The sequence below is a fragment of the Canis lupus genome, chromosome 2 (genome assembly GCF_011100685.1).
Source record: "Canis lupus familiaris isolate Mischka breed German Shepherd chromosome 2, alternate assembly UU_Cfam_GSD_1.0, whole genome shotgun sequence".
NCBI lineage: Eukaryota > Metazoa > Chordata > Mammalia > Carnivora > Canidae > Canis > Canis lupus.
Genome location: NC_049223.1, coordinates 32,362,969 through 32,435,057, shown reverse-complemented (window position 1 = coordinate 32,435,057; position 72,089 = coordinate 32,362,969). Strand labels below are relative to the sequence as shown.

Sequence of the window (72,089 nt, the reverse complement as noted above, 5' to 3'; positions counted from 1 at the left end):
AAACAAACAAATAAACAAAAAAGATGTTATTTAAAACAAAACAAAACAAAACAAAACAAAACAAACCTAAAGAAAAAAAAAAAACTAAAAATATCCAGAGAAGGATCAAGTGTTGTCTCAGACAAACTTGAACCAGAGGAGTGAAAACTTAATTTCCAGCCTGTCTGGGTGACTCGGTCTTTTAAGCATCCGGCTCTTGATTTCGAGCCCCCTGTGGGGCTCCGTGTGGAGTTGGCTTGGGCTCTCCCTCACCCTCTGGCCGCCTCTCTCTCTCTCTTTCTCTCTCACAAAATTAAATAAATAAATAAATAATTAATTAATTAATTAATTATCATAAAGCAAGGAGAACCTACAGTAGTTGCACCCGGCAGATGCAGAACAACGGTGATGCCCTGAAGGACAGATGGGAATACCCAGGAACGAAGATGACGCTATAATCAGGATGACGACAAGTAAGCATCAAAGAACGCTTTTTTAGCTGGAGAAGTGGAAACCTCCCAAGAGCCCCTGAGGACGACAAACACTTTTCTGGCATCGTTGCAAGACATCGTGCAACAGGAGAGTGTCTGAGAGAGAGTTTCGTAGGATAGGAAGATGAGATGCACGTTGATTTTGCCGAAACACAGTAAGGAGTGTGAAGTGTCTAAGCCAGAAGGAAATGTTAGACGGAGCCAGGCAAATATTTCTGGTCAACAGGTGAGCTGTATGGTCAGCTGACAGGCAGGGGACTCAGCAAATACTCACTGACCTCTTGGGTTCTTGCAAAGGAGACACAGAAGGAGCTATGAGCCCTGGCATGGTGCTCCGTACCGCAAGCTACGCACTCCCTTTGTGCAAAGGCTGGAGTTTAGAAATCTCAGACGAACAACAGTCATAATCATCTACTTGAGTTTTAAGACTCATCAATTACATATATTATCCCTTAAAGTGTGTTAAAAATGGACACTATCCTTATTAAAAAGATGATATCCACGATTATATTCTTTGAATGACATCCTTGAAAATAAATTACTGGTCTACAAGAAATGGCTTCTTAAATTTTTCTTCCATATTCTAAATGACCTTCCAGAAAGCATTTACCAACTCATAATTACATCAGTAGTATTTTTTTTTCACATGCACAATATGGTTTTTGCTTGTTTGTTTGTTTTTAATATGAACTTTATTTTTTAGAGCGGTTTTAGGTTCACAAGAAATTTCGGTGGAGAGTTCCCATACACTCTGACCCCACTGCCCCCATGATCAGTGCCCCCCACCCGGTGGCACATTTTCTGCAATCAGTGAACCAGGATTGACAAGTCACAACCACCCTGAGTCCACACTTTACATCAGGGGTTGGTCTCGGTCTTGTGATTTGGACAAACGGGTAATGAATAGTTTCATGGCACTCGAATACCCTATCCATCTCCATCCTCCCTAAGCTCTGCGACCCCTGATCTTTCACTGTCTCCACAGTTTCGCCTTTGCAAGAATATCATGAATTTGAAACCACACAGTACGCAGCCATTTCAGATTGGCGTCCTTCACTGAGCAATACGCTTTTGAGGTTCCTCATGTCTTGTCATGGCTTCTCATGGCTCATTACATTTTGGTGCCAAATAGTATTCCATTGTCTGGATGGACCACAGTTTATTTATCCCTCACCTGCTGGAGGACATCTTGGATGCTTCCAAGTTTTGGCAACTATGAACAAAACTACTGTAAACATTTGCGTTCAGGTTTTTGCGTGAACACACGTTTTCGAGTCCTTTGGGTAAACACTGAGGAGCACAATTTCTTGATAGTGTAAGAGCATATTTAGTTTTGTAAGAAATTGCCTAATTGTCTGCCAAAGTGGCTGCACCATTCTGCATTCCACCAGCAGTGAGTGAGAGTTCTGTGGCTTCACATCCTCTCCAGCATTTGGTGTTGTCAGTGTTTTGGATTTTAGCCATTCCAGTAAGTGTGTAGCGGTACCTCAGTCTTGTTTTAATTTGTATTTCCGTGGTGACATACAACGTGGAAGATTTTTGCATATGCTTTTTTGCCATATATACATATATATATATATATGTATATATATATATATATATTAATGAGGCGGCGTCTACTCAGATTCTTTGTCCATTTTTAAATTAATTTTTTGCATTAGAATTATTGAATGTCAAGAGTTATTTGTATATTTTGGATATCAGCCCTTGATCAGACATGTCTTTTGAAAATACTTCCTCTCTGTCTATGGCTTGTCTTCTCATTAACTTAGTGTCTTTTGTGAAGCACAAATGTTTACTTTTAATTAAGTCCGACTCATCTAATTTTTTTTTTCACGATTGTGCTTTCAGTATGGAATCTAAAAAGTCATCGCCAAACCCAAGCTTGGGTAGATTATCTGAGAGCTTTATAGTTCTGTCTTTAGAGTCCTTTACCTTCAAACATATGATCCATTTTGAGTTAATTTTTGTGAAATTATGTAGGTTCTATGTCTGGATTAATTTTTCTCGCATGTAGATATCCATTTGCTCAGCACCATTCGTTGAGGATATGATCCTTCATTGTGTTGTCGTTGCTCCTTTGTCAAGATCAGGTGGTCCATTTCTGGACTCTCTATTTTGTTCCATTGATCTATGTATCCATTCTTACACCGACTTCACACCGTATCATCTTCTAAAAAATTTTTATTGAGGTATAACTGACATATAAACAACTGTACACTCTTAGTATATACAATTCAATGTGTTTAACCATAAGCATATCTTTGAAACCATCACCACACTCAAGGTAATAAACATATCCATCATCTCCATGTTTCCTCTTACACTCACCCTTTTTTGTAATAGGAACACTTAACAGGAGATCTGCCATGTTAGCATGTTTTTAAGTGCACAATACCATGTGTACAGGCTCTATGTTGCACAGCAGATCTTTCCTATATAACTGAAACTTTATACCCATTGAACATCAGCTCCGCATTTCTCCCTCCTCTAACCTCTGGACACCATCTTTCTGTCTACACTCTGATTTTGTGAATTTGATTATATAAGATCCCACACATCCATGAGATCATGCAGTGTTTGTCTTCCGTGACTGGCTTATCCCAGGTTTATCCATGTTGTTGCGTATCTCAAAAAGGACATAGCATGCTGTTCTGATGACCGTAGCTTTATAGCAGATCTTGAAGTCGGGCAATATCAGTCCTCTAAATTTCTTCTTCTCATTCAGTATTTTGTTGGGTATTTTGGGTCTTTTTCCCCTCCATATAAATTATAGAATCACTTTGTTAATACCTGCGAAATTATTTACTGGGGTTTTTATTGGGATTGCATTGAATCTACAGGTCAAGTTGGGAAGAACGGACATCCTGATGATATTAGGACTTCCTATAAATGAACATGGAATATCTTTCCATTTGCCTGTCTTCTTTGACTTATTTAATCAATGTTTTATAGTTTTTCCCATATAAATTTTGTTAGACTTAAATTTTTGTGTGTGTGTTAATGCAGTTGTGATTATGTTTTTAATTTCAAATTCCACTAGTTCATTGTTATTATATGCAAAGAAAGTGACTTACTTTTGCATATTAACCTGTATCCTGTAATCTTGCTATAACTGCTGATTAATTCTGAGAGTTTTTGTCAATTTAAAAACATTTTCTACATAATGAACACATCATTCTGCAAAAAAATCAGTTTTATTTCTTCCTTTCTAATTCTATACCCCTTATTCTCTGCCCTCACCACCACCACCCCCATTTTGTCTTACTACATTAGCCTGCACTTCCAGCATGATGTTAACAAAGAGTGGGGAGATGGGAATTCCTGGCCTTGTGCTTGATCTTAGTGGGAAGTCTCCAAGTTTCTCACCATCAAGATGATATTAACGGTAGGATTTTATAGATATTCTTTATCAAATGGAGGGAGTCCTTCTCCTTTAGTAGTTTGCTAAGAATTGTTACCATGAATGGGTGTTAAATTTACTCAAATGCTTTTTCTGCATCTATTGATGTGATCATGATAATTTTTTTACCCTATTGATGTGATGGATTACATTAATTGATTTTCTAATGTTGAGTCAGTCTTACAGACTTGGGACATGAAAACACATTGCCAACATGGCATATTAAAAATAACAGTAACTTGATTACTAGTAAAGATAAATTGTTTCATATACCTTTCCTTATTTTGCAAATTTACTGCCTCTATATTGTAGCCATTTTTATATTGGAGTAATATTCCTTATTGCAGGTACAGTTTATGAATTAAGGATGCTACACTTTTGGTTTTCGTATGTTTATTTTTGTTTCATTGAACTTACATGGTTTTCTTGCCCTGCAATTCTAATTTCTTTTAAATTCAGTCAAATGTGTTGATATTGCTATTGTGATTCTATGAGCTAGGATAATGCCCAGCAAGTCCCTAACAAACTCCAGACAGATCTCATATCTTTTATCCATGAAATAAAGCAATTGAAACAAACTCTGATTTCTTTTATCTCTAAAATACTAGAATTCTCTGGCTCATTTCTGTTCTGAGAGGTACAAGGGGGATGTTTACTTTTTCAAAGAGCTTGGCATAGGAAAAGATTGGACAAAAAAAATTTGGAGTGAAAGTGATTTTGCATCATCTTTCCAGGCTGTGCACAGGTGAAATCATGCTTACTTTACCCTAATGGTCTGGAGAGGCAGGGAAGCATGTCAGCCAGATTTCCATAGAAAACTATCTTTTCCCAGCCAAAAGAGAGTGACAAGACCCGAATGTAACCCCTACTCTTCACTCTTCACTCTTCTTTGCTTTTATTCATTTATTTTTTTATTGGTACAAGTAACCAATAATTCTTGCAAGAAAATATCCTGTGTGCAGTTATTCTCAAGGTAAGTTATGAAAATTCTTAATATTACTCATATGCATTGAAATAGTAATTTCTTTTCCAACAGTTATTCTAAAGAAATAATGATATGTGCAAATATACATACAAAATCATGTTTGGCCATTATTGGAATAGTAAAAATTAAAAGCAACATAACATATATTATCAGGGGACTAGCTACATTGGTTTTATCAAGCCATCTGATGGGTAGTTGGAAACATATCTAAGAATACAAGAAAATTCTGAAGATAGAACTTTAGGTAAATATATCAAATATATTTGGACTACTATTGTTATTCCTTTGTTTTTACAAGGAAACTTTTTTGACTTTTCAAGTTTTACCCTTTTCTTCATTAATTCTTAATGATATCACTGAATTTCAAACTTAGTAGAAAATTCGAAATCATCACCCACACAAATATAGTTATGAAACTCATGTGTGAAAAAAATGAAAAAAATGGGTGTGCATGGAGACTGATCATAAGAAATGTGAAATGATTGATAACTCCTTCCGTTATTAGCTTCTACGATGCATGGGCAGTAGGTTGAAAATCTCATGCCTCTTACAATAAATCCAAGACATTTACATTACGTATGACAACATTTTGGAAGAGTTTCGGCCCCTTGAGTCACCTGAGTATGTCTTGCATCAGAAAATACCTTTTGGGAAAAGAAGTATTTCATGACCTAGATGCAAACATGCCACTGTGGATGACCCCCGGAACTCTGCTTCCCAAGCCTCGCCAAGTTTTCCCAAAGGGGCTCAGCCGAGCAATCTTTGATGCTCCCTCTCCCAGTCGCCTTTCAGGACTCATTGATGTCTCACTCAAAACTCACTTTCCGTACCCCTGAGCGGGCAAACCAAGGCCATTCCCACTTCTGTCCCCTCCTCACACTTAGTGATCTAAATTAAACACACGAGATGGTCTGTTTTCAACAGAAGCCTTCCGAGTGGGGCCAACAGACGCTCATCCACAATCACAGTATCTCATCAACAGCAGCGAGGAGGCAGAGAAACAAGCTCACCCCTGGAAACCAAACACAGAGAAGAGAGAAAGTTAAAGCACCAAAGACTGAACACACACACACACACACACACACACACACACACACACAAGAACTAATTGGAAAATGATGAGCAGTAGCTCACACAAATCCATGCATCTGCAATTTCCTCTAAATGGTTCCTTTCCTAGGTAACAATTTGTGGATATGAATTCATTTTTAAAATCACAGAACTTCATTTTGGGGTGTACATGCTTTGAGAAGCTACCCAAGGCAGTGAGATCATGAAAAAAAAAAAAAAGAAAAAGAAAACATTTATTGAGAAGGTGTCAATTGGAATGCAACTAGAGCACATAGACATGAAGCAGCCAACAAATCAAGCCAGATCAAACTTTTGATAGACAGATGACATAACGGGGAGTAATACCCTGATTGGACTATCGTCTTCCTTTTAGGGGACTGGAGAAACTGAACGCAGTGTCTATCCCGCAACTTATTTATGTTGGGAATGAAACAAAGGAGGCTGTTGTGCAAAGCGTCTCCTTCCTGGGTCAGATTTCTCAGCGAGCAGGCTGACGGCTGACAGTGGGGCCAATTAAAAAATAAATAAATAACCCCAACCAGAAAGAACTTTGGCCTCTGTGCATTCACCTTACAACAAGAACAGCTGATAAGGGACAGGAGACCAGATGAGCCTGGAAATGCTTGCTCTTCGTGAGTCCCTTGTCCATTTAACTGCCGAGCGTGGGGACGCCCCAGGTGCTAAGGAGCAGATCCAAAGTCCCAGGTTGTTAGACAAAACTCAGAGATGGGGCCAGAGCTCGGCCACAGGGTCTGTGCACCACGTGTTATTGTTATTCGTGTGAGGGTTTGTTTACTCATCTGATACTTATTTTGTGGAATAGGTAACGTGCACAAAGTATAAAAGGTGAAAAGTGATCATCTTTGGTCCTTAGGCATCCAGTGATCCTTCACAGAAGTAACAAACTCTACTAATTTCACACTTATTTTCATTTACAGACTCACATATGCAGACTCACATTCACTTATTTCTACTCAGTACTTTTTGGCTGTCTTTCTATTTAAGTATATGTACAGCTGCCTCTATCTCTTAAATGCTCCCCACGGGGTACTCTATTTTATCGATGTACATAATTTATTTAACACATCTTCCACTAATGGGTATTTATCTCTTATCCAGTCTGTGTGTATAAACCACATTGCAACAATTTGTACATGCCTCATCTCCCACAGGTGGGAGCATATCTACAAAATAAATGCTGCATCAGGGTCATTTGCATATATACACAGAGATATGTATGTTGTGAAATTACCTTTCACGGAGTTCTACTGGTTTATCTATCCTTCATGAACGATCTATAAGACGGTCTGTTTTCCTATGCTCTGGTGGGATGTCTGTCTGTCTGCCCATCCATCCATCCTTCATGCATCCACCTAGATCTATAGATCAGTTGATCTATCTATCCATCCATTCACCTACTCATCCATCTCCACCCATCCATCCATCCATCCATCCATCCATCCATCCACACATCCATCCATCCACCTACCCACTCAGTCATCAATCCACATTATCTATCCATCCATTCATCTCACCCACCTACTCATCCTTCCATGCATCCACCTAGATCCATCTATAAATTGATCTATCCATCCATCCATACATCTACCCATCCATCCATCTCCACCCACCCACCCACCCATCCTTCCATCTATCTACCTACCCACCCATCCATCAATTGGCATTATCTTTCAACCACCCACCCACCCACCCACCCAGCCATCCACCTTGTCCACCTATGTATCATCTTTACCACTCAACTTGGTGAAAAATTCTCAATTAACTTTTAAATGTTATTGCTGTTACTACAAAGGAGTTTAGCATCTTTTCATATGTTGGGTTAAATATGTACCTATAACAAACACAGTAAATATATACACACACAACTGTACCTATACAGATGTATACAACCGTGCACCGAAGTCCTATATGTGCATGTGTAGCACACACACAATTCCGCGAGATTGCACTCCTAAGCAGGGAGGAGCATGGGAAGTCTCCACCCTGAGAGCTCAGGGAGGACTCGTGTCTAACAGGAAGCCTGGCCCTGGGGGCTCTGTCCTGGGGACACTATCTCTCTGCCCAGGTGGCCTCGAGGGCTCTTTCTCTGCCAGCCACTGTCTGAGCAAAACCCGGGTCGCCAGCGCCAGCCAGGTGGAGGCAGCCCCAGGCTCCCCAAACTTGCACTGGGATGGGGTGCAGGGTGGGTAGAGGCGGCCTCAGGAGGAGAAACTGGGTCCGACCCCACACAGGACATGGGCGCCCCAGGAGTGGGAGCCCCACGGATGCGGCCTGGAGAGGGGCCAGCGTGGGGCCAGCGCGGGGCCAGCGCGGGGACGCAGGTCCCACCGGCCGCTGATCCAGCAGCAGAGGCTGCGTGAGGCCACAGGTGAGTGCCCACGGCCTGGGGTCTGGGGGTACATGCTGAGGTCTGGAGTATGGGGTCTCCGGATGCGGGGTGAGGGCTGGGGCATAGTTGGGGTCTCCATGTATAGGGTCTGGAGCGTGGGGTCTCTGGGCCTGGGGTGCCAGTTGGGGTCTGGGGGTGCAGGGTGGGGTCTAGAGTTGGGGTCTCTGAGTGTGGGGTCCTTGGGGATAGGGCCAGGCCTTTTGTAGTATAATATACATGAAAGTGCAAATATTGTACAAGTGGGCATTTCAAAGAACTTTCATTATCTTGTACATTTGTATAAATAGCATCAGGCTCAAGAGAGGACATTGCCCTGACCTCAGACTCTGCTCACAACTCCCTTCCATTGTCGTCATCCATAAGAGTGACCTTTATCTTGACTTCTAATGCTGTAGATTATATTGTCCTATTTTTTTGTGTGTGTGTATATATATATATATTTGCATAAATAATATAAATATAAATAGTTATATATAAATATAAATATTTATAAAACTCACTTTCGATGTGTTTTCTTTTGCATGACTTATCTTGCTCAACTGTATGTGTGGGATGTTATCCTGTTGTTGTGTGTTGTGGATCACTCATTCTCATTCTGTTGTGCACATACACCACAACGCATCACGTCTTCTCCTAAAGCGTGCTTGGGTAGTTCAGGTTTTATGGACACTGGCAGTACCTTGCTAGGTATGTGCTCATTTGTCTCACGGCACATACATGTTTAGGCCTCTATGCATGAGGTGTGGCCGCAGAGTGTGACCGCTGTGTATGAGTACGGTATGGTCAGGTTTAGGTGGCACTGACAAATACTTTTCCGGCAGTGAGTGTTTCCAGTACCTTCATAAACTCTGTAATAATTACCATTTTTTTCGTTTTTCTAAATTTTTGCCACTCTGGTGAGGGTTCTTATATTTTATTGTGTTTCTAATTTGCATTTCTCTGATTGTTAATCAAGGTGAAATCTTTCATGTGCTCTTCTCTGTTTTTGCATACATTTTTGCCTTTGGCTTTTCACCTCTTTTGCCCAGTGTGTGCACTACCACCTTTTACTAGTTTTCCATAATGCTACGAGGAGTTCCTTACATATTACAGATCTGAGTCTTTTGTTGGTTATTTGTATACCTCACAAATGTCTTCTTGCGCTTTGGGTTTAATTTTACATTATTTTTATTATGTTTGAATGAACAAAAGTTCTTAACTTTGAAATAGTCCAATTTACCATTTTTCTCTGTTCGTATTTTTTCCCTTTTAAGAGATAGCTGCCTAAGCCACGATCATTAAGACAAGGTCTTACATTTTTGTTAAAACATTGTTTTTTCTTTGATACTTAAATCTGCAAACTATTGATTTTTGCTGATAGGGTGAGTTGGGAACTAATTGAGTTTTGTTTAGACGGTGAGGCAGGGATTTAGCTTTCTTTTGGTCTCAGGATGTCCCACTGTGGCAGGTAGAGTCCTGAGTTACCCTGGGAGTTCCCTGCCCCTGGTATCTGGTATAATCTGCTGCCCTAGACTGTATGGACAATTTTAAGTAGGATGGATTTCACTCTTGATTAGATTATGGTATAGCACAAAGGTAAAGTCATATTTCAGATGTCATTAAGGCCCCAATTCAGTTACTTTGATTAAATTAAAAGGAAGCCCATCCTAAGTGGATCTGATCTAATTACATGAGCTCTTCCAAGGGACTTGGCCCTTTTTGAAGGGAGAGATTGAAAGCATGAGAGAAATTCACCTGCTGGCTTTGAAGGTGTGAGCTGCCATTTTGGAGAGGGGCCCAGGTGTGAGGGAGCAGCACATGGTCTCTATCCACTCAGGGCCTGAGTTCAACGACCACAGGGAAATGAACTCCAACAACCACAGCCCTGACCAGCTCTTCCGGTGAAGCCTTGCGAGGGCCTGAGCAGAGGACCCAGCTAACCTCTACCCATACCCACAAAAATGATGAGTAACAGATCTGGATTGTGTTAAGCCACTAAGGGTGTGATAATTTCTTAAGGCACCAGAGAAAATAATGTACTTGTTCATATGAAACTACTTATTGAAAAATGCACCACTTTCCCCACTGCATCCTGGCAACACTCTGGTCGTCAACCCACATAGAAGTGTCTGGTTTGCTCCTGAGTTCCACTGGCAAGTTAGTCAACGCTTGTGCTGATGTTACATCGTCTTTTTTATACTAAGTCTTGATATCTGGTAGTGTTGAGTCTTTTAGGTTTGTCCTTAGGCTTTAAAATTTCCTTGGCGGTTCTTGGTCCTTTGTGTTTCTGCATGGATTTTAGCACAAGGCTGAACTTCTTGAAAAATAAATGCTGAAGATTGATTGGGATTGAATCGAACCTACATAAATATCGATAATGCTATATTTTTCCCCACAATTTCAGATTTTTATGTAGTACAAATTAATTTCATACTATGTGTAAGAATGCAATAAATATATTGCATACATATTTCTAACTTCGGTATAAAAATAGTGTTTCTTACTCTTTATCTTTATGCTCATGTTTATTTACAGTTTTCTAATTTATCATATTCAGTTCCTATAACTCAGCTGCTGTGTGTAACAGATGATGATACCCGTATGTTTACAGTGCCTTCCACTTTCCTTATGTCTTTCCTCAAAGCTGTTGTATTATTTCTGCATTATTAAGACTTATGACATGAACATTCTGTTCTTTATGCATAAATAACATATTCGTTTCAGTTTGTCTTACGGTAAAATAAATTCCTCACCATTGCCGTTTTTTTGATAGCACTTTTTCCACTCATCTTTCATTAGTTGAAGTTTTCCCTCCTGCATGTTCCTTGTTTTGTTTTTGAATTGTTTTTGTTTTATTTATTTTTTTAACCTTAAGTTATAGTTCGGCTGCTTATAAAATTCTTGGTTCACATGTTCTTTCCCTGCATATTTTGCACTGAGCTCCTTGGTCTCCTAGAATTAATTTTGGTCTGGAGAACACTGAGGTCAGACTGATTTTTGCTCCTTTTGTTCACCGCTGATCAGACGACTTTCCTCTGCTGTCTTTGTGAAGGTTCCTGCTGCATACAAGCATCACAGATGGTGTTGTGGTTGTCTTTAACCTTTATTATACGGCGATTTTGCATTTCTGATTTTCCTTGTTACCATGGGGTAACTTTCAAGTCAAGAGAACGAAGCTATAACAGCACACTGTCATTTTAAAGCCAAGAAATGCTCCTGGTTTGCTCCCATGGAGTCACACTTCTAGTGGGGCTACAGCTTTTTTTTCTTTTCTTTTTTTTTTTAAAATATTATTTATTTATTTATTTATTTATTATTTATTTATTATTTATTATGATAGTCACAGAGAGAGGCAGAGACACAGCCAGAGGGAGAAGCAGGCTCCATGCACGGGGAGCCCGACATGGGATTCGATCCCGGGTCTCCAGGATCGCGCCCTGGGCCAAAGGCAGGTGCCAAACGGGGCTACAGCTTTACACTTGCGTCAGTACGATAGACAGCACCTCATAGGTGACTAAGTCACAGAATGCTCTTCACCACTTACTGAATTTGGAAAAATAGACATGACGGTTGCCTTGGGTTAAGACTAACCAAAGCATCAGCAGCTTCAACGACCGTGCCAGTGGCAGCTACAAGCAGTAAGTAATTCCCATGTGCAGGACAAATTTTAATCACTTCATATGGATTGTCCTACTCAGTCCTTACACGGGTGCTCTTCTTAGCTGAATACTAAGATCTAGTGAACACAGGAAGGAGAGAAGCCACTCAGGGGGCAAGAGATGGAGCAGTGCTGGGACCCAGGTGTCCTGAGTGTGTGCTGCTCTTGCACACTTGCACAGAGACTGCTCTGGAGGCGTGCACATCCCTCTCTCGTGGAAGAATTAGGCATTGTTTTCCATGAAGCTCTCATTCCCGCGGAATGCTGGTGTTTCTCTGAAGGCCAGGCATCACGTCTGCAGAAGGTCTGTCACCTGTTCTATAGTTTCATGGCCAAGAATATTCCTTCCTCTTCTCCCCCGTCTATTGCACACTCCTGCAGAGCACAGAAGATACAGAAACCTGGGAGCAAATCAGACTTCACCTTTGGAGCTGGGGGCTCAAGTCTTACTGGAGTGGTGTGAAGTTTGAAAAGGTGACTGTGAGCGTGGGAAGTCCTTAACCCCTCTGAAGTTAGTTTCACCATCCATGGAACGGGGCATCCTTTGTTCCCATCTAGGTATCTGTCACCTTCAGGGCACTCGACGCACGTTGCCAGAAGTGATGCTGTCAACGCTGGCCTTAGCTCGGGCACTGTGGTATGAATCGCAACGGCTTCCTTCCTGTGGTTGGGAAAGCAGGTGGGATGTGAGGACGGGGTTGGATTCCAGGTCCTTTCCTGGGTGGTAGCTCAGGGTACTTGGTGCATCCACTGTGGTTATTGTGAGAACGGCACAGATCACCCCTCTGGAAGGGGATCCCTGTTGGTTTTATGATCTGTTCCTCGGTTGTGGATGGTGCAGAGGGGCCGATGCAGCAACATCAGGCCATGCTGCATTTCTTACCAGGGACTGGCTTTCTTTCCCCGTGTAATTGCCAGATCAGAGTCTCTGCATCCATCCCATCGGTGTGTAATAGGCACTTAGAATGCAGATCCCGTCTCTGAGCACCAGCAGCAGCACCAACCACCAAAACGTTCATGGCTTCATCATTTACCTAATTGATTTAAGCGAAATAATAACTCTATAACTTTGAGCGAAATACACCCAAACCAAAATTCAGTGATGAAGTCAGCAAAGGTATGGACGTGCCTTCCAAGTATGAGAAGCAAAAGACTGATTTAATCAAACTTTTGACTAATGATCCCAGAAAATATTCTAGTAAAAGTCTATACACAAAAACTTAAAGGTTTCAAAGTGAACTTTTTCTAACCAAGTCTTTTCTGAAAATCAGTTACCATGGGAATCATTTTTCAGATTTAATCCATAGACTGCTGGGGACGCCTGGGTGGTTCAGTGGTTGAGCATCTGCCTTCATCTCAGGGCATGTTCCCGGGGTCCTGGGATCGAGTCTCACATCGGGCTCCCTGCATGGAGCCTGCTTCTTCCTCTGCCTGTGTCTCTGCCTCTCTCTCTGTGTGTCTCATGAATAAATATTTATTAAAAATTTTTATTTATTTATTTATTTATTTATTTATTTATTTATTTATTTAGAGCACAAGCAAGGGGAGGGGTAGAGGGAGAAGGAGAAACAGGGAGCCCAACACAGGGCTCGATCCCAGGACCCTGAGATCATGACCTGAGCTGAAGGCAGATGCTTCACCTACTGAGCCACCCAGGAGCTCCTCATTTCTTGATATTTTTAATGTACTACAAATTTCCTAATTTTCTTCAGTTTTATGGAATGCTCCATACATAAGTATACTTACTGAGAAAATTTTTACCTGGTCTATACATGTCTGATATATTTTCTTCCCAAAGCATGCCAAGCCAACACTGAGAGTGTGCTTTCAGGGGGTGGACTATCTCAAAACTAGTTTGGTTCATTTCCAAATGTACTAGGAGATCTCTCCTTACCTCCTCTTGCCCTAACTGCTGAATTAATTCTCTTCCAATGCCCTTTAAATTAAAAAAAAAAATGTTTTTAAGTAGGCTCCACACCCAGCATGGAGCCCAACACAGGGCTTGCACCCATGATCCTGAGACTGTGACCAGAGCTGAGGTCAAGAGTTGGATGCTCAACTGACTGAGCCCCCCAGGCACTCCAAGCTGCTGAATGCAAAATCAGCATGCACCCAGGGTCTGCTCTTCCACACACAGCATATTCTGTTCTCCTGGCTGAATTTTTGGTTCATTTTGAGGCTTTTTAAAGAATATGTTAATGGAATTTTTATTTTTTTCAAAATGAAGTTATTTATTCAATATAATGCAAACCATGGGGAACTACTTGAAAAGACAAAAAGCATTCTTATTTCAGTGACTCTTCATTTAAATGCACCAAAAAGCTTCCTAATTTTAGGTTCTTAAAAAATCCATTTCAGTCAAATGTGGCCAATAAATATATAAATGATTAGCAATGAATATTTTATAACTGTAATTTTGAAAAAATTTTAATATCTCAGTCCACTTTTAAAAACTATGAGTGGTAAATGTAATTTTTGAAATCAATATGCAACTTTAGCAAGTTTTAGCAAGTTAATATATTGTCTGTTAAAATACACATACATGAATATGTATATGTAATATACACAATATATATAAAATACACAATAAATCCCATACAGAGAGTTTTCTTAAAGGTTGTCTGATTTGAAATTTTGCCCAATATTTTTTGGCTTATCTTGCATTGGTTTGTATGTATATGCTGAAAGTATAGACTTTTTTCTCTTCTTCTTCTTCTTTTTTTTTTTTTTTTTTTAGTCCTGGGAGTTTAACATATATCATAGATGGGGATTCTGTGTAGCATTTTCTTTTTTATTATAATTTTTATGGAGATAACTTTAAATTCACACATATTTGTAAAAAACACTGAAGAGAGATGATGTGTATTCATCATCCATGTGTATTCGGTTTCCTCCCATGGTGGCTCTTAGCTGGGGCTGCCATAACAAAGTACTTCTGACTGGGTGGCTTATAGACAACAGGCATCTATTTCTGATGGCTCTGGAGGCTGGAGGTCCAGGACCAAGGCATCAGCAGGTCTGGTGAGAGAACTGGCTCCCTGGTTCACAGATGGAGTCTTCAGCCCGTGTCCTTACATGGGGGAAGGAGAGAGTGACTTCTGCGGAATCTCTCTTATAAGGGCACTAATCCCATCATGGGGGCTCTATCCTCATGACCGCATCACCTCCCAAAGACTGCCACCTCCCCATACCATCACATTGGGGTTAGAGTCTCAACATGTAATTTTGGGGGGACACAAACATTCTCTCCGTAGCAATAACATTTTACAAAACTGTAGCATGATGTCAGAACCAGGATATCCATATTGATAAAACCGATTTCTCTTACTTGGGTTTTCCAGTTTTACTGACCTCTGGGTGTGTGTACTAATCCATTCACTTTCCCTACATGTGCAGATTTACATTTCTACCACCACAGTCATAATGCACACCTGGCTCATTGTCACATGGGCTCTTCTGTTGTCTTTTTATAGGACAACATATACATCATACATCAACATATACATCAACTCCCCTCTGTCCTTCTGACCACCTCTGTCTCTACCTCCCCTTAACCACTAACCTGTTCTTCAGTTTCTTAAGGCTGTTATTTCAAAACTGTGGTGTTAGTGGGATCACATATTATGGAACCTTTTGGGGTTGGCTTTTATCACACAGCACATTTCTGTGGACATTCATCCAAGCTGGGTGTATCCCCCGTTTGTCCTTTTATTGCTGAACACTCTGTGGTGGACACATGCCACTGTTTATTTAACACTTCAACTGTTGAAGGACAACTGGGCTACTGCCGGTTTTTGGTGACTGTAAATAAAACTTCTATGAACACTTGCATATAGGTTTTTGTGTGAGTGTCAGTTCTCATTTCTTTGGGATAAATGACCATGGATGCAGTTGCTGGTCCATGTGGTCATTGTGTGTTTAGTTTTACAATAAACTGCCAAACTGGTCTCAGGCTGCTTGTACCACCACATATTCCTACCATGTTCATGCTGCCTTTGACATCATTGAGCTTTGTGTTGGCCCCACTCTGATGGGTGAGTAGTGATGGCTCATGGTATTTAATTAGCATTTCTCTTTAGATCATGGTGTCAGACATCTCTTTGTGTTGCTCCTGCCTTTTACCCATCTTCTAATGTGACAGCTACCATTAAGTTTTGAGAGCTCTTCGAATATTTCAGGTACCAGTCCTCTGTTGTATGTGTGGTTTGCAGATTTTCTCTCAGGCACTGGCTTGCCTTTTTTCTCTTCATGCCACCATCTGTGGAATGTAATGTTTAAAGTTTGATGAGGTCTGTTTATCAGTTTTTATTTTGCAGCTTGTGCTTTTGTGTCACATCTAAAGCTCTCTGCCTTGCCCTGGTTCTGAAAATGTTCTCCTATTTTTTCTAAGAATTTTTATAGTTTCACATTTTACACATTTATGATCCATTTTGTGTTAGTTTGTGTATAACATGTGCTTTTTAGGTCAAAGTTTATATCTGTATTTATCTTGGCTGTGGCACCATTTTTTGGATCCTTCCTCCATTTAATTACCATTGTGCCTTTGTCAGAAATCATTTCAGCACATTTGTCGTTCCTATTTCTTGTGCTCGCTTTGGCAGCACATATACTAAAATTGTTGTCCTATATCTTGGTTCTCTATTCTGCTCTATCAATAGATTTCCATATTTATCTTTCAATATCATGCTTTCTTGAGACAGTATGCTGTGGTGTACAGTATACAGTACGGTGTACAGAGTCTGTACAGTATATGGATACAGTATACAGTAAGCCTAAATGTTGTATAGAGTGGCTCTTCCTACTCTATTATTCTTTGTCAGTATTATTTTAGGTATACTCAGCCTGTGCCCTCCCTACCAACTTGAGAATAAGCTTGTACATGTCTACAAAATGTTTTTGGTGTTTTAATAGGAATAAATGTGCCAAAAAAAAATCTACAGATCCATTTTGGGAGAGCTGGAATCTTCATTGTGCTGAGGCTTTTAATCCATGAGCATGGTATGTCTCTCAGTTTACTTAGGTGTCCTTTGCCTTTGATTTTTCTCCAGAACTTTGTAATTTTCATCACCATTGTTTTAGGAAGATATTACTGTCCTTACCACTAATATATTCCCTGTGAGATGATAGCATATAGTCATAAATTAAAGATTGTAGTCCAGAAGATAAATGGACCAAGTACCTAATCACTTACTAATATAGGAAAAATAAATGTTGACAACCATGTGGCTAAAAATCTTGTTTGAATAGGAATCACAATGTACAGATTAAACGAAGGAATATCAGACCTATCTATAATTTTTAAATGGTATATTTTGACTATAAAAAATTATGCAAATGACAGTCATATGTATTGCCCGTGGTTGTGCTACATAAAATATTTTTCTGAATAGTCATCATTTTCAATATTAATTCATGGTCCTACATATGTTCTTCAGTATTCATTCAATCCACAGATACTTATTGGATGACTACTATCAAACCAAACCATATCCTAGATGCTTGGATATAGTAGCAAACCCCAAATTTTTATGAACTTTTCATTCTCGTGGGAGGAGATAGGAAATGTACCACTGATCTAAAAAATGTGCAGTTTTACTATATCTAGGAACGCTAGTTTGTTTTTAAGAAATATTTTGTAGAGTGCATTTTCATAATTCAAGTATATTATTATAATGAAATTAATGGCATACCTTTATTTTAATAATTTGACATACTATGTATATCAAACTTTAATGATAAAAGGAGTAAAGATAAAGGAAATAAATAAAAACAATGTGATGACATGTAAGTTTATTACTGCTATAGGTTAGCAAGCCCTATTGTGTAGGAAAAGTAAACAGCACTGTCACCATCCATGACAGTGTGTAGGTGACATGGTGATGGCTCTGATCATGTTCAGCTGGTGGTGAGACAGACACAATCCACATGCAGCCCTCCTAAGCCATCGTAGGCTATTGCATGAAGTGTCTCCAAAGAATTTCCTCTAAAAGAAATGTTTGCCTCTAAGTATAATATCAGGTATACGTATAAATGCTGTGAAAAGAAGTAAAGTGAGCTAAGGGTAGAGCGAGAGCTGCAGCCAAGCCCCATGAGAACATGTCCCAGGGGTTGACTACTTGAATCTAAGGAACCAAAACCTGGAAGAAACATGAAAGCACCAGCACAGGTGTGTCAGGCATGGGGCACGGCAAGGACCAAGTCTTGGTGTGCAGATGTGATTGGCTTGTTTACACAATGGTAAAGGTGTAGCCCAGAGAAAGAGGGCAGGAGAGGGAGCAGGTAAGGAGATGGGTGTGGGGTCAGACCACAGGGGAGCTAAGCAAACGTTCTGTTGTAGAGTGCAGAGACTGCCCTGCTTTATAAATCTGAACATGTACCAAGTGCCTACTCTGGCCCAAGCATGAGCCAAGGTGCCTAGAGATTGTTGTAAATAAAACAAGTTTTATCCTCATTTGTCTTTATAGTCAATTGAGAGGGAAGGGAATGGAAAGTCAAAAGATACACCCATATGGAAAATAAGTCCCATAGATCAGAAACATGATGGTAACCCTTTGGAAATCGTCAGTAGCAGAGCCACATGGTGACACGACATAGCAGACCAACACTGTAGATGCTGTAAGAAGTATATACCTGATTCAAGAGTACTGTGGAGGCCGAGAAAAATTAAGGCCATTCTACCTCAAGTTTAGCATTAGCACAAGTACAGCCATCTTAGGTCCCTGGGAATAAGAGCTGAACTTTACAGGAAAAACTGCAGATTGTCCTAGGCAGGGAATCCCATATCGGAAAGACAATAAAGCTCAGAATGCCCTCGGCAGAGAATCCCGTATCAGATCTTAAGAAACTCCCCCACCCTTTCCCCCATATTGGAATGGAAAAAATTCCTCCACCCCTTCTGAAGATCACCTAGACCAGCCCATAAAAAACCCAGCTGTAACCCACTTCGGGGTCCATGTCCCTGCTCCGCTGTGTTGGGTGCACTTGGACCCAAGCTCGAGCTTGTAAATAAACCCTCATGTACTTGCATCAGTGTTGGCTCCTTGGTGGTTTCTCAGATTCGCAATCTTGGGCACAACAAGTACAAACTATGAGACTGGTCTAGCAGCTGAACAGTAATGGAGGATTTGAAAACGTGGTACCACTGAAAAGAAGTCAAATTCAGAATGGAAAGTAGACACACCAAATATTTTTTTAATGTATTGCATCTGGGTTGTGGAATAAAGAATGGATTCAATCATGATTCACAGGTATTAGACTAACATAATCAAATATTTAAAGATGCCATTTACTGAAAAGTGAAGCACTGTAAGAATAAGGTTTTATTGAAGGAAAATAGATGCTTTTTGGATGTCTTAAATGTGTCAAACTTAATATACAGTTAAAGGAAAAAGTTCAGGGTTGCATATTTTTGTCTTAAATCCAGTTTAGACATCTGAGCTGGAGGTAAGCTAAATTTGGGAGCAATCAGCATATGGATGAAATCACTTGGAGAATTAGTGTAGCAAGGGGAAATGTTTTAGGGTTGAGATCTGGAGCACCATAGCATGTGATCAAGAAGAATTAGGAAAATCCAGAACAGATGACTCAGAAGGAACAGTCAGCAAAGGATGGGGAAAAAACCCACAAGAGTGTGAAAGCACAGAAACTAAGGGAAGAAAAGTTTTCAAGGAGATTAAAAAAAGGTACTTGTCAAATATAGCTAAGAGAGGCAATGGATGAGGACTTTATATTGAAAACCAGATATAAAACTATGAAAGTTGACAGTAATCCTGATATAAGTCCTATGATTGGGTAGTGGAAATAAAAGCATGATTCTAGTGGGTTGAACAGGTGTAGAAGGCAGGAGAAACATGAAGTTGTACTGAAAAATTGTCTCTTGTGAAATAAAGTTTTTGTTTGTTTGGTTAGTTATTTGCTTCTTCTTACAATTAGGAGATACTTAGCATACTTCTCGTTGATGGGAATAATCTAGCAAATAGGAAATAGTATGATGGGGTAGAGATACATTTGTAGAGTGAAGTTTTTGAATAGGAGAGTTTATGAAGTTGTATATAATGTAGAGCAGAATATCCGGTTACAGATGCAGGTGCAGTGTGAGCGTATGGAAGGTTCTAAGCTGATTGCTACTTTTATTGACATAAGTAGTGAGGTCTTTTTTTTTGTTTGTTTGTTTTGTCATTTTCAAAGAATAAGAAAAGGTAAGGAATTCTGGAAGGTTGATGTGATGGTTGATTTTATGTGTCAACCTGCCAGGTCCAAAGGATGCCCAGAGAGCTGGTAAATGATATTCTGGGTGTGCCTGTGAAGAAGTTTCCAGAAGAGATGAACATTTGAATCAGTAGACCCAATAAAGAAGATGATCTTCCCCACTGTGGGTGGGCCTCGTGTTGTCTATGGAGGGCCAGAGTAGAACCAAAGCAAGAAGCAGACACATCTGTCTTCTGCTCCTGGGTCTCAGGCCTGTGGACTTGGACTGAGCCACACCACTGCCTCTCCCACCCTCCAGCTTGCAGACAGCAGATTTCCAGCCTCTATAATTGTATGAGCCAGTCTCTCAAAATACAGCTCTTTCTATACACATACATCCTATGGTTCTTTTTCTCTGGAGAACCCTGACTGGTACAGTTGGAAAGAGTGGGAGGGAAATTGGCAAAGACACTGTGAGCAGAAAGAGTTAGGGGTCCCCAGAAAAAGAAAGACAGAGCTTTCCTGACACAAGAGAAGTCATTTTAGGCCCTGGTGATTATCCTGTATCTGTGCCTCACTAGCTCTACTAGTAAGCACACACCTCTTCCAGAACTTCCTAGGAGGTGTCAGGATTACAAAGAAATGCAAAAAGCTCAGTAGTTAAGGATTTTAAGGGAACAAAGGGAATGTAAAAAGTAACCAAATCTCACAGGCCCTGGAAATAGCCTAACCAAAGAAGAGACCATAAATCAGTGGTGTAACTCCAGTGTAGTTTCAAAAGTAAGCAAGGCTCCCTATGGATGGAACTAGAGTGGATTATGCTAAACTAAGTAAGTCAGTCAAAGACAATTATCATATGATCTCACTCCTATGTGGCATTTAAGAAGTAAAACAGATTAATATAGGAGAAGGGAAGGAAAAAGAAGATAAAGACAGAGAGGGAGACAAACTATAAGAGACTCTTGACTCTAGGAAACAAACAGGGTTGCTGGAGAGGAGAGGAGCTGGGAGGGTAATGGGGTAACTGGGGGAGGGGCATGAAGGAGGGCACACGTTGTGATGAGCGCTGGGGGTTATCTGCAACTGATGAATCACTGAGCTCTAGCTCTGGAACTAATAATACACTATATGTGAATAACTTGAGTTTAAATAAAATCTTGAAAGAAAAGAAGAAAAAAAGAAAAAAAAAAAAAAGCAAGACCGCATTCCTTACCTAAGACAACAAGCCCAAAATCCCATGGGAGTTTATGGGAGCATGTCCATAGCCCCTTCCTTGTGAATCTCCTTCCCTTTGGAGCACAACCACCCCTGCTTCATTATAATGTTAAAGCCTCCACCCCAGGAGGAGTGTAAACCTCTTTAGCCTGAAGTAGGATGCTTGTATAGGCCGTGTTTCCTAAGTATGCTTGTGCAACCTTATTCTAATGCCATGACAAAGATCCTTTTTTCTGAATATTCATCCTAAACCCTAAACAAAGGAGCCCACAAAGCCCTGCTCAGGGGGTCACAGCTTCGGGGGTTATTTCCCCAGGATATCCTTATTTGCTGCAAATAGTTTCCTTGGCGTGACAACTCTACCTGGTATAGTCTCATCAGCGCCTCATCAAGGAGTGAGCTCACATCAGTTCACTTACAATCTCACACTTCTCAGGGACCATGAAGGCTCAGTTTGAAGTGTGTGATCATGGTTGTAAATTGAGACATAGATTTGTATTTTTCTCACCTGCTTTAGAATAAGATTTTGAAAGTGTTTTTCAGGGATCCTGGCAAAAGAGGGCAGAAACAAAACAGTTGAATATGCATGAAAAGGAGAGTTGATAAGCATGGAATCCCATCTAGTATATAACTGGAAAGATTATTAAAGACAACCATTGGAAGACCGGAGAAAATGACAAAAAGCAGAGCTATCAGTTGAGAATGTTTGCTCATGAGAAACTGCACTGGGGGAGAATGAGGAGTCGGACTCTGCGTCTGGGAGTACTCCCATGCTCCCACCCAATCTTGGACAGAACAAAATACAGTTTCAGCTGCAGGGGCTGGAGAACTCATTTAGTGGCTGGCAGAGAAAGCCAAGCAGTTTTGCCAGCAAGAGGTAACAGATTCTATTTGGGTGAGAAGCAAAATCCCAAAGCATTTATTTGTTGAAGGTGGAAGACTTCATTCAGAGTGGGAGAGGCTCCCCACAGCTTTACCAGCTGGTGTTGACAGACTGGGTTCAGGCATGCAGCAAAACCCCGGCTTTCCTGAATGAGCTCTAAGGTTTGGGATGGGAGCTGTAGGCAGATCCTCTAACCATGTAACTGGCCAGTGACAGAGCCAGGGAAGGGCTGAGTGAACCTGAGAATGAGTTCCTCGCTCCACCACAGGGTGGGTGGCAGAGGGTGACCGCGCGGCAAGTACCAGAGTGTCTGAGCATAACTGCCTGAGTCACTGGATGGCTGCAAAGTACACGGTCACAAGGGACACTTCTAGGGAGTCAGCGGGAGAAGGGAATGGGAAGCCACCACATCGTGACATCGTATGCCAGAAGTTGCACTCACGGGCCAGATTTTACAGTGTAAGTCAAAGAATATTCCTAAAATAAAGAAGCAATAACTCTCAGAAAAATAAAACAGAACCCCAAGTTGTCTCCTGTGTTATTTATAATGTCAAATCCTCAACCCAAATCCCCAGATATGCAAAGAAACAGAAAGGTATGACTTATACTTAGAAAAATCATTAGTGGAACCTGGACCCAGGTGGACACAGATGTTGGCCTTAGCAGACAAAAACTTCAGAGAAGATGCTACAAATATGTTCAAGGAATTAAAACAGAATGTGTTCAAATGATTAAAGGAAGATGCGTTCATGGTTAATGAACAATTAGGAAAAATGAAAAGAGAAATGGAATCTGTAAAACAGATCAAATGTTAATTCTAGTACTGAAAATTACAATAACTTAAATGAAAAATTAACTAATTGATTTCGGTAGTAAATTTGAGATAGCAGAAGAATCACTGAATTTAAGGATTTAGGATTAGAAATTGTATAATTCAAAGAACAATGTGAAAAAATATTGATAAGGAATATCAAACACTTAAAAATACACAGAAATGAAATATTAGAGAAGAAATCAGAGGGTATGGAAAGAGTATTTGAAGGAATAATGGCCCCAAATTAAGGCATATCAAGGGCCTAAATGAATTCCATAAGAACAAAGGAAATCAAACTTAGACTCATTACGGTCAAATGGCTGAAAGAAAAATTGAGGAGAAAAATCTTAAAAGCAGCAAGAAAGATGGGACATATCATGTTTGGGGACAGTAAAATTAGCATTGATTTCTCCTCATAAAAACAGAGGCCAGGAGGCAGCAGGAGGTCATTCAAAATAGTGAAAGAAAAATATTAAATGTTCGAGATTTATATCCTGGAAAGCTGTTGTCAAAAACAAAGGTGAACTTAGGGCATTTCTACATCAGTAACAGTGGAAAGCACCGTTGCCCACAGTTTTAATTACTGAAAGAAGTTAAAAGTGAATACATGAGGGTGAGGGACGGTGGCAGGGCTGAAGGATCAGTGTGGAGCAGATGGCCCCGGGACCCTTCAGACTGGGTGGCACGGGATCAACACAGGCTCAAGTGAGTCGGAGCCTGCCTTGTGGACGTGGCTGGGGTAAGTAAGGCATCCGACACGTGAAAACCAGGGATCTGACATGCTGCAGAATGAAGAGCACACCCACGTGATCACCTCAGTGGTGCAGCAAAACCATTGACAAAGCTCAACATTTTCAGGGCAGAAACAATCAGCAAACTAGAAATACAAGGAAACTAAAAATACCTAAAAATAATAAAGTCCGTATATGAAACACGGATAGCTGACGACATACTCAGTGGTACAGTGTTTTGAACATACCCTTCCTTTATCAGAATAAGGAAGTTTAATTTGATTTTCAGATTGCTAATTTTTTGTTGTTAAGTATGAATAGCTTTTCAGTTATGTCAGTTTCATAGGAAGATTTTAAGAAATTTTGTGTGTGTGTATACATGCACACACATATATATATACGTATACTCATATATATATGAGTGAGATCGGCTTTCAATACTTCATTCCTTTCCTGTCTCTGTTAAAATTTGTTATCACGTTTTTGCCAGTATGTAAAACTGATTAGAATGTCTTTAACAACTGTCTATTCTCTGGGCAATTCTGTGAAACATTGGTACATTCTTCTATTAAAAATTTGATTAAATTCACTAGTATAGTGTCTGAGGCCTGGGTTTTCTTCATGAGAATATTTTTAATAATTAATTCAATTCATTTAAGATTATATGATAATTTAGATTTCTATCTCTATTTGGTCAGACTTACATTTTTCTAATAATTAATCTCTTTAGTCTGTATTCCTAAATCATTGCTATCTTCCCTACCGTATTATTATCTTTTTTGACAACTTTGAAATTGATAATGATGTATGCTATCATCTCTAATATTGATTATTTCCATTTTCTGCCTCTTTTTTGATCAATATTCTGGGGGTGTTCATCAATTGTATGAATTTTTCAAAGGGCTAAGTCTAGATTTTTCATTGACCTGTCTGCAGCATGTTTGTATGATATTTTGTTGATTTCTACTTTTATCTTTAATATTTTATCCTTTCCATTTTTTCCTAAAAATAATTATATCAACATCCATCTCAATAAATTTAAAAAATTAATTTCAAAGCTTTATAGTAAAATTTATAGTAAAGCACATTTTAGTTCAAAATAATCTTTTAATATCCTTTATACTTACTCTTTACCAAATGGGTAACTTAGAAGTACTCTCTGTAATTTCTGAATTTATGGTAATGTTGCAGAGGGAGTGTATGATTTGCAGAGTGGTCAGAGAGTATACCTAGGATTTTAAATCTTTGGAGTGTGTTGTTTTGTGTGACATTATTGAAAGCAGAAAATTCTAGTAATACCTTTGCAGATGGTTTATTTATTAAAAAATATAAGCAATAAATTTACAGTAATAAACAAAAATATTTAAAAATATATCTCTGGTAGAGGTGCCTAGGTGGCTCTGTCAATTAAGTGTCTTATTCTTGGTTTCGGCTCAGGTCATGATCTTGGTGTCCTGAGTTTGAGCCCTGCCTTTGTCTCTGCCCGGTGTCAGATCTGCTTAAAGATTCTCTCACTCTTCCCCTCCTTCTGCTTTCACATGCATGCTCTCTCTCTCTCTCAAATAAATACATAAATCTTAAAAATAGGGATCCCTGGGGGGCGCAGCGGTTTGGTGCCTACCTTTGGCCCAGGGCGCGATCCTGGAGACCCGGGATCGAATCCCACATCGGGCTCCCGGAGCATGGCGCCTGCTTCTCCCTCTGCCTGTGTCTCTGCCTCTCTCTCTCTCTCTGTGTGACTATCATAAATAAATAAAAATTTAAAAAAATCTTAAAAATAGATATATATCTCTGACATCTAAAAGTTTAAGGATATTACAAAAATAGGAAATAGGTAAATTATAGACATTAAATAATTGAAAAATTATAAGCATGGTAAAGTATAATTTGGTTAGATATAATATTTTTTAAGTATGTGGGTTAAATGTACAATATTCTAGAAATGGCTGAAATCTATTTTTTTTGTTAGTAAAGTGTATATATTCAATTAAAGCTAAACTATTTACAATTTGTTGTGCGAGCATGAACCATGTCTTTTATTTTATTTTATTTTATTTATTTATTTATTTATTTATTTATTTATTTATTTATTTCAGAAGTATAGTTGATATATAATGTTATACAAGTTTCAAGTGTACAGCATGGTGATTTGGCAAATTGTAAACATTATGAAATGGCCTCATAAGTATAGTATTATCTATCACCATGCAAAAATATTACAATATTATTGACCCTATTCCCTACTCTCTACTTGTTATCCCCACGACTAGTTTTGTAACTGGAAGTTCATACCTTTTAATCCCCATCTTTCAAAAAGATCCAGTATGTTATGCTTTTAAAAGGTGTAGACAATAGCTCATAGAGTTTGTAGAACAAACTCCTGCTTCGGTTCCATTTTATTGTGATAAAGTGAACATGGATCCCTTCATCCCTTTAGAGAACTCGGATGGGCAGCAGGTAAGTGTTGAGGAGGGCAGGGGTGGAGATGCAATAGCCAAGTTTCGACAGTGAAATGAAATCTGACAGTTCAGGTCCCTAGGAAGAAGGAGAAGAGAAGTCTTGGGAAGGAAAACGGACACGCAAGGGAGGAGGATTTTATGTTTAGCCACCCCTCTGTGTTTTACATGGTGGACTGATTGAAAATACTTAGTGGAACAATTAGGTTATTTTCTTTATTTTCTTCTTTCTTTCTCCTGATTTATTTTATACTTTATAAACACTCTGATAACAAAACCCAACTGTTAGAAAAAAGCATAAACAACCGATAGCCAAAGATAACAAAGATAGCCAAAGAAATCAACCATTGCTAAACAGACTTGGATAACAATTCATTCTACTTAAGCCTACTGGGGTTAAAATGATGTGCAGATAGGAAGTGGGATCCTGGTCCTTTGAGCTGTCCTCACTGCAGAGTCCAGGCTCAGACCTGTTGCTGATTACACCCGCTGCCCTACTCTGGGTCATCCGAGCACACCTGAGCAGGGAACGGACCAAGGGAATGGGAGTAATGCTTACAGGGCAGTGCAAAGGTCTTGCATGTGGTGGGGAAGGAGGCAGATAGGAAAATAACTATCTGATAGTGGAGGTAGGAGAGAATGATCTAGAGTTTTCTATTGGTGTACTTTTTTTTTTTTTTTTTTGTATATTGTGCACAGATTTTCAAAGGACAACAGGAATATGAATATTTAAAAAAAGGTTGAGGGGAAATGATGGATTCCAGTTAACTAGCTCAGGTTTGCTCCACATATTGCAAGTGTCCATAGGGCTTCTTGGGCTCCTAGTCTGTGAGGATATACACACTCCTCTGTCACAACTTCCCAAATAGATGAGAATTTACCACGACATAGATCTTTTACTGAATACTTCTTGGGGATACAGAAAAAATGATTGCGTTATACAACACACGGAGGTCTTGGCTTTCATTCCCTTTCAATATCTCTGGTTTTCCCCGAGGTTATTCTTCAGTAGCCAATGACCTTACTTGTTTCCCTTTATTTCACACGGTATCGAAATTCTTCAGTGTTGTCAAGGGTGAGTTGGCTCTGGACATTTAGGAAGGAAAAGATCCCATCATTGGAAGAATCTAAAGATTCCCGAGTTGGAATGCGATAGAAGACTCTACTGTGTGGGTCACGGCCCTGCGGATCCTCATCCATGGCTCTAAGAGCCTTATCGGTTGTTTATTCAGGAGAACTGTAACCTCTACTACGGAGTGGGGAGTAAGTGCTGCTTGCAATAAAAGATTTTTCCATAGCCTTGGGTCATTTATAACTTTTGCTTATTTTACTTTGTTTTCTGACTTACCCAAGCTTGAACAGCAGGATAAAATCAATTTTTTCCATATAGGAGCAAACAGCACAATCAGGAACAGAATATAAATAAGATTCTCTTCTAAAGGGTGGGTCAGGGAAATATCAGAATGCCTCAAGTCACTGTGAATTCAAGTTGTGTGTGTTTATAAGATCTGAGAACCATCAACACATTTCAAATTGATCATAACAAAGCAAGAAAAATCAAACAAAAACACAATTTAACCATTTACAAGATACACACAGCCTGTGAATAATTAGATCTGTATCCAAAATATTAATTTTATTTGTTTGTTTGTTTATTTATTTATTTATTTATTTATTTATTTATTTATTTATTGACAGGCCTTTTCGCCCATAAACTTAAGAATTTTTAACTGAAATCAATGGGGGTGAAAAAGAGGATGGAAAATTTTGTCTTTCCAAAGTATTTTCATAACACACAGCTTTTCATAAACATCAGTACTGCTTGCTCCATGTGAGGCTCATGGGCTCTGTGTTGTGTTCATGTTGATGGGATATTACATGTGGGCAGTGACGTGCATCCGTGCAGCTGGAAACTGCACCGCCTCTGGGGTCCGTGCTGGTGTGGACCACGAGTCCGCCACGTCCTGGATGTGTTTGCAGACAGGACTGTTCCTGCGTGCAGTACATTGGTGTCATCAGGGTGTTACCACCATCTCTCTCTCACCTCGATGAGCATCTGATGATATTTATCTAGTAACACAACAATAACAAAAACTGTGTGTGATCCAGGCTTCCCAATAGACATACATGATTTTACAAAATGTGTACTGTTCCATCACATGTCAGAGCTTGAGATGCTTCTCTATGGATCCCAAAGTGGCAGGATGCCACAGTGAGACCTGGGGGCATGGACGTGCTGTTACTCACGCATGAGCTCTATGTTGTGATGCAAAAGGTGAAGTGCTGTACACGTGTACACTTCTTCTACTCATCCTGGTTAGCTACCCAAGAGAAAATGCTCTAATGGGTTCTTACAATGTGTAAGAGAATGCAAACATCAACACTTGTAATATTCCTAACAGCCTAATAAAATATTTTTCAACTATCCAGTGGCACAAGACAATGGCCTAGTTTAGTCTTCAACTTTGAGATAAATCAACACTATTCCCAGGTGGGAAACTTATATTTAAATGCAAGAATCTGAAGAGCCCTGCAGTATCTTATAGGGTAATTTTTATTCTTTTATGAAACTATGTGAAAAATATTTTCCCATGTGGGAAGAACTGAACCGGGGCAGGGGGTGGGGGGTGTCTCTCTGTTCTCTGAACTGGGCTCCACTGGCTTCTACATGGAGGCTTGGGAGGGGGTGCTTTCTCACACCCCCTTTCCCTAATTCTCATCCTTACATACTTCAATTTTCCCCGAGAAATACCCCTTGAAGGATGGTGCCAGGGGAATTGAGACTCTGAGGCTTGGATTGCCTCATGTTCAAACACGTGGTTTGAGTATTAAATAATGAATCATATATGCTGATACCCCTGGGCTCTTGGGGACTCAGTGGTGACATATTGTTAACAGCTTTGCTCCTTTAGTTTATCTGTTAAAAAATCGACACTTCAATTAGTCAATACGAGTAAATTTATCATGGTAATAATAATTTCTCTTCCTTTACATACTGGATAGCTTGAGCATGTGCTGCTTCTTTCAATAAGCATCTGATTTTTAAATTGCCTTTTATTATAATTTACTGAGATATAGTTAACACATAACATGGTGTAAGTTTAAGAACATGCTGATTTGACACATTCACAGACTGCAGCATGATTACCTCCTTAGCTTTAGCTAACACCACCATCATGTCATGGGGTTGACGTGTCTTTTTTGTGGTGGGAACAACACTAGATCTTCAGATGTAGTGTTGCAGCAACTCTGAGTTTTGTGACACAGTGTCGTTGTTGTCTATAGTCACCGTACTGTCCATTAGCCCTTACTTACTTATTTACTGGTTCCAAGTTTGTGCCCTTAAACAACATCTCCCCAGTCAACAGCCACCTAAGACTACTCAAACTCAAAGGGGACAATCAGAGAGACACTGAAACTATTAATTTATTTATTTGTTTTTGAAGTTTGTTCAGAATTATTTTTCCTGTTAATGTTACCAGGTCATCTCAGTGTGACACGCAGCCTGGGTCTGTGGGCTTTTACAATGTCTTGCTTTTTATGAATTCAGCTGATTAAAAACATTGATTATTGAGGACATCAATAATTGATCCATCACACTTTTGCAGAACTGGATATATGTTTAAGAATTCCTTGTTGAGGGACACCTGGGTGACTCAGTGGTTGAGTGTCTGCCTCTGGTTCAGGGTGTGATCCTGGGGTCCTGGGGTCCAGTCCCACATCAGGCCCCCTGCAGGGAGCCTGTTTCTTCCTCTGCCTGTGTCTCTGCCTCCTTCTCTGTGTCTCTCATGAATATGTAAATAAAATCTTAAAAAAAAAAAAAGAATTCCTTGTCATGCCCAGCATGAAAAAATTCCCTCCCAAAGACCTAATATGCTTATGTGATCCTTATGCTAAATTTGGACAAATGAGAGGTTATTTTTCTTGCTTTGCTTTGGTTGTTACAGAAGAAAGAACTTCAGGGTCACTTCTTCAAGGAAATTGTTCCAAACCTTCCCAGTTCATATTCATTTATTATATGATGTCACAGAATCATTTTGTTTCTCCTTGACCACGTAGTTCTTAAAGTACATCTTTGTATAATTATTTAATTTTTCCGTAATGCACCATAGTGTAAACCATAAAGGCCCACCCATGCATATCTGCACACCACTCATTCTCTAATGACTAAACCAGTCCCAGAACACAAATGGCATTTAAGAGGAAGACATTCCCAAATGAGTGAATAAATGAATTTCAGTATCGAATATCTTCCCTGGACTTTTTTTCAAAGATATGATTCTCATCCTTCACTTTTCTTCATTTTTCTCATTGACTTTTTTAAAAAGCTACTTCAAAAAGATATATTCCCTGCAAATTAGTGCAGCCACTCTGGAAGACAGTATGGAGTTTCCTTTAAAAATTGAAAATAGTAGAAATACTAAATGATTCAGTAATTTCACTACTGGTTACACAAAGATAATGAAAACATGAATTTGGAAAGATACATGCATCCTTATGTTCACTGCAGCACTATTTATAATAGCAAAAATATGGAAACAGCCCAAGTGTCTGGCAGTAGATGAACAGATAAAGATGATGTGGTGTATATGTACATAGATACATACGTGCACATACATATACATTACTCAGCCATAAAAGAAAATGAGATCGAGCCATTTATGACAACATGGATGGACCTAGAGGGTATGATGCTAAGTGAAATAGGTCAGACAAGGATAAATATACCATATGATTTCACTTGTTTGTGGAACTTAAGACACAAAATGAGCAAACGAAATAAAAAAAACAGACTCTTAAACACGGAGAACAAACTGGTGGTTGCCAGAGGGGAAGTGGGTCAGGGGAGGGTGAAATAGATAAAGGGGGTTATCAGGACTAATATAAGTATGTCACAGAGGTGAAGAGTACAGTGTAGGGAATATAGTCAGTGAGGTCGTAATAATGTTTGGTGACAGATAGTGACTATACTTGGTGAGCGCGGTTAACGTATAGCATTGTTGAACCATTATGTTGTACACTTGAAGCTAGTCTCACGTTCTATGTTAATTATACTTCAATTAAAAAAATATTCCTCTTCCCCTCACTAGTTTTCCTTATCCTTTCTTCCAACCATCCATTCATCCATCCATCCATCTGCTCTATCTATCTATCTATCTATCTATCTATCTATCTATCTATCATCTATCATCCATCCATCCATCCACTTTATCTCTTTATCCATCTATCCATCCATCTATCCATCCTATCTATCTATCTATCTATCTATCTATCTATCTATCTATCTATCTATCTATATTATCTATCTATCTATCATCTAATCTATCATCCATCCATCCATCCATCCATCCATCCATCCATCCATCCATCTACTTTATCTATTTATCCATCTATCCATCCATCTATCCATCCATCTGTCCATCCATCCATCCTTCCATCTGCCCTATCTATCATCTATCTATCTATCTATCTATCTATCTATCTATCTATCTATCATCTCATCACTTGTGTATATCACTAACACAACTGTTTACTAGGTTTTGATTGTTGTATTATTCAAATTATCTATCAAGTCACTCCAGTGTTTTCCAGTCATGTGCTACTTGTAAAGAAAGGTTGCCTGTAGATTTCTGCTTGGTGTGGCTGGCTGTCTCTGTTCTCTCACGTGAAGTCAATAAGTGATGTCAGACTCTTCCATCAATTCTTCACATGTTTTAATAGCCATTATATTATTTATGAAGTTGAATTCCTTTTTATTAATGGTGAACTAAGAGAAGTTGTATTAAAATTTAATTTACATTTATGGTAATGTTGACACTATAAAAACATGTCTTTATTATTGACAAGAAAGTTAATAATACGTTTGATGGTAGATCCTATTTAATTAGTTGGCTTAATTTTGTTGATTCCCATTCAGGTTTTGTCCATGGAGCATTGCTAATAACATTTGGTATTGTATCAATATTTTACAAACTGTAAAACAATAAACATATAAACTTTACTTTTTTCATCAAACAGCATTGCCTTTTCATACAGTTATTTCACAATCCTATAGTCGTACTCTTAGAAGACACTTTTTTCTTGCTTCGTGTTGTATCCTATTGTTTCATTTCTGTGATTTCTGCATCTCTGCCAAAGTTCCTTCACTTAATTAAATCAAATTCCCTTCTTCAAGTGAGTCTTCCTGGTCTAATAACTGAATCATTTTTCTTTTAAAACAAAAGAAAATATTGATATATCTATTAGAATGTATTTTATTAAAGTCAAATCACAATAATAATTGTAATTTTTTGCAAAGATTATTCTTTTTTCATTGATTTCCATTAGAGTAAATTTATAAGATTTGATAAGAATTATGAACTCCTTCCTAGCCTTTACATTAAAACTTACCATCCAAAGTCCAAATTTCCTTCCAAAATTCATTCTTTCAAGTCTTGGTATTTAATTCTCTGAGAAATTTATTTGACATATGGTTGAAAACAATTAAAGTAATTACATTTTTTATTTCCTTAGCCAGAGAAAATTTCATATGGTGAATCTGCCAAATTAAAACCTTCTGAAACTTTCCCAAGATTTTGGCCCAAACTACATGTTTTCTTCCCATAATTTTACTGATAGAATCTGTATTAAAATCCAATTATGTTTTTATATAAATATTATTTTCATTGGAAATTTTTTAAAGCACACAAACATTTGATATACAATTTCACATATTGTTCTTTTTAGCTTCTTGGGATCAAAAATGAAATTATTCTAAGGCCTGAATTTTACATTTCAAAGAAATTATTTGAAGTTTTACTTATGAGAAGTAAATCATAATAATTATTGAAAGTCTGTTACCTTGATGATTTTTAAATTTTAGCTTTCTTATGAAAGTAGATACAAGTTTTGAAATGAGGGAAGGCTATATCTAGGTAATAATATTATTAGCTTTTGAAGCTTCAGTAAATAATAATATCAGAAAGTACTTGATTATTTTTAACTATTCCATATATATTAAAAATTCTAATGTCAATCTCTGAGTGTTTTTATTTGCTTTCTCAATACTTTTATAGTGTATTTTATAAATTTTTAGTATAAAGTACTTTAAGTATTTAATTTGTTTAGGTTGTTTCATCTTTGATGATTGCACATTTTATTCATTTGCACCTTGAGTTTGTTTGTTTGTTTGTTTATTTATTTATTTTGCACACTGAGTTTAAATAAAATATTACTTCACCCTGACAATGTATCTACATATTTTACCCTTTGGGATTTAGGGACGTAATGTTTGAGCACCATTTGCTGACATTATGTCATCAGCAGTAGAAATCCACTCATATACTTTCTTGAAATAAAGTGGTTCAATTTTACTCATTTTTACTTATCAAAATAGATTCCTGTCTATTCTGATTTTTACAGTGTTATGAATGTCCCAGAATATTGTTCATTATTAATATCATTTCATTTCCTGCTGTCCCCAATTTAAAGATTCATGCTTATTATAGTTAAAGATCTGAATCCTTATCCAAACTTCACGGTCTTTCCTTTTCACTTTTCTTATTATTATTTTACTAAAAACTCCCTGGTTCATAATAATATTTACATTAGCATTGCTGGTGCATATGTTAAGGAAAATGTGAAAATCAAGTATCTAGAAGGGGCAGCACAGCTACACAGTTTTAGGATGGTAAGCTGGAGGTGCTTCAAATGCACCATTCAGGACCTGATCTGGTCATGGAATCAGCTAGCAGGGATTTGAGATTTGATGACTTCTTGGTAAATCATCTCACGATTATTAAATCTCAATAATTAGTAACGCTTCCTCAGTTGAAATGTTCTTTGTATGGCATTTAGATAGGGAACCTAGGGTTTTTGTTTTTGTTTTTGTTTTCTTTTGTTGTTAGTATTTTTATGGTGTACCTTTTCTCATACTTTTTCCATCAACATTATGGACTTCATATTTAAAATTTTGTCTTACGTATAACATTGTTAATCTTTTTTTTCCAATTGGAAGCTCTTGATTTTACTGAGTATTTAATTCATATTCCTGTATATAATTACTAGGATTTTTGATTTATATGAAAAATTTTAATGTTTTTAAGTTTTATTTTTTAAGAGAAGTTTTAGGTTCATAGTTAAATTGGGACTCATCATATGACCCAAAGTCCATACTTTACAGTAGGGCTCACTGTTGGTGTTGTCCTTCTGTGGGTTTGGACAGATGCACAATGACCTGTATCCACCACTAGAGTATCACACAAAGCTGTTTCCCTGTCCTACAAATCTTGTGCTCTACCTGTATGCCCCCCTTACCCCACCCTTGAAAACCCTTGATATATATATATATATTTTTTTTTACTGTCTCCAGAGTTCTGCCTTTTCCAGAATATCATGTAATTAGAGTCATAGCGTATGTACTTTTCTCAAAGTGGCTTCTTTGGTAATATGCATTTAAAGCTCTTTCATATTACTAAGGTCTCTTCATGGCTTGATAGTTCATTTCTGTTTAGTGCTGAATAATATTCCATTATCTAGATATATCACATTCATCTACTGAAGGACATATTATTGGCTGTTTCCACATTTTTGCAGTTAGGAGTGAAGGTGCCATACACATATGTGTGCAGGTTTTTGTGTGGACATAAGTTTTCAGCTCACATTGAGGTCTGTGATCCACTTGGGGTTAATTTTTGTGAAGAGGCAAAGGTTTGAGTGGAGATTTTTTGTGTGTGTGTGTAGATATCCACTTGTTTAGAACTATTTGTTTTGAAGATTATCTTTGCTCAATTTTATTGCCTTTGCTCCTTTGTTTTCTGCAAATAGATATTGTACATATTTTGTAAATGATCTCAACTCTCATATGTAGAGGGAAAACACAGATTTGCATGAAAATGTTATTTTTATGGTTACAGATATTTATCCAAGGAACTCACAAGTTGATAAATCCAGCAGATGAAAACAACATTGGCATGTAGAACATTAGAACAACGTCATTCACAAGGTTGAGCTAATAGAAGACAGCACCCAACGGGGAAAGAATGTACAGATTCTCAAAAAAAATTTACAGATTTTAAAATGCAATAGCAGCATTTTGTTAATTTAGTGTGTACTAGGTTCTAATGTGAAATTCACAAAATGAAAAAAAAATAGCATTATAAATACACAGATTGGTTTCAGTGAGTTAGAAATTTTAGTGGCAAGAACCTGGACTCTGACGCCACAAATACCTAGATTAGAACTGTACTTTGTTCAGTTGTTTGTGCTGCCTAACTTCCGTGAGTCTGGATATCTGTTTCAGTGGAAGAGAAATGATAGATCCCAGGCCGGTTTGCTGTGGAGATTAGAGCCAACGTGTCAGACTAGACCGCAGTTTCTGGCACTGGCTTTAGAAGCGCTCACTGCATGCGAACGTAAAGATGTGATGTGAGTGAAATCTTTCCTGGGGAAATTAAAGATCCTTCAGACACTGAATCATGGAATCATTAGCGGGTCTGTGGACTTTTGATACTTATTCGCCCAATATTCATTCACATATTTTGCTAAACCAAGTATTTCGAATGAATAATACAGTTAAGCTCCCTGCCGTTCATGTGTCATCATTCTCCAAGGCGCTCTAGTTACAACTGAAAGCTGAATTCCAGTCCCACGTCCCCGTGGAATTGTCTTTGTTGCATTAGTGACAGTGACACATAAGTCCACAAGTCACAGTGAGGGTTAGGTGGCACCCCACCTGGATGCTCGCCTCCATGCAGTGACTCTGGGATCTGGGCACAGGGACGGTGTAGGTCATGTGGCTTCCAAGGTCGATGTGGAAAATAATGGAAAAGCACAAGGAGATCTGTGGCTAGACCCAGAAGTACCACGTCACTTACAACAATGTCACACAGCAGATAACTCAGGCTCATGGTCCCAAACCAACCGCAGGAAGAGTTGTAAATGCCGTGGGATTCCACACCCACACAGATAGTGTAGTTGTGGTAGGTACTGCCTGTGTCAGGCAAAGTTCAGCTCTCAGCTTTGATGCTGTCACTTTGCTGTGCAGTCTACTTAACTCGATATTCATACAGCCTCTCCTGTTTTCTCTTGATTTGTGTTTGCGTGTTTCTCACGATGTTAGCCTGAGCTGGTCATGGTCAAGAGGCTTCTGTCTTCTGAGATTTGCCCCTTTATTATTGCTGTGGCAAGAGAGCTGGCTTTTCTTGGGACCTTTAACAGAATCTCATCCTGCTGATGTGTCTGGGTTGTAGGCTTCTCTAGCCCCCAACCCAGGATCCATAGAAGGCAGAAGGAGAACTCCAGAAACACCACCCTTGCAGCCTTGTGCTTGTTTTGTGCACAGTGTTCATGGTTTTTGGTGGGAGGAATGTGGTGAGATGTAAGTATTCCATCTTTTCTGGATTGAAGAAACTCCTCTTTTATTATACTTTATAATTGGCTATTTGTGATGTACAGGAAAGCTACTGACTCCAGTTATTTCTGAAAAGGAGTAGAAATAAAAACATAGGTTGCAAGTTAGTATTTATAAGCATATGCTCATGACATGTTAAAATAAAATACTTGCCATCCATTTATTTTTTTCACACCTGGCCCAAATATCACCTCCTTCAGGAAGGTTTCTTAGTATTATTTTCACTGAATTTGTTCTACTCCATTAAACCTGTACATTTGATAGTGTGGCTTTTTAAAAAATATTTTTTTTATTTATTCATGAGAAACAGAAAGAAAGAGAGAGGCAGAGACACAGGCAGAGGGAGAAGCAGGCTCCATGCAGGGGACTCGATCCCGGGACCCTGGGGTCATGCCCTGGGCTGAAGGCAGGCGCTCAACCACTGAGCCCCACAGGTGCCCCAGTAGTAAGCCTCTTAGCATATACTTCAACATTTAATTGCACTCTTCTTATACTCTGATTATAAGCTGTTCGAAATTCTCCTGACTCGTGAACATCTTTTGGTCTTTTCTAAGTGTATCTCTTGCCAACAGGTGATAAGCTCCGCCGTCCTCTTTGTATACATACAGAACTCACCCACCCTCATGGCAGCTGCCCACTATGGTTTTGGAAACAACGGACGGGTCCCATTTGAAGTCCTCAAGTGACACAGGGCTCCTGGTCTCTCACACACTACCAGGGAAGCATTTGTTTTTTGCATGGATTACTCCCAATATGGTAAAGTTCCTGATGTGGCCCCCTTTCTTTAACCATGTAGATTCTTCTCTTGGGGCACCAGGGTGGCTCAGTCGGTTAAGTGTCTGACTCTTGGTTTCGGCCCAGGTCATGATCTCCGGGTCCTGGGACAGAGCCCCGCATCAGACTCTGCACTCAGCAGGGAGTCTGCTTGAGGTTTCCCTTCCCCCCTCCAGCTGTCCCTCTCCTCCACTCTCTCTCCTTCCTCTTTCTAAAATCAATCAGTCAATCAATCTTTTAGAAAAAGGATTTTTCTCTTATCATGAGTGGGATTGGAGATAGACACACATACTACATGCATCTGGGGGACAGATTGCCTGGGTAAGGTCAGAAAATGAGAGAAAACAAACAGCTACATAAGAAGTAGCCGAGTGGCCGCCGAGCCCTCCCCCAGCAGCGTGCTTCCTCCCACCCACGTATGTGGTCATCCTTTCCAGGTCTGTCCCTTCCTTGTTTAGAGACCCCATTCACATGTTGGAGTATCCTTTTGTGTACCATGTTTCTGAAATTTTTGGAGAGTGAGAATGGATCTTCTACATGAAAGGCATCCATCAAGAAGACCAGGCTCTGAGGAGCTCAAAAGGCAGCTAGATAATGTATATTTTGTGTGTATACCTTTATTTTATTTAAATTCTTGACCTGTGGGGTTTTACGAAAACCACAAGGACAGCAAAGCATTCAAGAGTTAAATTATATGGAAATTCACTTAAGATGATTTTCTAGTTTTAAGCTCTTGCACCTCTTTCCGGATGGGCATGAGAAAGAGGGTGTGGAAATTAGCTTTTGGATGGCATGGGATTGAGGAAGATCAGCTTAGTGAGCAAAACCCTGAAAAGCAAACTTCTGTCTGCCGGAACGTTTGCACTAAGGGATGTGGCTTTTCCTAATCCTTTATCCTGGATGCGCAATAATGCAATATCCACCAGGAAATTAAAGCTTTAAAATGACAGTTATAAATTATATTGACAGATAGTAAAAGGAGATGATGAAAAATTGCATTTCTGAAAATGATTTTGCAAAGTCTCTTGATCAGGTTCTACAAAAGATGATTTGTGAACCGTAATTATGGTCGAGTGAATGCACTGGTCCTGTGGTTAGGGACTGCAGGGAAACACAAGCAAAGCAGTTCACAAATTAAAGACACTCAACATTGGGAGCTGCTGATACCAGAGAAAACTTCAGGATTCAACGTTTTCAGACTCAATGAATTTATTCAAATTTCTAGACCACATCATCAGTGAATTCACTGTGCATGTGGTAGTCAAAATTAATATTGCATAAAGTTGCCATGTTTTGAGAGATAACAAAATAATTTTATCAGTCACTATAAATGCAGTATAAAGAAAATGAACAGTAAGAAAGTGTAGGAAGGCCAGCCTACAGCTCACAGCTTCAGAGCTTCCCCGGTGTGTTACTGCTTGAAGGAAAAGTAATGTGCGGGGGGTCTGCAGGGGGGGAGAGCATGAAATTTTAATGATTGGTCTCCAAACTGATGATTCATTTGTACAGTGAATACTTTCATCAAAATTCATAAACTTGGCAGTATTAGAAGCATTTTTAATAAGGTGAATAAAATGGAAACTTCCCTAATTATTAAAAAAAAATATGACTCTGATAGACATCCCGCAAAATCAACTTTATTAAATGCCACTGATTCCTAATTGACTTTTTACAGACAATGACCTATTAGCTCTACTTAATCCAGCAGCTTGACACTGTTGTTTAATAAAATTATACGTGTGGTTAGTAATTTTCAAAATTGGGCTCTGGTTGTCAAAGTCCATTTTGCCTGTTCTTTTACTCCCAATCCCACAGGATATATGAAATGAATACGCCTTCACTTTGATCATTATGTCATTGGTCCGCGGCCAAAATAAAGCCTGCATTGAGTAGAAGCCACAGCCTCCCAATTGGTCTATCAGAGACTGCAGTGATAAGAGAAGTATTCATTTAGCGCCTTACGGTGCTGAAAAAAATCTGTACAGACTAAACAACCAAGGTGATTATTTGGGCTGAGACAGTAATTTAATAAAATTGCTTTTGTCCATTACATATATATGAAATTTATATGCAAGAATGTAAGAAGTTATGCATCCATACAGAAAAAAAAATTATCTTGCACAGGTAATGCTGGTAAGATTTCAGAATTAACTGCAACAGTTGGCCACTTAGGGAATATTCTTATTGTTTTATCTTTAGTCCTGGAGCACCAATAAAAGTAGGATAAGTTTATATTTACAGTTCTGAACTTCAGATTATAAATTGCATCAAGGTTGTATAAATGACTGGTTACATATCCCCTGGTGTCTTCTGGGGTTTGAAATCTTCCTCCAACATATCCACACGAATAGCTGTTCCTCTTTAGAAGATTTATGCCTGTTGATAAAGAAACTGCACTGAGTTCATTTTCCTGCATTATGCACGGGTTCTGCAACGCCTGCTGCATTGCCCCGGGCCACAAGCCCTCCTCCTTGTTTCCTTCTTTTCTGGCAAAAATGTCATCATTCTGGGGCGCCTGGGTCAGCTAAGCCTCCAACTCTAGATTTCAGCTCAGGTCAGGATCTCAGGGTCGTGATCACAGGGTCATGATCTCGGGGTTGTGAGATCAAGCCCCACAGGGGAGCTCTGTGCTGGGCATGTAACCTGCTTAGGATTCTCCTCTGCCCTTCCCCTCCCCTAGAAAAATCCATCATTCCTTAGGTTCAGATGGATGCCCTTCCTAACATCCATCATATTTCCTCAGTGAACACACTGAGGCAGGTACGTAGATACCTTCTCTCCATTGTGTTTATTTTGTAATGAGTATCACCCTTTCAGTTGGATTAGACATCAGTGGAGAGATGAAGTTGTGTTTCTTATGTCCCTTTATTTCTAGAATTTGCTAAGTGGCATGTGCCCACATGGGAATTAATGTATGGTCTCTCTTCAAATTACTTGTAAGTGGGCTTGCAATAAAAAAAAAAATGAAAAAAAGGAAGAAAAAAGTCTTCATGTTTTCGAGGGTCTTAATCAATGGCTTGGAAATGTGGAATTTTTTTTTTCATATTTATCTTTCAGATCTAAATGGCTCTACAATCATTCATGAGGCATGAAATTTTAGAACAATTGTGTTTTTGGATGATCTGCGAAGGAGAGGCCAAGGTTTCTTGGTCATCATAAAGGAGATTCTATGGATCGCCATGACTCCTGACACCGGGGGACGTTTCAAGGCCTCGACAGATGGGCTCTGTGGCCAATGTGTGCTTCCCTTCAAAGCTGGGAACCATAGGCTTCACCTGTCCTACCACCGAGCCCAAGTGTTTTTACCCATTGGCTCAAGACTGAAGGCGAAGGCTTAATGAAATCCTGGACCTTTTCATTCTCAAATAGTATACATTTTTCATAGTGTTCAATTAAAGCATTCCATATTAAAAGTTGTGATGGCATCACACTGCATATTTCAGTTCATAATCCACTTTAACACCCACTGGATAAATCCTTATTTAGTTTTGAATACAATTTATATTGTCTATGGCATTGATAATAACTCACAGAGACCCCCTAAGTCCTTCACCCAGTTACCCCACAGATGACATCTCCCATCATGGTAGTACAGTATCACAATGGGGAAAATCAAAATGACATAATATGCAGACCTTACTCGATTTACCAGTTTTACATGTACTTGGGTGTGCGTTTAGTTCTATGTAGCTCGGTCATACGTGTGGATGTGCGTGTCCAACAACGCAAGATACAAGAACTCAAGATACAAAGAGTTCCAACACATGGGCCTCACATGCCACCCCTTCACAGACATGGCCACCTCCTCGCCTACCCCTCCCCAAATCCTGGCAAGCACGTATCTCTTATCCAACCTAAAATTTTCATGTTTCCAGGATGCTGTATAGATAGAATCATTGTTTGTAACACTTGGAAATTGGCACAGCACAATTTCCTTGAGACTCACCCAAATCGTTGCTAGTGTCAGGAGCCTCCCCTTTTTACTGTTGGCTGGTATTCCATAGTACGGGTGCACAAGGGGTGTTCACCATAGACTGCCAACAGACTGGTTAACTACTCACCCCTGAAGGATGTTTGGGTTGTTTGCAGTTTGAGTTTATAACAAATAAAACTGCTACAGACATTCATGTGATGTGCGGATTTTGTTGTGGAAATGAGTCTTCGGTCCTCTTGCCTATGTGTCCTCTAGTGCAATCTCTGAATTGTACAGTAAACTCAGGCTTCATCTGTAACAGCCAACCACCCCGTCTTCCAGAGGGGCTGTGCCATTTCACATTCTCATAAGCGATGTAAGGAGGACGCAGTGGAAACACATCAGTAGCAGCACTTCTTCTTCTTCTTCTTTTTTTTATTACCAGCACTTCTTGCTATCACTAGTTTTATTTCTTAAAGCAGTTTTTAGTTTACAGAAGAAATGAACAAAATGTACAGAGAGTTCACATGATATACACAGTCCCCCTCGCATCGGTGGGGCACGCTTGTTCAGTTAGTGAATGGATGTCTCAGGTTGGTACTGACACAAGTCCACAGTGCACATCAGGGCTCCCTCTTTGTCCTGCACATTCTACAGATTTTTCCAGATGCATTTGTCATGTATCTGACGTGATGCTATCATGCAGATGTAGCTGCACCATCCTTAACATCCTCTGAGATCCACCTGTTTGCTTCCATCCCTGCCACCAACCCTTGGCGACCACCGATCTTGCTTTGGTGTTGGCTTTCCTGGAATGCCGTGTAGTTGGAGGCATGCAGGTGCATCCTTTCCAGATCAGGCCCGTTCCCCTTAGTAATATGCATTCAAGCTCCCTCTGCGTCTTTTCAAGGCTTGATGGCCCATTTGTTCTCAGCACTAAATAATGTTCCATTGTCTGGATGGGCCACTGTCGGCTTATCTGTCACCTGCTGAAGGACACCTTGATTGCTGACAGGTTTTGCCAATTGTGTGTGAAGCTGCTATAAATTTCAGCGTGTAAGTTTTTGTGTGGACGTAACTTTTCAACTCTTTTAGTAAATACCAAGGAGCATGATTGCTGGATTGTATGTTAAGAACAAGTTCAGCTTTGCAAGAATCTGTCAAACTCTCTCAGAAAGTAGCTGTGCCATTTTGCATTCCCACCATCAGTGACTGAGAACCCAGTGCTCCACAACCTTGCCAGCTCTCAGTGTTTCGGATTTTGGCCTTGCTAGTAGGTAAGTAGTGGCATCTCCGTGCTGTTTTCTCGATTGATTGTTTTATTTTGTTTTTTAAGGACAATTTTTTAGAGCAGTTTTAGGTTCACAACAAAATCGAGAGGAAGGCATAGAGATATCCCACACCCCCTGCTCCACATACCACCAGCCTGCCCACTGTCAATAATTCCTTCCAGACTGGTACATTTGTAACAGTGATGAAACAATGATAGGTATACCATAATCATTGAGAGTCCTTAGTTTACCTTAGGGCTCAGTTTGGTGTACATTTTATGGGTTTGGATAAACACATAATGACATTCATCCATCATTATATTGTCTTATGGGCTAGTTTCCTGTCCTAAAAGCTCTCTGTGCTCTGCTCTTTCATCCTTCCCCTATACCAACCCCGGCAACCACTGATCTTTTTACTGTCTCCATGGTTTTGCCTTTATAGGTCCAGTCCTATATTAATTTGCATCCTCTTGATGACATATGATGTGGAGCATATTTTCATATGCTTATTGGCCATCCATCTATCTCCCTAGTTGAAGATATCTGTTCAGATATTTTACTCACATTTTAATTGGTTTGTCTTCCTATCATCAACTTTTATGGGTACTTTGGGTGTATCTAAGAAATCACCATCATGTCCAAGTTCATACAGGATTTTTCCTATTTTATTTTCTAGAGATTTTATGCATTACATTCGATGTCTGGATCCATTTTAAGTTAATTTTTATGTGTGTGTGTATGAAGGTGTAAGCAGTGTCAGGATTTATTATTATTATTATTATTATTATTATTATTATTATTAACATACAGTTTTCCCAGTACCACTTATTGAAAAGATCATCCACTTTTGGTATGAGTTGACTTTGCTCCTTTTTCAAAAGAATCAGTTCACTATACTTGTGTTAGCTATTTTTGGGATTTGTGTTACATTTCATGGACATACTTGTTTATTCTTTTGCTAATAGCTCATTGTCATGATTATATTAGTTTTTATAGAAAATGTTGAAATCAGGTGATTACAGTCCTCCAATTTTGTTCATTTCAATGTTGTGTTGGGTGTTCTGAGTCTTTTGCCTTTCCGTGTGAACTTTAGAACCAGTTTGTTGATATCCACAAAGTTACTTGCTGGAATTTTTACTGGAATTATATTAAATCTATATATTAAATATAGTAAATTCAATATCTTAACAATATTGAGTCTTTTAAAGATGAACATAAAATGCTTCTCCATTTATTGAGACTTTCTTTGATTTATTTTGTCAATGTTTTATAGTTTTTGTCATATAAATCTTGTACATATTTTCTTAGCTTCATACCTCATTATTTCATATTTTTGGTTTTAATTCATTTATTATTTTTAAATATTTTATTTATTTGAGAGAAAGAGAGAGTAAACGAGAGAGAGAGAGAGCACAAGGGGGTGGGGAGTGGCAGGAGAGGGGCGAGTAGACTCTCTTCTGAGCAGGGACCCCAGTGGAGCACTCGATCCCAGAACTCTGGGATCATGACCTGGCCAAAGGCAGAGTCTCAACTAACTAAGCCACCTAGGCGCCCCTTGGTGCTAATTTAAATGTGTTTTAAAATTCAAAGTACATTTGTACATTGCTGGTGTATAGAACAGCAATTGACTTTTCTTATATTAACCTTGTATCCTGCAATCTTGTGATAATCACTTATTTATTTTAAAAGCTTTTTTGTTAACTCTTTGAACTACATAGAAAATCATGTTGTCTGAAAACAGTTTTATTTCTTCCTTTCCAATCTGTGTATCTTTAATTATTTTTCTTGTCTTATATTGTATTAACTAGGACTTCTAGTACCATGCTAAATAGGAGTGAGCGATGGAGGGGTCATTCTTGTCTTTTTCTTGTGTTCTTGTCTTTCTGGGAAAAGCATGTAATTTCTTATGATTAAGAATAGTGTTTGCTGGGACACTTGGGTGGCTTAGCAGTTGAGCATCTGCCTTCGGCTCAGGGTGGATTCTGGGGTCCTGGGATCGAGTCTCACATCAGGCTCCCAGCAGGGAGCCTGCTTCTCCCTCTGCCTATGTCTCTGCCCCTCTCTATGTGTGTCTCTCATGAATAAGTAAAATCTTAAAAAAAAGAATAGTATTTGATATGGGGTTTTTAGATATCCCTTATCAAGTTGAAGTTCCTCTCTGTTTCCGGTTTATGCACAGAAACATGTATTTTCATTAATCATGTTAGTGTTGGATCTTGCCACATGCTTTTTCTCATCTATTGTAAGATTAAATGATTTTTCTTCTTTAGCTTATTGGTGTGATACATTAGATTTATTGATTTTTAAGTTCATTTTTTAAATGTTAAATTGGCATTGTGTATATAGAATAAAACCAATATGGTCATAGTATATAAGTCTTTGTTTAAATTGTTGGATTCTATATGCTAATATTTCAGAGTTATGGCATCTATGTTCAGATGTATTTGTCTATGGTTTTCCTTTCTTATAACATTTTGTCTGGCTTTGGTATTAGGGTGATGCTGCTTTACTTAATGAGGTAGAAAATATTCCCTGTGCTTCACTCCTCTGAAAGAGATTGTAGAGAATTGGTATAACTTATTAAATGTTTGGTAGAAACCTTTCATGAAACCATCTGAGCCTGAAAGTTTATTAATTATTAAGGTAATTTCTTTAAGAGATAGGCTTATTCATATTATCTGTGTCTCCTTAAATTGAGTTTTGGAGGATTGCTATTTTTGATAAATTGATATATTTTATATAAATTATCCATTTTTTAAATCATAAATGAGTACTAGATGTCAAAAACTTTGTTCTGAGTCAATGATATGATCATATGTCTTTTCTCTGTTAGCTTTTAGGTAGGATGATAACTTTGATTATTTTTTAATATGGATCCATACTTACATATCTAAAATAAAACTCACTTGAACATGATATATAATTCTGTTTTATGCGCTGCTGATTGCACTTGCTAATATTTTATTGAGAATATTTGCATTGAAGTTCATGAGAGAGACTAGTCAGCATTCTTTCTTCTCCTTTTTCTCCTCCTCTTTCTTCTTAATGTTTGGTAGGAGGCACCTGGGAGGCTCAGTCGGTTAAGCATCCAACTCTTGATTTCAGCTCAGGTCATGATCACAGGGTCCAGGGATCTAGCCCTGCATAGAGCTACATGCTCAGCGAGGGGTTTGTTTGAGATTTTCTCTCCTTTCTTCCTCTCTCTCTTAAAAAAAAATGTTTGGTAGAACTTTCTGGTGAAATCATCTGGCAATGGAGTGGAGGTTTTTGTTTGTTTTGCAAGAGTTTTAAATTACAAATTCAATTTCTTTGATAGAGTACTAGACTCTTCTGGTTGGTCACACTCACTTCTGTTGAGTTTTTGTAGTTGTGTTTTTCAAGTAGTTGATCTATTTTTTGAAAGTTGTGAAATTTATGCACATATATTTGTTTGCAGTAATTCCCTCATACTCCCTGTAATTTGCTATGGGATCTGTTGTGATATTCTCTTATTTCATTCCTGTAGTTAGTGATGTGCTTTCTTTAATTTCAACATTGACAGTTTGATAGAATTATTGACTTTACTGGTGTTTTTTATTTGCACTCATTACGAATTCCTTTTTTCTGCTTCTATTGTGGGAATTTTGCCCTTCCTTTTCTTGTTTCTTGGGTCAGATCATTGATTTGAGAACTCTCATATTTAATTGTAAATATTTAGGGCTAAAAATTTCCCTATAGCAGAGTTTTAAATGACATATTTTTATTTTGACTTTTCATTTTCATTCAGTTCTATGTATTTTTACATTTTTTGAGACTTGTTTTATAACCTATGGATTATATAGAAGTGTGTTGCTTAATATTCAGATAATTGTAGAATTTCCCATTTTCTTTCTGTTACTAATTTCCAATTTGACTTCATTGACATCAGAGAACATATTATATGATTTTAATGCTTTAAATATTTGAGATTTGTTTTGTGAGTCAAGATATAATTTGTCTTGAGGTTTGTTGCACAGGTGCTCAAACAAAAGTCTATTTGCACTAATTGGTTGGTGTGTTGAGTAATGGCAGGTAGACTTTGTTGGTTGATTGTGTTGTTCAGTAGTTTCTAGTTACTAGTTATAGGTGCTCTTCTACAGCACTGGGCCCACAGATCTCACACTGCTGTTATAGAAATGGACCACCCACCAATGATATTTTGGAGCAGTGTTTTCTCTGTCCTTTCTTTACTAATGACACTCCTCTGAAATCCTCCTGATATTTTTCTTTATTAAAAAAATTTTTTTTAAAGATTTTATTTATTTACTCATGAGAGAGAGAGAGAGAGAGAGAGAGAGAGGCAGAGACACAGGCAGAGGGAGAAGCAGGCTCCACGCAGGGAGCCTGATGTACAACTGGATCCCAGGTCTCCAGGATCACGCCCTGGGCTGAAGGCAGCGCTAAACCACTGAGCCACCCAGGCTGCCCTTATTTCTGTTTAAATATTAGTTGTTATAAATCCATTTGGTAAGATGCTAGTCAAGAGTGGGTATTTATATGTACCAATGATAAGAGATGTTACCATTTTCTATATAAGCTATTTAAAAGAAGAATTAAAGGCCAAATTTCATAAATGCTTGATTAGTTCACATTTACTGAGCTAAGAGTAAACTTCATTAGCCTTAATTCAACCTTATTTATACATATCAAGTTCAGATTTTTAAAAATAGATATTAGCTTTATTGTGTTTTTCTCTTTCTGGATTTTTGATACTCGTTTTCCTACAGATAGGATTATATGTTGTAGCATTGCAGGAATTTCTTTTACATTAAGAGCTCTTTAGAAAAAAAATCTTGCCAACATTTATTTTCAGTCAAGATTGATTCAAGAAAAGTCAATTATAGTCTGACTCCAACATTTATTTAGAGCAACTGTAATATTCTCTATGGAATACAGAGATAAGCATTTCTGAATATTTCAAAGTATTCTCTCTTACAATACTTTCCCCTCTCCCAAAGTGTGTTCTTGACCTACAATCTGTAGCTGTACTGCCATGTTCTGGAATGTTCCTGACATCCAGTGGACCCCTCTACCCCCCCATTCATCCCCTTCACCCAGGGCGTGATCTATTTCAGATGTCTAGCCAATCTGATAATTAATCTGACCTTCCGTGCAACCAAATGGGATATTTTCTGTTCCTTTTTTTTTTAATGCTAAGTTAGGTATTTACATTTTAATTTGATGTTTCAGTGTCAAACTAGAAGACCAACTTTATCTTGAGGTCAGTTAGGATAATCTTACATTGAAGAACATTCTGAAGGGTTGTCTGAAATATTATAAAGGCTTATATAATTATATCATGAGGTCTGTATGCTTTCCTAAAAGGGCTCTCTTCAGCCAGCACCCATTCACTGATCTCCTGTTAAATTTGAGGCATCATGGGAGACATTGCAAATGAATGAATGAATGAATGAATAACGAAATGTAGTCATAGACTTTTAGAGTCTAGTAAACTGAATCTTACATAAATCAATGGAAGAAAGTACGTTATATAATGAATGCATGTTAGGCTGATTTAAAGGAAAAATTTGTACAACTAACATTTATTTAAAATCACTACTAAAAAGAATCAAGTTAACTAGAATCTGAGCTACTTATTTATCTTTGAATATTGTTTTCCTAGTACACTTTATAGAAAATAATGAGATTAATTAATGTTTGAAAAATGAATGGGGGAGACTTTTCCAATTGTGGTATGCAAAAACATTTTATAGTAATAGCAGAAAAGTTATATATAATATATATAATATCAAATTATATTATATATATGTGTATATACATATATACATACACACATTTACGTGATAAGGGCTAAGATAAAATTCATCATCTTTTCCTCAATAGGTTTTGACATGGTATGATAATTTATTTTGTGTTTCTTATCTACAGACTTATAAATAGATATATTAAAAGAGATACCCCTAGGGATGCCTGGGTGACTGTTGGTGAAGCATCTGCCTCTGGCTCAGGTCATGATCTCAGGGTCCTGGGATGGAGTCCCATGTCGGGCTTCTTGCTCAGCAGAAAGTCTGCTTCTCTGTCACTCCCCCTCCACCCTGCTGTGCTTGCTCTCTCTCTCAAATAAATAAATTAAATCTTTAAAAAAGGGAGAAACTCAAAAGAAAAAAATCCAAGGAAAAAGAACATAAGAATTTATTTTGAAATAATAATTACGATTTTATTATTTATAAAGCCTCTCACTTGAACTAATCATCATATTTCGAGATAGAGGAAAGGATCTTTATATATTTTTCCTTATGTGGCTCTACTGGCAGAATGGAGGGGAGTCGGAGGGAGTGAAGATGGGAGCTGCCCTTGGGCAGAAGGGTGCAGAGGCCTTGACCCCTGAAACTGCAAGGTCAGAGTGAGATGTGCTGTAAAAAAAAAAAAAACAAAAAAAACCAGCAGACAGTTTACTTGATTATGGGTGTGTGCACATGTATACACACACACACCCCTCCCAGCCTTACCCCCTGTTCCAACTTCACAAATAATATGCTGTCCCTGAAGCATTTTCATCCAGGTGTTTTCAAGAAGGGGTCTGATGCTCTTAGACTTCATCCAAAGTCCCAAGAGTGGAGTGTCTACAGGCGTGTTAGATTTGGGGACATTCAAGAATTCACACTGTTTATCTTCCCATGCGGATTTTCTGCAGATGTGATTTGAGGTTGCTCTCCAGGAAGACAGGTACTAAACCGAGCAAACAGAACTGAGATCTAAGAAGAATGGTTCCAATAGGTAAGAGTGGCACATGGCACATCTCAGGGGACAGCTCTGTAGAGATCAATTATTTTCTACTGGAACAGAGGAAGAAGGGAGCAGGGCAAGATCTCTGGGTCGAGAGGATGGGAGGTCAGACAGTGTGATGGGGATGCTGCAAGAAATTAAGTATATGACAAAAGAACAAAAGGATATTCTTAAGAAAGAGAATCATTTCTGTTTGAAGGTTGAGGAACATTCAGGAAAGTTTTTCAAGAAAAGAAATTTCATCCTAGGAGACTATTTAATCATTATTCTCAGCGATGAAAAATGCCCATACATAATGCATTTTCAGCAATCAGAATCAAAGGGCTCATAAAACAGGAGATAGAGAGGTGTGAGATTGTCATGCAAATGTTACCAAACTCCCCATTGTAGAGGTTCTGATGATAGAGTCAAAGGAGCCAGGGGAGGTGGGCACAAGTGTGCGAACAGTCCCATCATTTTACAAAATGAGGGATCAAGATGGAGAGTCCATTTCTGAGAAAGAAAAGAAAGAAATAGAAGTTGTTAAGTATATACCATTAAAATTACCAAAGTAATCAACAGGTGTTAGACTCTACTGAGCGAGTAGACGGGGGGGGGGGGGGGGGGGGGGGGGGGGGGGGGGGGGGGGGAAGCATGCAAATAAACTTGATCGTCACACACAGGGATACATAGCTAAAGTTTGGAGCAGATAATCAAGAAATAGCAGTGTGCTCATTACTGAGAAATATGGGGCCAATCCCCAGAACAACCAGAATCAGGAAGGATCATAAATGTTCCATATTTGGGGGATTTATTCAGGGTCATACCAAGAGGTTGTATTTATGCAGGAAACAAAAGTCTGACTTACTAATAATCCTTTAATACAATTTGGTTTTCAGACTACATGTTATTTCCAAAATACTTTGATTTTGAGTTAAACGAAGACGGTTGTAAAAGCATGATTTTTATTTCGTAGATTAAGAAAACAGCACCACAGTGCATGTTTGCTTTGCCCGGGAAAGGTGGTGGAGTAGGGACCGCCCCATGAGATTTCTTTGTCTGGGGATCTCTGTCCTAAAATTCAGTGAAAGATGGTGTGGGGCAGGAGTCCCCATGTAGGCAAGCGGTCCTCTCAGATATAAAAAGATATTCTGGGAAAATGTCAACAGGTAGAAAAGCACTGGAAAAATCCAGTCCCACATTGGCTTTTTGCTAGAGGGTAGGTTGGAGAATTCGAATGGAAAACCAGTTCTCACGTGACGATTGTTCCATTTAAAAAGAAATGCTCTTTGCTCCTTACTGGAAATAGTTATTGTTTTTCCCTTTCCTGTTAGAACGGAGGAAATTGGCTCCGGACAAGAGTCTACTTTTCATTTTAAGTACCCAATAAAAGTCCCGCATATATACTTGAAGTGTCAGCCAGAGGACAGGCAATTAGAAACCTAGGAAATATTTGAACACAGGTTTGAGGTTATTTGAACTAATAACGACATTTATTACTAATGAGACAGGAGATATGATTAGACTTTCTTTGTGAGCAAGCACAGTATCTCCTGGCAACCACTGATTTTATTTTGAAAAAAGATACCTTTACTTTATCACACATAGTTTATCTGACTACAGGATTCAATTGTTGGAATATTGAAGTATTGTGACATATTGTAATCAAATCTGCATGCAATTTTCTCTGTAAAATAATTGTAAGCTTTCACTGTATGAAGGAAATACTTTCTAATAAAGAAAACCAATGCTAAGTATGGGAAGATTTCACTGGATTCTAAAATTTTTTTATTGACAACAATGTTACATGTAGAAAAATTTTGCAGGAATTTAAATCTGGAGGGTGTTGTAGAAATTATCACTATTTCTTATTCTAATAGATAGCAGAATACCTATAAAGCCAGTCCTGGTAGGCGAAGACACTTCAGTAATACATAATTTAGGCAATGAGCATAAATATGCAATTTGTTCAACCTCATTTTTCTTTCCTTGGACAACTGGTTACATATTCTACAATCATAAATTTCTATATGTAAAACTGAAAGTTGGTATTTAGAAGATGAAGTGTAAATAAACCACTTAATAAATTTTTAACTTACAGTATAATAAACCCTCCCTTAGAATAAAAGTGAACTAGCAAGCTATAAAATCAATGTCCAAATTAAAGAGGATAAAGATTGATTTATCTGGTCCATATTTATATATTAATTAAACGCATTATTTTTTGTTTTCATAGTCACAAGTCACTTTTTTTTTCAAGTATGACAAAACACAGAAGGTTGAAAAATCCTGTAATTACTTTCCACCTCACTAAGAGTTAATCCCAGCTCTCAGTTTAGTGTCCAGGGTATTTTTCTTCTTTACAGTAAAATGTATTATAAATATATTTCCAATATATTTAGCTTTTTCACATATGAGTATTTAGCTTTTTCACATATGAGCATCTTTTCAAGTGTTCTTTCAGTGTGTATTGCCATTAATCTTAACCTGCTTTCACAATGATTGTTCAAAATGATCGCTTTTCTTAAACCTAAAGAGTTTTCAAGATTAATCTAAACAATATTACTATGCTGTGCAAAATACAATAAGAGACTATTTAAATGCGATTCTATTCTTGAGGATCATAAGAAAACAGACTATGGATAATGTACTAAGGAAATGCAGGCAAGAGATATTAAAAGTAATGATGAGATGAAAGGGATATTTTGAAGATTGTCAAAGTCACTCTTTGTTTATGCTATGGAATTTTGAGGAATGTAAGTTTATATGTATTTTTAAAAATGAGATAACTATTTCCATTAATAAAATATCGCCTGTTAATTACCATGTGACCTATCCATTTATGAAAACTTCATATATGTTGGCTAACTGAATTTAAATTAAAAGAAAAAGAAAAGAAAAAAAAATTTAAAGAGAAAATTTTAAAATGCAGCTGCCTTCCCACACTGCCCCTGATTTCAGAAAGTGTGGTGAATGAGATGAATACTCTGGAGGCTCTGCTGGCTTTTTTTGAATAACAAAAACAGTAAGCTTCTAAAAGTTCTAAGATATTATTAATAACCACTTTTCCCCACTGCCATCCCCATAGGCATGCTAGTATGATTACTTGTTTTATTTGAATCGATAAATGTTTTTCTATTTAATAAAAACAGGTAGAAACTATTTCCTGTTCACTGTTATTTCCCTGGGCACTCAGCATGTCATGACGTATTATCTGTTAAATTCATTTCATAACGTAAAGGAAGACGTCAAAGTTCTCAATGATCAGATGCTTAGCAGTTTTGCTATCGTGTAGACGACATATTGCCAAGTGGATGGAGATGGCAAGGCCAGAAGGATGTGGAGTGTAGGTGCAGCCAGGGGCAGGGTGAGGGAAGGGCAGAAGAGGAGGAATGTAGTCTGGATGAGAAAGAAGACAAGCCTGATGCCGGTGTCTTGAGTCTAAGAGGAAACTGAGCCAAAATGTCCACACTGGAAGAAGAAAAATTCATCTCCTGTGTTTGTTCATTCACAAACAATTGTCCAGCGCCTAGTACTACAAGGCACACTCTGCTCTAGCGTTTGGAATGCACCATGAGACAAAGTTTCCATGCCAGTGGACCTTTCATGTTGGTGGGGACGTCAGAGAACAATAAATATAAGCAAATTACGCACAATGTCAGAAGATTGAAGATGCTGTAGAAACTAAAAGTGATAGAAAGCAGAACAAAGAGGTTGGTGCCTGGTTTATAGTATTAAACAGGGAGTCAAGCCTAACCTTATTAAAGTTTAGCTACTTAAAACAGGATTCAAAGATGAGTGGGTTAGCCAAGGGAACAAGGAAAGGAAGCATTCTGGACAGAAGAAACTTCTAGAAGATGCCGCCCAAAGGGAGAACGTGCCTGGAATGCTTGGGGAACTGCCTGGAATCCAGTGTTGCTGGAGTGGGGAAAAGCGGGGAAAAAAGGCCCGTAAATGAGTAGCCAGGTCATGTAAGGTAATCTAAGCCATTGTGCGAGCTTTGCGTTTCCTGGGAAGGCGTTGCCGAAATATTTCCTAAATGATTGGATATTGGAGGAGAGAAGTCAGGCTTGAGTAGAAGGGCTTTATCTCCCTCAACTGGAGAGGAGGAGCTAGCACCAGTGGAAAGGGAGAAGGCTTATCCTCCTGGTCGGGAGGGCGCATTTTATCAGAGTAGGTGATCCTTTTTGAACATCTTGCATTTGACATGTCTGTTAGACAACCAAATGGAAGTATGGAATATGCAGTTTGATACATGGCTCTGAACTTCCAGATATTATGAGTTCTCTATCTCACATATCTCTATCCCTATGTCTATCATCTCCATCATCTCCATCTCCATGTCCATCAACTCCACCTTCTCCACCATCTCCAGCATCTGCAGCATATCCATGTTCATCACCTCCACCATCTCCATCTCCATCATTTCTATCATCCCCACCTCCATGCCCATCACCTCTCTCATCTCTCTCATCTTCATCTCCATCATCCCCGTCTTTATCATCACCATCATCTTCATTATCTCCACCATCTTCATCATCTCCATCTCCATCTCCATGTCCAACATCACTATCTCCATCATCTCCATCAGGTCCATCTTTAGCTCTAGCCCTAGCTCTAGACTTGGACCCACACTTAGATCTAATCTATCTATATATTAAGAATATAGATTTCATCCAAGGGTATGAGACTGGATGAGATCAACAAAGTGAGTGGACAGAAAATAGAAGAGGATCAAATCTGGAATTGGGACACTCCAATGTTATGAAGTCAGTGATAGAGGAACCAGAAAAGAGGACAAAGAAAGAATACGTGGGTAGGAGCAGATACCAGTCAGGGTGTGATCAGGAAAGCAGAAGCACTAGGGCTGGTATAAAATATGGAATTTGTTATAGAGATTCGTTTTACAGGGTTGTGGGAGATGGTTAAGCAGTGACAGCCTCTGGTGCTGGGCCTATTTTAAGAGTGTGAGAAACTGAAGGAGAGAAGCTGCAGGCTTTCCTCATGCTCTGCACCCCCCCCGCCCCCCACCTCAGCAAGATGCACAGCAAAACAGCCCCAGCTGTGCCCGGGCCCCCACAACAACCTTCAAAGAGACATGTTGCTGCTTTATTGCTTCCCTCCAAGTCTGGCACAAAATACCTCATGTGGTCCAATCCGTCAGCCCTGTGAAAGGAAGGGATTTTAGGAAATGGAGCTCCAGCTTGGCTACATGGACTCAGTACAAGTCAACCACCAAGAAAAGCTCAGAAGCTGCGGCGACCTGGAAGCAAAGTAGATACAAATAAATAAAGTGATTCAAAGAAGAGAAGCTAGTCCATGCATTTCAAATGTTCCTGATAAGTAAGATGAAGATTGAGCAATGGTAAATTTGATAATAGTTCAGTGGAACCAGGGGAGGGGCCAGCAAAATACCCAAGTGGATTTGAATTGAAGTGAAATCGAATCAAAAGTGAAGTGGATTTCAGAAACAAGGGACAGAGGGCCCTCAGGGGCTGACGTGGAGACAACATCATGCCGACATTCTCTACAAAAAGAGAGAAGAAAGTGGGGAAATAATTAGCCAGGGAAAAGGAATTAGGGTTGTGTTTTTGTTTTTAAAGGGAGAAATAGCAACATTTTAGAAGTTGATGGGAAAAAACCAGATTTTTTTTTTTTTTTTTTTTTTTTAATGAAAACTAAAAGTTGATGTGTGTGGGAATGGCTGCATAATGTCGTGTACAGGCAGGGCGGGACGTGGCCTGGCCAGTGGCGGGGGCCACAGAGAAGCACCAGGCCGTCCCCAGCGAGGGCAGGGAGGACTGTGCCACCCGAGGAGCCCGTGCTCTTGGCTGCGGGCTGGGTCCTCAGCTGGCTGCTCTCCTGGAAGCGGGAAGCCAGGGCGTCCGCTCGGGGAGGCCCAGGGGTTGTGGAGGTTGGAGGAGACCGAAGGGACTCGGGATTTTAGGCGATCGCCTGGCAGCTGGAAGGACTCCCCGAAGGCTCGTGGCTGTAGTCTACAAAATAAACGGTTCCCCTGGAGCCTCGTTTCTCATTACTGAGAGGAGTGTGATTTGCTGCAAATGTGCATCCCTTCAAAAACTCTTGGACTGCGTGGCACCAGCAGCAAAACGCGTGCTCGGCGGACAGAGGCCAGGTCCCCTGGCTGTTACCGACATCGGGCTCTGGGTAGCAGGGCTCAGGTTTAATAACGGGGCCATAATAAAACTCATAACCTAAATTTGAAAGCCTCTCAAAATCACTTAGTCAGGTGGAAATGTAAGTGCAGTTCTAATTATAAGCTACGCAGAGAGATTAACGTGCCTCATCAAATAATTTTTTTAGAGTAAGTGCAAACCAGAGCCTTAGTCCACGGATCTTCCTGCTGTGGCCTCTTTATTGGGGCTGCAGACTTGCATAGCTGGGGGTGCACACATTCATTAAGCAGCCTGCAAAGAGCAGCGCTCAGCGCATAAGCGCACACACTGGGATGAATCACTTATTGGCACCAACTACATCACAGCCATATGTAGCTCATCTTATTTCACTTTTTTTTTTTTGTATTTCTCCAGCCCACCCATGGAATTTTATTCTTTTTTTTTGCCAAGTTACACCCCTATGCTTGGTTTAGAAACAAGACATAATATTACACTTCTGTTTTCACACTTAAAACACAGTAGAATAACATTGATTCCTGATCTCTCTTCAATTATATTTTTTTGGAACAGATGACTTGGGAATTGAGGAAGGCCTGAGGAAGGAAATAATAGACTTGTTATTCAGATGGACATGTCCATGGTCCTCAGTGTTTGAGGAGAACAGGACACATGTCCAGGGATCTTGTTTGTGCTAATGGCTCTGACATGCCAGCCCCAGTATCTCCACCACCAAGTGGGGCAGAGCCTGTCTTGGGGTCAGGAGCACTGGAAGTGCAGGAAGACCATGGCATCGATGGCTGTTGAGGTCCATGGGGTGGCCGTGCAGCTGAGACATTTTGAGACATTTGAACTGTTTTGACAAATGTTCTCCAGACAGTAACTTGTATGGAAACCCAGGTGACTTGCCTGGGAAGTTAAGTCCATTCAATTGAGTTCCTCATGTAACCGGGGACAGTTGGCTTCAGGAGGGACTGATGTCATGGCTTCTCCCCACTTGTGCCTTTTTAGCCAAATCAAATGCCATTGCCTGTGTTGGAGTCACACATTTACTCATGATTCCAGGGAACTGAAAGAAAAATTCCGTCTTCTGACTACTCGGTTATTGGTCAGCCTTCTGCATGGATGTATTTTTCATCTGTATGTGTGTGACCAAAATTCTAATACTTGACTCCAAGTCATGAATATCAGGATAGACCAGAAAGTGTGAATTTGAATCCTAATTAGTTCCAGTCTCCCTCCAGCCCCATTTATCTTTTCTGAATATGAACTTTCTGTCCCATTTACTTCGCCGTGTGGAACATGCACCATAAGGGACACTTACTTTAGGTACCCCAACTCCCACATAGTTGCCAGTGCTCCCCGACCACCTGAGAGAGCCATCGTGGCAGTGACGAACACCAGGGTGTAGCAGCCTTCTCCTCTGAAGGCCAGATCCTCTGGGGAGCTATCACGTACTAAAGACCCGACAGCGAACACAAATAGAACAACGCTTCCCTGTAAGGAGGACTGCAAGACCTGAAGTACATTGGGATGGGTATGGAATGGTCCCTCTGTAAAGGGCAGACCGGAGGCTGGCCCTCAAAGAGTTTCATCCAAGACCCAGTCCAGCTTTTTGTCTTGTTTGCATGCCGGCCGGTCGTAATTTCTCAGCCCCGGAGATGCGTGACCTCATTGCTTATGCAGAGGTGGCATTTGATGGGCAGCACACGTTTTATTTACACTATAATGAATAAGCCAGGGAGGGGTCGGGGGGGCAGGGGGTATCCTTACCTGACAGAGGTCAATGGTGGGCAGTGTCCCCAACAAAATGACACGACGGTAGGTGATGAGTGCTGGATGTAAGGAGCATGAAGTTATAATCCTCAGATTTAGGAGACCCAGTCAACCCCAGGTCTTGAGGTCTATGTAGTCCTCCCAAACTTTCTGGGCTACAAAGGCTACAGGAAACCAGAGGCCCATTAGCAGTGGGCTCAGACATCTTGAACTATCTATGCTCGGTATCAGCAGAGGTTTACCTCCTGCTCACGGCGAAATAACATGCAGGAACATGGTAATTTGTTTAGTCGGGGGTGATAAACAATGAACACAAGTGTGGTTACGATGATTCCAACATGGTCATAAATTTGTGTGGTGACAGATGGTAACTACACCTCTTGTGGGGAGCATTTCATAATGTAGATAGTCATCGAATCGCTATGTTGTGTACCTGAAGTGAATATAACATTGTGTGTCAACTATATCTCACATTAAAAAACAAACAACCCCCCCCCCCAAAAAAAAAACAACAAAAAAAAACCCCATTCCAACATCGTCTCTGAGGCTCCCAACCCAGATCCCTATAAGGTCGCCTTGATCTTCAGGTTTCTCACAAGCACGCAGAGCCCTGGATCAGGGAGCCAGGAGGGATTGTTCCTGGACATGCTCTCACACTTCTGGGGGTTGAGCAGGTTCTAAATTAAGAAGAACTTAGTCTCCAAACAAGTGAGTTTATCATGCAGCTAAAGGGACACTGCTAATTAATTTGTCTTGTGACTAATGATTATGGCTTTTGCACCAATTCAAGCCGATCTTTGGAGTTCAGGAGAGTCGATTATTGCTTACATGTAAAAGAGTTTTTTATTAAGCCTTGATGTACCTGCTTTGCACAGCAGTGGCTCCCAGTGAGATGCTAACAGTCCTCTGTCCAGGGCTCAGTGGTACCAGGATGCATGCAGATAGCGACCTGAGATCACCGGGAAAAGCAAATGATGAAATTATTGCAATGAGGGAAGAGCATGCATCTGGGATCATTGCAATTCCCAAGTTTTGTGAGTAGGGAAGTGAGTGTTATCTGCAGAAACTTGGAAAGAAACGCTTGAGAACGTGATGTGCCTCAGCCCCAGGAATTGTTCTAGAATTTGCATCTACTCCTTACAGGTCTCACTTGGTTCTAACGTCACGCTGACACTGAAGATTAGCTTAAGAATATTTGGGGTGTCAACAGGGTGCCTACCAGCCAGTGAATACAGATCTGTTGTGTATGCCTTCTCTTGATCAATGCTCCCAATATCACTCCTTCCCAGTTTCTTCCTACTTGATTAAACTTGAGTCGTCTTCGAGAATTCTGCTCAGGATTAATCCCCAGGAGTCCCCTGGGCCAGAGGGAGAGAGAATCCCAAGCAGACTGCTGAGCTTGGGGCCCAACACAGGGCTCGATCCCACAGCCCTGAGATCATGACCCAAGCTGAAATCAAGAGTCAGACGCTCAACCAACAGAGCCACCCAGGCGCCCCTCCTGTGTCTTGGTTCTTGATCATCGCCATCCTCACCAGAAACAACTTCTTCCAATTCTACCCAATTCTGTATGAGAAGTCATGGAGGGTATAGTAGCCCTGGAAAAGGTTAGTGTTTATTGTGTGCTTAAAAATAAAATGTATGCTGATTTTAATGTGTAAAAAAAAAGGTGCGGCTCCCTGCTGGCCGTGGCCACTGTTGGCAGGGAAAGCCTGCGCCTCGGCAGCTGGGATTCCACGGGGGTCCTGAGACTGGTGACGGGAGAAGGTCCTGTGGCATCACCATCACTGGCACGTGGGGAGTTTCCTCTCTCTCTGTCCTCACTGTGGGCATCTCCAAGGCACCTCTTAACTGAGGAAGAGAATGATTGCACCCGGTACGTATGCTCACCCAAGGGGAAACCCAGAGCTGCTTCTAAAGCAAATGAGGTTTAAAGAAGTAAAAAAAACACCGAGTGCCCAAGGATGTATTTCACGTTACACTCATGGACAGAGGACGAGGGAGGACCCGCCTCCGGCCTCGCGTTTGTGCTCTACGTGGAATCAGCCTGAGGCGTGTCGGGCGTGCGGGGGCCACCAAGGCCAGTCCAGCCTTCTGCTTGCTTCTGGCAGTTACGCCCAGTGTCCTTCACTGTGAGCTGTGCGTGGGAGGGGCCCATCCACGACCGTCACATGGGCACCTCCATCCCGAACAGCAGTGAGGATCACGACCCTGATTCTACTTTTAATTTCCTGGGTGAGAATTCTCTGATCCCAGTTCAGGTTGATGTATGGAATCAGCCATGAGCGAGGGGGCTTGGGTGATGTGTTGGTCCTCATCCAAACCCCAATCAAGTCAGATGCAGAAGACACTGAACTGCACCGTCGTGCATCAACATCAGGGCAGAGTCTGTGAGCCCTCTGGTATCATGTAGTGTGTGTTAGTTGTGCATTGCACACCGTGCGGAGGTGTTCCTTTCTGGCTATTGTGAGTGTACAACATGCTATTTAAAGGCAATGCATTGCCTCTAACCATTGTCTAGGACTTTGACTCCACGTAACACCTCCGTACATGGGGGTGGCAACTTAAGTGTCATGGGAAGATGAGATGAGAACAGGAAGGGCGTTCATATGGAAGACTGTCTTGTCTGGGGAAGCCTAAGGGTGCCTTGACCTACTTCCAACGAGGGTTTCAGAATAGTGCAAATAACTGGGGTCTCCGAGCATCATGCTCCCCTGAGGGTTTCCAAGCACAAACTGCGTAACTGAGAGCTACACCCCCCCTGCAAGTGGACGTGGACGCACATTGGTGGGCTTAGCTCGGAGCCGACCCATGGCAGCAGGTCTTTGGCGTTCAGCCCGGCAGGACGTATCAGAGAAAGCATCTCATGGTCAGTACGTTTGGTGGCTGTGTCAGGTAGCGGTCTCACATAATTGGTTCCTCTGTCATGGGCAGATCACACCAGATAATTAGAGAACATTCAAGAAAACTAAGGGGCACCTGGAGTCTCGGCAGTTGAGCATCTGCCTTTGGCCCAGGGCGTCACCCCAGGATCCCGGGATCGAGTCCCATGTCGGGCTCCCTGCATGGAGCCTGCTTCTCCCTCTGCCTGTGTCTCTGACCCCCCTCTCTGTGTCTCTCATGAATAAATAAATAAATCTTAAAAAAAAAAAAAGAGAGAGAGAGAACTAAATAACATAGGTGCACTGTGGGGGTGGGGAAATAGGGAATTTCTTTTTCTTTTCTCCTTGTGAGTGGTCATCACATCGGTTTAAGAGACTCTCACCTACTTTATTATTTTATTATTATTTTTTTTTCTCTCACCTACTTTAAAGTCCTACTTCACGTCCACAACTTGCTGACCCGAATGAAAACTTCCAGCGTCTGCAGGGTCAGCTCTGCCTACGTGGAGGAAACGAGAAGGGTTTTGACCATGTCCCACTTAACGTGTGTATAAAGCAAGATAAATAAAACACGTCCCGAGCGGGGGGAGACAGGATGTGGGCCTGTGACACCCTCCCTCGGCCACAGGCCAAGGAGTGTGTGCGTGGTCCAGGCCTCTGTCTCCCAGGGGATTCTGACGACAATGGGACGACGTGCTCATCTCCTTTCCGCCATGGTTACGATTAGTACGAGGTCATCTACCAAAGTCTTACTTCCCTGGGGCAGTTCCCAAAGAGTCTAGTAGCGCGATTCCATTCCGAGCCCTAGTGGAACGATGCAGAAAACCCCTCCTGGTCTTGTTTTGTTTCGCTTGGTTTCTTTTTTTTTTTCTTCTTCTTTTTTTTTTTTTTTTTGTGGTTTCTGAGGGCTTCTGGACCTCGGTGACGTGTGTCTCCATGATACGAGCACGGTTCTTTTTTTTTTTTTTTTAATTTTTATTTATTTATGATAGTCACAGAGACAGAAAGAGAGAGAGGCAGAGAGATAGGCAGAGGAAGAAGCAGGCTCCATGCACCGGGAGCCCGATGTGGGACTTGATCCCAGGTCTCCAGGATCGCGCCCTGGGCCAAAGGCAGGCGCCAAACCGCTGCGCCACCCAGGGATCCCACGAGCACGGTTCTTACTAAAACTTCAAGTATTTATTTTTCCAGCTAAATTGGCTTCATTTCCCCAAACGGTTCTAAGTGTTCAGCCGCACATAGTCCCTGTTGCGGTCTCTTCACACAAGCACGTGTCACCGAGTGCCCGTAACTTGCTTTTACGAGTTCTCCCCCCATCCCCCCTCCCCTGGATTATTGCACCTACTTTGCATCTAGGAGTTAATTCACTTTTTTGCTAGAAACAAGTGAGTCCTGAAGATACTACTTCTCATGCTTACAGCAATTCCACGTCTACTTGTAGCTCTATTTGTCAAGTTTAATTAATTCTTTAATCCGGTGCTGCTTTTGTTTTACTAGCTAATATCTCGAACCGTTTTTAAATGGGTATAAATGTACTCTGCTTGTTGACATGCTTAAGTGCCTTCTTCTAAGCTGTTCTTACAAGCTACTGACAAATTTAAGACATTATTAGACTAGAAAATCATACTTTTTCCTCGAGAAATCCAAATGCATTTTAATACAGCCATAAAATGCTCACACATTTGTGTGAAGTGAGTATAAGGAGGTGATAGCCATGATTTACGGGGGAAAACATTTATGCCATCCGGTGTAAGACTTTCTTCAAAATTCACCAAATGGCAGCGGTTTTTTGGTTTTTATTTTGTTTTGTTTTTTGTCTTCCCCTTAGCTACTACAGGATTTTTAAAAAAATTTATTTATGATAGTCACACAGAGAGAGAGAGAGAGAGAGAGGAGGCAGAGGGAGAAGCAGGCTCCACACACCGGAAGCCCGACGTGGGACTCAATCCCGAGTCTCCAGGATCGCGCCCTGGGCCAAAGGCAGGCGCTAAACCGCTGCGCCACCCGGGGATCCCCTCCAGGATTTTATGTTGGGCAAACCTCGTACCACTTGCCCACTCAGCCTGCTGAGGATCACAGTGCCCCCTTCAGTGGTTGGGCCTGTGAAACGTTCGTCTGGACCTGGAGAGGCAGAAAGTTCCATCAAGTCAATAGACCTGCCCGAGAACCCGACCACCGTGGCCATGACCGTCTGCAGCGTCCCTGGAAGGATCGACAGCCCCGTCCCCCTGAACGCGGGGTCCACGCCAGTCCCACAGCCGGTTCCTGTGTGCCCGCCAGGTCCCCACTCTGACCCAGTTCAGGTTGATGTATGGAATCAGCCATGAGCGAGGGGGCTTGGGTGATGTGTTGGTCCTCATCCAAACCCCAATCAAGTCAGATGCAGAAGACACTGAACTGCACCGTCGTGCATCAACATCGGGGCAGAGTCTGTGAGCCCTCTGGTATCATGTAGTGTGTGTTAGTTGTGCATTGCACACCGTGCGGAGGTGTTCCTTTCTGGCTATTGTGAGTGTACAACATGCTATTTAAAGGCAATACAGAAGCCCCCGCCCTTCTGCCCACACCCCTCTCTCTTGATTCCGACGCCCCGGGGGCATCATCTCTTTATCAGTGTCACCCACACTCGGGGCCTCACCCACCCGGAGCCTCTTTCCTTGCGCCCCTCTCATCAAATACAGAACACAGCACGCGTCCTTCCTGTGACGCACGTTCCCTTATCCCCCTCCCATGGACCATCAGCACACCGGCCACACGTTTACCACTTTTCAGAGTAGCACCACTGGGTGAAGCCAGCCACATCTTGCCTGCTTTCTTAAAGCTTCCTGCTAACTGGTTAGGGAATTCATTCCTTCCCTTACTCGTTCATTTATTCATCAGTCAGTACTTCACCTGCCGGTGGCCCTTTCTGTGCCAAGTGGGCAGGAGCCCGGCATCCGTGCCTGTAATGGGGGGCGGGCATGAACCGGCAACAGGCCGTGATTTGTTTCCTGCACGTGGGTCTCCTACTGTCATTTGTTTTCACATCTACGTGTGCGGGGATTTTCCAGTGAGATATGGTCCTTTTTGACTTATTGGTTCTAAGCTTTGGACATAACTTCACAGGGCACATGTTTATTTTTGGTTGATGGAGAGAAAGCAGAGCCCTGGGTGGGGCAGGTGTTGCTTAGTCCCGAAGGAGCAGAGACCCCACTCCGCTCTAAGCACTAAGCTACATTGGGAAGCTGGACATGTCGGGTTTGGTTTGGCTCCTGTATGGGTTTGGCTCAGAGCAAACCCTGACTGCGGGTCCCTGCAGAGCAAGACACAGGTGCTCCAAGGGAATAAAAGGCAGAGAGGGTTCTGCAGTCTCCCCAGCCGTGAACACCTCACATCGGCGGGGCACACCTGTTCAATGAGTGAATGGATGTCTCAGGTTGGTACTGACACAAGTCCACAGTGCACATCAGGGCTCCCTCTTTGTCCTGCACATTCTACGGATTTTTCCAGATGCATTTGTCATGTATCCGACGTGATGCTATCACGCAGACGTAGCTGCACCACCCTTTACATCCTCTGGGATCCACCTGTTTGCCTCCATCCCTGCCACCAACCCTTGGCGACCACCGATCTTGCTTTGGTGTTGGCTTTCCTGGAATGCCGTGTAGTTGGAGGCATGCAGGTGCATCCTTTCCAGATTGGCCCGTTCCCCTTAGTAATATGCATTCAAGCTCCCTCCGTGTCTTTTCATGGCTTGATGGCCCATTTGTTCGGCCCAGCACCGAACAATGTTCCGTTGTCTGGATGGGCCACTGTCAGCTTATCTGTCACCTGCTGAAGGGCATCTCGGTTGCTGACCAGTTTTGCCAATTATGCGTGAAGCTGCTATAAACATCCGTGTGTGAGTTTCTGTGTGGACCTACCACCCTCCTCGGGACTCCTGGGTTGTATGTTGAGAGCAAGTTTAGTTTTGCAAGGATCTGTCAAGCCGTCCTCCACAATGGCCACCTCATCAGCACGCGGTGCTGTCCGCACTTTGGGCCTGGGCCATCCTACGAGGTGTGTGTTGGCTGAATTCGCCATTTCCCCCAGGACGCATGATGTGGGATATTTTATATGCTTGCTTGCCAACTACACGTCTTCTCCAGGGAAGGGGCCGTTAAAGACTTGAACCCACAGCGGCTTGATTTCAAACTATGGCTCTGACAATTAAACTTCACGTAAGAATGCCGGTCAACAGAGGGCTTAAGAATGAATGCTGTGGGAGAAGGCCCTGGAGCCATCCAGTTGTGCGCCTAGGCCTCGGACTGGTGCTTAGAGTGTGTGGTGACTGACCCCTGAGTGCCCTGGCATGATTATCCCCGCTGGGGATGCAGTGGACATGCTGGCCATTTAGCAGCCCGTGAGCGTGGTGGTTAGTGCAGGGTTGTCGAAGGCCCACGCGCCCTTCCCTTCGCGGACGGCCTTCCGTGGCCCCCGCTGGACAGAGTTCCACTTACCCCAGCACTGGCTGGTTGGGAAGGTCCCCAACACTGGCTGCCTCTGCTCCCGCCGTGGGGTCTCCAGCTTGGGCTCCTACTCGCCGGGCTGCCTCCCACCTCAAGTCTTTGCTGCGGGCCCCCGTCTGGGGCCTAACAGAGCCTTCACGCTACCGTCATAAAGGCCTCCTATTTCCTTGTGGCAGATGAGCCTCAGAAGACAGATCTCCCATAAACCAGCACCACAGGAACCTTAATCATGTGCACTGCGCTCTCCATATGCCCTTCATTATCGTCCCATCTTTCCTGGACAGACTCCTGGCGGCACACACCTCACCGGCCGGGTAGGAGCCGCACTCCTATGTCCCAAGGGTCTTTGAGGGGCCTTGGCTGCAGCCTGCGGCCCTTGTTCTCAGGTGCCCTCATCTTCTCATGAGGAAGCCAGCCGAGCTGGATGGGGACCCGTCCTCCACCAGCAGGACCACACCTTGACTGATTGTATCTGCTCCGACCTTGTTTAGAACAACATTACATTGTGAGGGGCTGGAGCTAGGATGTCTACATGTGGTTCTTGGAGGGACACAATCCAACCCATGGCACGTGATAAAATAGAAGACGTAGAAAAGTCACAAACTTTGACTTAGATGATAAGGAACTACTGGGGATACCACGTACACCATGAGGACTGTGGTTGACACTGCTCTGTGGGGTGGGAATGTTGCTGAGACAGGAGGTCCTCAAGTTCTCACCACGAGGAAAAACACTTTTTTTTTTTCTTTTCCTTGTTTCTGACCTTCTTTTCTTCCTTCTCCTCTTCTCCTTCTCCTTTTAAGTAACTATGTGAGGTGACCATGTTAATTCATTGAACAAGCTCGGGCCATCAGTTCACACCCTGTGCAAGTCCAGCCACCAGGCCGTGCTCCGTACGAGAGTGCTGTATGTCCATTCAGTCTCAATAAAACTGAAGTGAAAAAACAGTTCGTTTTCAAGAAAAGCTCTCCTAACAGGATTACTAGGTGGAAAGTATATTTTGACAAATGTTTCCTTATTATGGATTATTAAAACTGTTTTTTTTCATCCAGTGTTTTGACAATTCAAAAAGTTATGTCTCCATTCACCTTCTGTACAATGTGTATCTTAAGAGTTATATTTAAATGGGACTATATTTCAAATTTTGAAAAACATTTCTTTTTCGGGGGTAGGGGAGGGCAGAGGGGGAGAGACTATTAAGCAGGCTCCACACCCAGCACAGAGCCCGATGTGGGGCTTGATCCCACGATCCCTGAGGTCATGACCTGAGCTGAAACCAAGAGTCGGATGCTTAACCAGCTGAGCCCACCCAGGTGCCTCTGAAAAGCATTATTTTAATATAAAATTATGCACTAGTAGATAGATATACTTTATAAAATAATTTACAATATTAGGTAATTTAAATTACCCATATGCAATGTTGTTTGGTTATGGACTATCAGGTAGCTTTTTCTCAAATTGTCTTTTCTTCAAAGTCAAGTTGAAAAATGATTGTAATTACTTAATATTTGTCTTCCTCCCTTTCTTTTTTCTGACATAGGGTCCTGTTTACTGAAGATATTGTTATACCAGTTATTTTGTTTAAATATTATTAAATATCTAATATAATATTAATTATTATATAATTATATATAATGGTATCAATATTACAATATTAATATATTATTTATTTATTATTTGCATTTCTTACGTAATGGCTTAGAAGTCTTATAGTAGAATAGTCCACATTAGGGAATAGAAAGTTCTTTTATTTTCTAGGACAAATTTAAGGAGGTGGAATAAAAGCTCACAGGTTTTGAAATCTGTACAAATAAATTCCTCCTGGGACAAACTGAAAAAAAAAAGTTTTCACTAAACTCTGGTGCTACATGGTCACACGCAGAGAGAACCTACATGGTGTTTGTAATTTTCTTTATGTCGTATTTTAAGAAAAAATATGAAATTTTATTTTTTTAAATTGAAAGCTCTTTAAACAGCCCCTTGGCAACTATTTAGCTCAGTGGTTTTAATTCGAATTTGTCATCTAATATTCAAAAAATAAATACCTTTACAATTAGAGAGACTTGTCTTCCAACGTTGAGAAATCCAAACAATGTATTATTTTTGCTTTTCTTGTAATTGAGTTCTTTTTTTTTTTTAATTTTATTTATTTATGATAGTCACATAGAGAGAGAGAGAGAGAGAGAGAGAGGCAGAGACACAGGCAGAGGGAGAAGCAGGCTCCATGCACCGGGAGCCCGACGTGGGATTCGATCCCGGGTCTCCAGGATCGCGCCCTGGGCCAAAGGCAGGCGCCAAACCGCTGCGCCACCCAGGGATCCCTGTAATTGAGTTCTTATACAAATGCTGGTCCTTAAGCACCTGTCCGGATCCCCCACATGATTGAGCTAAGCCATTCCCTTCATCTTAGGATGCTGCAGAAATGAGCATGTTGCTCAGGCAGGTGGTCAGGTCTGTCCCCTGGTGCTTGTGGGTGACACGATCCGTGGCTGGTGGCTGCACATGGGCAGGCGATAGGGACATGGGGTGTTGTGCGGGCCCCTGGTCCATGCATGGATGCTGAGCTCTGGGACCGCCTTTGAGTTCGGCACACCAGGTTGGCGTGGTGTGCAGTGCAGCCTGCCTGGGCACCCAGCGGGCTCTCGGCCACCATGTGGGCTTTGCCAACTTACTGGGTACAGCACTCTGGGCCTCAGGAGGGTCCTCAACCTCCTTGTATCGCTCTTTTCATCTGGAAACGAGGCTGCAAATACATGCCTTGGTGAGTTTTCTGAGAGACTCCAGTGAGGGTGCACACATATCACCTAAAACCCTATTGAAAGGTTGCTGGGTGGTATTGTCTGTTATCCCTGGGTCATGGAGGAGCGTGGCAGGTGGCGGCAGCCTGCCTACCCACATTGCTGTGGCCTCCGAGGATGCGGGACTCACACGTGACTCTGAACAGAAGGGATTTCAGACATTATCTACACACTTCATGGCCCGTGAACGCCTTACTCGGTAGCGGCTATTTTGCGAGCGTGGAAGATGGTAGTTTGGGTTCTCTGGGTGTCTCAGCAATCAGTGCTCCTTCACGAAGCCCGTCGGAGATGACAGACATGAGGGCAGTCCCTCTTCACATACGATGCTCAGGTTGTGGAGTATAAAGCCAGAAGTTTCCAACTCCTTTGAGGCTGTATCATCTCAACTCTTTTTAATTAAGAGCACTCACGCTTGTTGCGTTGTTACAGAGTGTCCCATGGGCACATATCGGGAGAAGGTGCTGACAAGGGACCCGACTTTGCATTTGGGGGAGTTTCTGAGATATTACTCTAGCAGGAATAGATTTGAACCAATAAAGTAACAAGTGATGTGGTTAGAGCAGAATTTATGTCACTTGTACTCATCAGGTGGCATCGGGTGGCATCATGTGAAATTATTTATGCCATAAGCTCTGACTTGGGCTATGGATGCATTCTCTCGAAGGTCGGAGGCTGCAGAGGAGTCCAGATGGCAGGAAGAGGTCAGGATTTTGGAAGGCCGCAATGAAGGCGGGTGTGGCAGGTGTAATTCCCTCTGTTAGTGTTGAAGTCAGGAACGGAATCACTCTACCCACCAGTAAACATTCTCAGTCAGCGCCTGGGCAGACGGGTGAGGCTGAGGCACGTGCTTTCTCAAATGAACCCTGTTTCCTCCAACGAGTTGGTTGTTCAGAAGTCAGAGGAGCAGCCAAGAGAAGAAATGAGCAGGGTAGGAACGAAGGGAGATACTTAGGTCCAGGCGGGCTTGGCCAACGAGGAAGATGATGGAGATGCGTCCGCCTCGCTCACATGCACCCAGCTCTGCGGGGCCACATGGCGTGAAGGGGGGTGTATGTATTCAAAAGCAGCCCATCCTGTTTGTAGGGTCTTGATATATGACTATTGATCAGCGAGCAGCTGATTGATCCAGCAATTTTCCTGAAGGTAGGGTCAGCTAAATATCCCCTTATGTTTGAGTGAAAGACAGAGACAGAAAAAGAATAAAAGTCTCCATCTCCATTTATTCTCTACCTTTCATGTTGTCTCAACATGACATCACGGGAGAATTGTGGTGACTTATTTACGGAAATATTCATGAATTTCTTCACTGCGTTGGGCTCCACAAGGCTGATGCTCAAATGAGCAGCCCGTTGAACACACTCAGCAACAGGTGTCTCAAGGTTATGCCCTCCCCTGTTTTCCCCCTTATGTCGTTTGTAACAACTATGGTCTCTGACATTTAGTTAATTAAATGTGTCCACACTATCTGACTTGGTCGTGCAATTCCTCCGAGAATGTAATTTTTAAAGGTGGCAAGAAGAATGGTTAACCTTGATGAGGCCGTTAGCCACCGCAGCGAGCTATTCAAGGGAAGGGGAAAAAAATCCTACTGTGGTGGGTGTGAGCGGCCCCCAGACACAGCACAGCTGCAGGATCCGCGGGACGAGGTGATGCTTCAGAAGGCAGATGCAGGAGAAATCAAATGAGTCCGAGGCTCGGGAGCTGCCCCGTGCCAGCCGGGGACCTCTGAACATATTCATTTATTAGATTCTTGATGAGGAATTTTCACATGATGTTTTTGTTATTACGGCTGTGTGAAGCGTCTCCTTTGACATCGTGTTCCATCTTTTTAGAAAATGTGATTTGGCAGTTTTCATTATGATTTTATGGGGCTCAGGCAATGGCTGGTGGTTCTCATTGCGACCGACACTCGGGTCACATGAGGAAGCAGTTCCCGAGGGGAGACTGGAGAGAGGGTCAGGCGGCCGGACTGCCCCTGGGGGCAGCAGGTGGCGAGGGGAGGGGGGTCGGCAGGTCGGGGGGGTAGGGGGGAGGCAGGTGGCTAGGGGGGTGGGGATGGCAGGTGGGGGGGGCGGGGATGGCAGGTGGTGGGGGGAATGGGGGCGTCAGGTGGCTGGGGGGTTGGGGACAGCAGGTGGCTGGGGGGACGGGGACGGCAGATGGCTGGGGGGTGGGGATGGCAGGTGGTGGGGGGTGGCAGGTGGTGGGAAGGTGGCAGGTGGTGGGAGGGTGGGGACAGCAGGTGGCTGGGGGGACAGGACGGCAGGTGGTGGGGGGCGGCAGGTGGCAGGGGGGCAGAGACAGCAGGTGGCTGGGGGGACAGGACGGCAGGAGGCTGGGGGGCAGGGATGGCAGGTGGCTGGGGGGATGGGGACAGCAGATGGCTGGAGGGATGGGGGCGTCAGGTTGCTGGGGGTTTGGGGACGGCAGGTGGCTGGGGGGACGGGGACAGCAGGTGGCTGGGGGGCGGGGATGGCAGGTGGTGGGGGGCGGCAGGTGGCGAGGAGGTCAGAGACAGCAGGGGGCTGGGGGGCGGGAATGGCAGGTGGTGGGGGGCGGCAGGTGGCGGGGAGGCGGAGACAGCAGGTGGCTGGGGGGACGGGATGGCAGGTGGCTAGGGGGGCGGGGATAGCAGGTGGTGGGGGGACGGGGACAACAGGTGGCTAGGGGGGCAGGGATAGCAGGTGGTGGGGGGCGGCAGGTGGGGGGGGCGGAGACAGCAGGTGGCTGGGGGGTTGGGGTTGGCAGGTGGCTGGGGGAGCGGGGATGGCAGTTGGCTGGGGGGTTGGGGGCGGCAGGTAGCTGGGGGAGCGGGGGCGGCAGGTGACTGGGGGGATGGGGGGTAGGTGGGGGGGTGGAGGGTGGTGGAGAGTGCGACAGCAGGCCGGCGGTGGCAGCAGGACAGGGCCTGGGGTCGGGGTCGGGGTCGGGGTCGGGGAGGGCGGTGTAGCCCCTATGGGTTTTGACTTTCCTGTTCACGGGCTCAGTCCCATCGGGGTGGGGTCCCTCGGGGTCCCGGGCAGGGGTTTTACTCCCAGGGTGCGCATCTGGCCCCCTCCCTGGAACCAGGAGTGGGGCTCCTGCCCCGCGCGGTCTCCCAGGCCTGAGCACCAGGCTGCCAGGGTGCAGGGACGCTGCGTGTTGGGCCGGATGCTCATGCGGAGCATTGCGCCACGGGGGGTGGGGATGGCCCCAGCCCGGTCCCCTGTCCTGAGGACTCCTCAGCGGGGCTGGGGAGGAAGGGAGACCTGAGGACACCTCCCGACGCCCCCCGGGGCCCTGGACGTTCCTTCTCCCTCCCTGGGCTTCCAGGCCGGTTGCTCCTTCTGCGCTGAGATGTGGACCCTCCTCCAGAGCCCTGCTGGGTGGGGGGTCCGGGTGGGGGGTGAGGCCAGTCTTCTCTGCTCTGAGCCTTGTCCACCCCATCCAGCCAGTGGACAAAGGCTTCCCTGACCCTAGGAAGGGAGGAGGACCATGTGGAGCAAGTGGGGCACTGCAGCTGGCCTCCCACCCGAGCATGAGAAGGGGGCACGTTCCAGGTGCAAAGGTCGGGTGCCCCAGGTGGTGGGTAGAGGAGGGCGTATGGGGCCCCCGGGCAGGGCGGGTGTGGGGTGCCCCTGAAACCCGGGATCCGTCCCCCGCCACTCCCAGGCCAGCCAAGTGAGAGCAGGGACAGCGAGCACTGCGGAGGGCAGGCCTCCGGGTTTAGGAGGCTGCACTTGCGCAGAATTTGGGATGGTTTCATTCTCAGCATCACCCTCCTGCTTTGCCAGTTCGTTACCCTAAACATGCCCACACACCACCACAGGCTGCCCCATAGCTCAGGCAGGTGCGCCCCTGCACACGTGTCCTCAGCCGAGGCCCAAGAGAAGGGTCCCGCGAGGAGCAGGATTTTCACAGTTACTAAGAGAACTAGAGGGTCCCATGAAGGTGACCTTCGCGCCTCTGAAGGAATCGTTCCCTAGAGGGCTCCCCGGGCCCCCCGAGGCCTGGTCAGGGCTTGCAGCTTCACCGGGAGAGGTGGCCTGGTGGCGAGGCCCGGTTGCTCCTGCTCTGCGAACCCAGCGACTCAGGCTGTCGCTTGCTGCCACTCGTGCTGGTAGTTGGTAGCTGTATCACGGTTCCGTCTCTGTGCTTCCTGGCAGAGACTGAGGAACATTACAAAGTTGAATCCGCATTATGTATTCACTGCTAATTTGGCACCGGCATCCGTAGCCCTGGTGTTATTTAACACAGAATGCTATTTACAGAATTCTACAAAGTGGCCTCGAATCGCGTATTTCTTGAGCAGTAGGACACAAAGAACAAAAAGAAAAAAAAAATAGAGAACACATTCAAGTAAAATTCCATAAAGATTTCTGATAGAAAGGAATTTTATTTTAAAAACAAGACTTGTACTCATGCATTATCTCAATCATCCGGCTGGCCATCTTTGAAAATTACAGATTTCAAATGCTTTTTTTTTTGTGTGTGTGTGCGTGTTCTATGAAGGACGGAATCTAAATGATGCACTAAAACGTTGTTTAAAGAATATGTTAGCTGTTCAAGGGCAAAGCTTGACCTGAAATTATTTTCTAGCGTTCAAGGCAATTAACAGAGCGTTAGATATCCATCGAAACTTTAATGTATATTTATTGATTTTATCACTTATTCTCTTG

General features: G+C 41.6%; 1 long non-coding RNA gene across 3 annotated transcripts; it reads right to left on the bottom strand.

Moving 5' to 3' along the window:
- Window positions 1–35,226: 35,226 nt before the first annotated feature.
- Window positions 35,227–60,796, bottom strand: LOC111094589. Of its 3 annotated transcripts, none has more exons than XR_005354977.1 (7): window positions 60,568–60,796; window positions 58,484–58,622; window positions 58,127–58,213; window positions 57,507–57,697; window positions 57,262–57,323; window positions 54,441–54,520; window positions 35,227–36,720 (listed from the first exon to the last, which is right to left on the bottom strand). It is a non-coding gene; the product is annotated as an uncharacterized LOC111094589 (long non-coding RNA). The 3 variants fall into 3 exon arrangements; XR_005354978.1 differs by lacking the exon at window positions 35,227–36,720 and adding an exon at window positions 48,878–49,002; XR_005354979.1 differs by lacking the exon at window positions 58,484–58,622 and having other exon boundaries at window positions 60,568–60,769.
- Window positions 60,797–72,089: the final 11,293 nt, after the last annotated feature.